This window comes from Mercurialis annua, linkage group LG1-X, assembly GCF_937616625.2.
Source record: "Mercurialis annua linkage group LG1-X, ddMerAnnu1.2, whole genome shotgun sequence".
In the NCBI taxonomy this organism is placed as follows: Eukaryota; Viridiplantae; Streptophyta; class Magnoliopsida; order Malpighiales; family Euphorbiaceae; genus Mercurialis; species Mercurialis annua.
Window position 1 is genome coordinate 57,467,823 of NC_065570.1, and position 55,108 is coordinate 57,522,930.

The 55,108-nt window shown below is 29.2% G+C and overlaps 3 protein-coding genes and 1 long non-coding RNA gene across 6 annotated transcripts; 2 read left to right on the plus strand and 2 right to left on the minus strand.

Moving 5' to 3' along the window:
* Nucleotides 1-7,769: 7,769 nt before the first annotated feature.
* LOC126677081 (uncharacterized) lies at nt 7,770-9,016 on the plus strand. Its single transcript, XM_050371533.2, has one exon. It carries the CDS (start codon nt 7,961-7,963, stop codon nt 8,774-8,776), a length of 816 nt encoding a protein of 271 aa, XP_050227490.1. The 5' UTR covers nt 7,770-7,960; the 3' UTR covers nt 8,777-9,016.
* Nucleotides 9,017-12,277: 3,261 nt separating this feature from the next.
* On the plus strand, nt 12,278-14,305 carry LOC126665169 (uncharacterized). 3 transcript variants are annotated; one of them, XR_007637548.2, is made up of 3 exons: nt 12,278-12,530; nt 13,329-13,994; nt 14,102-14,305. It is a non-coding gene; the product is annotated as an uncharacterized LOC126665169 (long non-coding RNA). The 3 variants fall into 3 exon arrangements; XR_007637547.2 differs by having other exon boundaries at nt 13,329-13,450; nt 13,601-14,305; XR_008790318.1 differs by having other exon boundaries at nt 13,329-14,305.
* A 3,880-nt stretch (nt 14,306-18,185) lies between these two features.
* LOC126677497 (abscisic acid 8'-hydroxylase 4) lies at nt 18,186-28,199 on the minus strand. Its single transcript, XM_050372153.2, has 10 exons — nt 27,922-28,199; nt 27,500-27,821; nt 23,384-23,533; nt 22,496-22,661; nt 22,332-22,411; nt 22,116-22,208; nt 21,911-21,989; nt 20,915-21,021; nt 20,722-20,843; nt 18,186-18,577 (listed from the first exon to the last, which is right to left on the minus strand). Exons 1-10 carry the CDS (start codon nt 28,146-28,148, stop codon nt 18,478-18,480), a joined length of 1,446 nt encoding a protein of 481 aa, XP_050228110.1. The 5' UTR covers nt 28,149-28,199; the 3' UTR covers nt 18,186-18,477.
* Nucleotides 28,200-41,206: 13,007 nt separating this feature from the next.
* On the minus strand, nt 41,207-46,594 carry LOC126677442 (probable jasmonic acid carboxyl methyltransferase 2). Its single transcript, XM_050372061.2, has 4 exons — nt 46,393-46,594; nt 45,492-45,899; nt 42,011-42,283; nt 41,207-41,604 (listed from the first exon to the last, which is right to left on the minus strand). Exons 1-4 carry the CDS (start codon nt 46,465-46,467, stop codon nt 41,233-41,235), a joined length of 1,128 nt encoding a protein of 375 aa, XP_050228018.1. The 5' UTR covers nt 46,468-46,594; the 3' UTR covers nt 41,207-41,232.
* Nucleotides 46,595-55,108: the final 8,514 nt, after the last annotated feature.

Below are 55,108 nucleotides of genomic sequence, written 5' to 3' on the forward strand. Positions count from 1 at the left end.
CTTTATTTAAATCTACTATACTGGAAAAAACTTTATGATTACCAGATAACCTATCATAAGAAAAAACTTTATGCAAGTGATGAGGAGTAGATTTAGATATTGAACAAACATAATCTTTTAGAAATCCTGGTCTATGTACTACTCTAGTAGATTTCCTATTTATATTTGGCACTACTGTATCATCAGGTATATGTGAAATATCCTGTTCATTATCAACTAAAACTTGTTGATTATCTAAAGTCTGTGAACTATGTGCATTTATGTCAAAATCTATTATTATATCCTTATTAATCACATTAGGTAGAACACATAAACTAGAATCAAAAGTTGATGATAAAACAGGATCCTTAAATGGAAACAAATGTTCATAGAACCTAACATCCCTAGAAAGAAAGACCTGTTTTTCTTGAATATTATATAATCTATAACCCTTTGTATGTTCTGGAAATCCTAAAAAAACACACTGAGTTGCCCTTGGTGTAAATTTACTTCTGTTATGTGCTACTGTTGAAGCATAAGCCAAACAACCAAAGACTCTTAAATCTGCAAACACAGGCTTTCTATTATACAAAATTTCATAAGGAGTTTTATTATCAATAACAGGAGATGGTACTCTATTAATCAAAAAAACAGAATGATGCACACAATCAGACCAAAAACTAACTGGTAAAGCAGACTGAAATTTCAATGCTCTAGCTACATTCAAAATATGTTGATGTTTTCTCTCAACTATAGAATTTTGTTGAGGAGTATATATACATGTTGTTTGATGTATGATACCTTTAGATTTATAAAATTCATTCATATTAAATTCAAGTCCATTATCAGTTCTAATAACTTTTACTTTTGCAATAAACTGTGTCTCAACAAAATTATAAAAACCAACTATTATGCCTCTTGCTTCAGATTTAGATTTCATTAAAAACAACCAAGTAAATCTGCTTTTATCATCTACTATAGTTAGAAAATATTTATGTCCATGCATAGAATGAAACCTAGCTGGTCCCCAAATATCAATATGTAATAAATCAAAAACTTTATCAGACACAGAATTACTTAAAGAAAAAGAATTTCTCTTTTGCTTGGCTAAATGACATGTCTTACAATGTTTATTACTAGGAATCTTAATATTTGAATCCATAGAATGTAAAACTTGCAAACTTGAACTGGCTGGATGCCCTAATCTGTAATGCCACAAACTATCAAAATCTACTTTATCAACTAAACAATGCACATCTTTATCTATCAAACATTCTGCAGTTTTTCCAACTAAACAATCATCAGTATTTTCAGTCTCATTTCCAGTAATATTTGCAGCAATTTTATTTGTAAGAAACTGATCTTTATCTAGATGATAAAGACCTTGAAATTCTTTAGCTAATCCAATCATCATCCATCTGGTATGATCCTGTATAATACAAAGATTTTTATGAAGAATAAAGCAATAATCATATTGCTTAATTAACTTACTTGTAGATATAAGATTAAAAGTAAATACTGGAACATATAAAACATCTCTAAGAACCAAATTATCATGAAACTTAACACTACCTACATGAGTAACTGAAATTTTTTGACCATTAGGTAATGTAACAAAAATATTACTAACCAACCTATGAGATGTAAATGCATCTAATGAACAAACAATATGATCTGTAGCCCCTGAGTCTATGATCCATGTTGACTTAGTTGGTCTATGTAAATATGCACAAGCTGTAAAATTTTTAAAATAAGAATAAGTATGAGAAAACATACCTGTCTCCTCTATAGCTGGAACAAAATGTGTTGAGACAGTATTCACTTTTGGTGATGGAACAGCAGCAGTTGTAACCACATTTTGTTGCAGAAGAGAAACCAAATGTGCATATTGTTCTTGAGTTATAGGAGGAGCATTTGCAGTATTATTTGACTCATTTGCAGACTGACTCATAAAACTCTTATCTTGATTTATATTTCTATCATATTGATAGTTGTCAGCTTCATATTGACCACTTCCTTCAATGCCATAATCTTCATAACCAGTATTCTGATCAAAATTATAGCCAGCTTCTTGTTCATTTGGCATTATTAATTCTCCCACTTGATTGACATAAGTTTGAGACTTATACTTAGGCCTATATCCAGGTGGATAACCATGTTTCTTGAAACATATGTCAATGGTATGTCCAGAAATACCACAATGACTACACAAAGGCTTTCCATTATTAGGAATAGGATAAAACTTCTTTTGTCCCCCCTGAGGCCTATAACTATTCTGACTTGCATCATTTGTCATTGGAGGTCTAAAAGATCTATTGTTATACATCCTATTATTATTATAAGGTTGTCTGTTAAAAGAAGAAGTTCCCTGTGCAGCAAAAACATGAGGATCCACAATCTGTGACATACTAATACTTCCACCTAACTCTCTTTCATGTTGCAAAGCCATAGAAAAAACCTTATTAATCTTTGGTAAAGGTTCTCTCATCAAAACTTGTGTTCTGATAACTGAAAAACCATCATTCAAACCCTTCAGAAATCTAATTATACAATCTGCTTCTTGATAATCCTTTACTAGAGATAAAGCATTACAATGGCATTGAGGAATACAAATACACATAGGTAACATCCTGAGATTAGTTAATTCATCCCAAAGCATCTTAAGATGTGTAAAATAGTCAGTAACAGTCAAGTTATTTTGCTTAAAAGCATATATTTCTTCCTGTAGATCAGATATTCTAGTAACATTTCCTTGTGAGAATCTATCATGCAAATCCTTCCAAACATCTAAAGCATTGTCTACCCATAAAACACTTTGAGCAATAGAAGAGGTTAAAGACCTCAAGATCCAAGAAAGTACCATAGTGTTACAACGCTCCCAGAATGGATAAACTGGATCAATCTTTGATGGCACTGAAATGCTTCCATCCACAAACTTCAATTTGTTCTTTGACAGCAAGCACATACGCATAGATCTTGCCCATGAATGATAATTTTGTCCATTCATTACTGAAGAAACCAATACTAAAGAAGGATTTTCATTTGGATGCAAATAAAAAGGACTTGAAGGCATTTCATACTCTGAAAATTGATTAGAAGCCATTAAAACCAATAAAGAATCTGTTAAATGAGAACAGATTATGATGAACCGTAAAGAAAATGTGAAATCTGTTAAATGAGAACAGATTATGATGAATAAGAACTAAAGAAGAAGTAAATGAATGATCTGTTAAGTAAGAACAGATTATCAAGAAATAGAATGAGTAAATCTGTTAAGTATGAACAGATTTTTAAAGAAAGATCAAGAATTAAGAACAAAACTTGCTGTTTGCTTAGAAAGAAAAAAATTTAGTACGAATTTTCTCAGGAAAATAAGAATCAAAATTTCTCAGAAATTGAAAAGAAAGAACAGAGATTAGAAACGTGATTTTAGCTCTGATACCATATTAGAATTTGTGATTAAGATGAAGAGATTTTCATTAAGTTCATAACTGTGATTACATTCTTCTTTATATAGAGAAGAAGATTGACACTTGTCCTATTGCTATTTGCTCTTTACACAACGGCTAAATTGCCTAGAGCTGATAACAGACTCTGCAACTAACTTACTGACTGTTTCTGTAACAAACTAACTGCCTGGCTAAATATCCTATTTAGTCCTCTAACTTATTAATTTGATAAAGAATTAAATTTGCTTTCTATATTTAACATAACTTGGGGACCAAGTTATCATGGTTCTGGTATTTGAGAATATCTTGAAGCTCGGGCCAGGCGACCCGATCTTTAAGGTTTATGAACTCGGAGCTCGGCCTGACTCTGGGTTGAATATAACTCGGAGCCCGGATAGAATCCTTGGTCCGACCTTATCAGGCATGAATGTCTCGGATGGTGTTTGAATGCCCGTCGATCCGGTGGCCCCCCAAGTCATGTGATCTGCGATTTCCAGAAAGTCGGATATTGTTACCAGGTCGGTAAAATGCTTGACTTAGTGATGTTCGTTCCTGGCGAGGTTGCTTCGCCCCTATTAGATGTGCTACGTTATCAGTTAATTTGATTTCAATCGTCAAATTTCAGTTTTAATTGTACATTTTTTCAAATTGAAGAGAAAAGATTCAAAATGTGCCTTTCATAATGGACACATGTTCTAACTAATATTATTTTTATTTTTAAAATTAAATTGAATCAAAATTTACACCAAGTGTCCAACAAAAAAGGCATATTAATTTTTTTTTTGGTATTTCAATTTAAATAAATATGTACAATTAAAACTAAAAATTAAAAATTGAAATAATATCTATAATTTAAACGTTTGAAATATAATCGGATAAAAATCAAAAAGATAATCCATTTTTAGATGATTAGGCCGTTATTTTATTAGATAACTGGTAGAATTTGTGAATTTTGAAAGTAATTTAAAATTATAGTAAACTCATTATAACAAGAAAAACATTTATAAATGTGAATTTCTCTCTTATTGTGATAAAATTAAAGAAGTAGAGCAATTGTATTTGGTGAGTTGAAGCCGGGGTCCGAGCTAGCTACAGCTGAAGTAGCAAAGTAGAGTGTGATATGGTTGGATGAGATAATTGGAGATAAGATTTTAACCAAGTCAAAACTCCTAGTCCTTGTAGTTGTAATAGAAAACGGCTGAATACATAGTTTGACCCTTGAACTTGTACCCTTTTACCCATCTAACCTCCAAACTTAACGTCTCACCTATCGAACCCTTGAACTTGTTAAATAACCCGATTTGACCCCCGAACTTGACAAATACCTAAACATTTAACCCCTCCGTACACAATTTATTCTAGAACGTTTCAAGTGACAGGTGGACATGAAGGGTTCAATACTTACATATTTATCAAGTTCAGGGGTTAAATCGGATTATTTAACAACTTCAGAGGTTCGATAGGTGAGACGTTAAATTTAGGGGTTAGATGGGTAAAAGGGTACAAGTTCAGGGGTCAAATTATGTATTAAGCCAATAGAAAACAAATAACAATAACTCGTCCCTCTCGTCTCATAATAATTCCACTGGTTGAGGCCATACATAATAAATTTACTACTTAGTTTTAATGAAATTAAATAATCGAACTAATCGATGAATTCAGTTCGGTTTGATATCATTATTTTAAGTTTATTTTGATTATGAAAGTAGAAAAGTGCCGGTTTACATTTGATACAAAACTAAACCTAAAAACCGATCAAACCGAAAAGCCAACCTAACCTAAAAACTAACGGAATTGATTTGTTTGATTTTGTTTATAATATATAAATTTATTATGACTTTATATCGAAAAGATTACTATAATTTTAGCTCGTTTCAATCCAAATACACACTCCATGTGTGGTCATGAAGCATGCATGCCTTTAAGTGTATCAATCTCCTTTTCTAATTACTTTTTGTTTTATATACGATAACAAAATCTTATTAGTTGATAAACTAATTTTAAAATAAATGTTATATCAACTCGTTTTCTTTATATTTCAAACTCCGTTCAGATGTAAGATTATACATTTTTATAATCTGCATTTATGTTTTTTCATTTTAATTATCAATATAAGTTTAACAATTTGTATATGTAAACCTTTAAAATTAATATTTATGCCATTTTAACCCTCTTCTTGTTAATTTTCCCCTTTTTCCTATGCAAAGATAAGAATATACTGAAAATCAGTAGATTAAGAATTTGACGTAGCTATCATCTTAAAAATTAGGCTTAATGGCAAAAAAATCCAAACCTTTACGACTTGTTGCAATTATATCCAAACCTTTTAATTTTTTGCAATAATATCCAAATTGCATTATTTTGTTGCAATAATATTCAAATTGCACTTTGATTTTTTTTAAATTTTTTGCCATTTTTTTGGGACACTTACTATATTATTATACATCAAAACATAATAATAGCCTAATATCTTAATTGAAAACAACAAGTTTAACCATCAATTTGGCTATTATTGCTACAAAAAATGCAATTTGGATATTATTGCAACAAAAAAATGCAATTTGGATATTATTTGTAAAGGTTTTGGGTTTTTTTACCATTAGGCCTAAAAATTATTACTAGCAGCTATTTAGCGCATTGAGCTTATAATTACATGTACAGTCGTTGATGCTTTAATATACTATGTAGTTTGGAATACGTTTTCCGCATCGTCTATGTTGAATCCTTTGCCAATTTGTTAAATTAATATATTTGTGAGATTTGGGAATGCTTAATGAATTAGAAATTTCAAACTTTTTCGACATTTATAATAACTACAACTTTAATATTTTGCAAATTTTATTCAAATTTAAACGTTCATATTGATTTTAGCCAATTAGTTTTAATCGATTTAATTATGTGTGTCAAATCCAATGTGATATTCTCACTGTGCAAAGACCATGTTGGTGTGGAATACGTCGACCCTTTTTGAATTTTTGCAATTTTAATTCAGTTGGAGCTAATTAGCTAAAATTGAACTTTGAAATAAGTAGTCTAAACTTGTACAGTAAAGCTTAAAAGTTTTGATTAGAATTATGAAAAATTGAAAAGATATGGATTTGAGGATTTCTGATCAATTGGGAAAGAATTGGTTGATGTTTTATTTTGGAAGTTAGAGCTCTCCAAGTAGATAAACTGATAAAGGATACGTAAGGATTAAAGAATATGGTTTAATTACCGTGACCATATTAAATACGGCAGAAGACCATATATACAATATTTTTAAACAGTTTTCAGGCTTTCAGCTGTAAATTGATTTGAGACAGAAGTTGAAATTTAAATAGTATTCAAATTTTTAAATTTTTGAATAATGTTCACCTCCACATATAGAGTAATTCCCACGTTCATTTCCCTACTTTCTACATAGACTCAAAAAGTGAAAATAGAAGACTTGTCCTTCAGAAATGTCTCTACTCTCTAGTCTAGTCCTGGGACTTACCAATTAGCCATGAACCAAATTATGCCAGCAGTTCCTTCCATACAGTCCAACTCATTTTTTCTAATAAGCTCCATTTCTTTTTATTCATCATTTCTCAATAATTACACAATATCATAATTTTATTCCGACCATAATTTCTTAAAAAAACAACAATATTTTTGCAATAAGAAATTAATGTAACTCTTTTAATGCTAATAATTTTATTTAATTATTTTAAGAAAAACAATTTAAACTAATTTGATTTAATAGTATAAAAATAATAACGGAAAGTAAAGTAATTTACATCATATTTTTTATATACAGAGTATATGAGGCAGTGGCGTATCTAGACCGTAATTTGAGGTAAAACACAATTTAATTTAAAAAAATTAAAATATTATACCATTAAAAATATACTCCAAAATTATATGTTATAAAATTTAAAATTGGGCTTTTTTATATAAAAAAAATATTAATTTGCCTATTTTAATGGTAATTTTTTTTGAGAAAACAAAATTGGGTAGGGACCAAGCACAACCTGGCCCTATCCTAACTCCGTCTCTGATATGAGGTGTTCTAAACGAGTTATAAGACGACACATGTAAGCTTGTCATGTTTAGATTAATCCTCATTCGAGTAGTGAGATAAGTCCCTTGCGGGAGGTAAAATCCCAACCTCAAGTTTTAAACGGTTGCGTATATATATACGCTTTGAGTTCGAAATCTCATTTAGATTAGAAGAGCGACTTATCACCTCACTCGCGTTTGGGAAAGTTTCATATAATTTTTTTGAAATAATAGAAATAATTTTTTTATACTAAAAAAAAGCAAGCTAAAAAGCACAATCCGTGCATAGCTGAGGACCTGAGGTCTATAAAAGAAGGCTCATACGGTAGATGTGTAACATTGCCAGTTTCCTTCGCCTACTCCTACTCTGAAAATAAATAATCAAAGTACCAAAAACATTGAACTCAGCTTTACATATCACACTCACTACACCAACTTCATAATTCCATTTTCTAAATATACATTAAAACCCTAAACTATTACTTCTCTGTCGCCGATCATCGGAAACAATGGCTACTTTTCATGATATTGACACTGTTAAAGCAGAGAAAGCCGATGCTATGAGACGATATAAAAGACACAGAATCTTAACACTCTGTTTAAACTCCGCCGTCACTTTCGCTCTTCTAAGCTGCTTCTTCATCGCCTTCTTCCCTTTGCTTCGCGACGTGGCGTCGTCACTTAACGTTTCCGCTTTAAACAAACCTTTATTCATTTTCATCCTCATAAACTCCCTGGTTTTTCTTATATATAATTTCTCTTCCGACCAAAAATCCGACGCTGTTTGCGGTCGTGATAATCTTTACGATCAGTATGTCTCCTTATCATCTTCTCGCCGGACAGCACCGTCTGATGAGAAAAAACAACTTGTCGTCTCGCCGGAACCGGAGAATAATCAATCGGAAGATCAGATTATCTATTGTGACAAACAGATTGTTCATTGCGAGAATGCTTCTGCTAATCATGGCAATCCAATGCGTGATCTTAAGGTTATGGAAACTGATGCTACTAGCGTTGATGATACAGAGGAGAAGCGGTTTAAGAGGACGCAATCGGAGAAGTATGAGACGGAGAAGAAGAAGAAGAAAAGGAGCAGTCAACGCCGAGTCTTGCGGCGGTCAGAGACAGAGATTAATGGAAGAGAGATGGTGGTGGTTAACTGTGGCGGTGATCGGAGACAGAGGAAGTCTATTAAGGATATGAATAATGAAGAATTTAACCTGACAATTGAGAGTTTTATCGCTAGTAAAAAGAAGAGCTTAAGAGATGAACATTTTGCAGTTTCGATTCAAGAAGAGTCCATTTCTGCTATTACATGCGTGTGATTAGGTGTTAGATTTGGAAGGAAATTAAGGATTTAGAGTTAAAATCTATCTTGAATTTTATGAAAATAGATTGAATGTACATATCATAATTCCAGTTTGATGGTTATTATGGATTATGAATCACTCTTTTTGCTGGTTGATCCACGATTCTTGATTTTATTTTGAATTTCACATCAAGATTCTTGGTAACCGGCTCTGTTTTAATTGAAATCTTTAGTAAAGGTCTATTCTGAATGGAAACTTCTTCTATCTTGCGTTTCTGCATTTTAGTTTCATTTCTATTTTCAAAAATATTTTTGAATTTTTGAAAATGTTATTTTACTATTTTAGTTTTGATGAAATATATAGAATGGTTAATGTTTTTTTATCCGTTTGCCTAATTTTCCAATGCTTGAAAGAATAGAAATGGAAAATCATGAGATGAAATTGTGGTGTTGAATTGGCGATAGAAGGCCGAAAGGCCGGTGAGTGTTTAGTCTCGATTACAAAGATTTTTTCAAGCGAATTATAAAGTCGTGGGTTCAAATTCCGCCTTGGCTATTTTACTAACATCTAACACCCGCGACTCGTATTCAGAGCTCAATCTGTGTTAAAAAAATGGTGATATGAGTTTATTACAATCAACTGTACAACATTTCTTTTACTTGCCAAGAACATGAAAGTGAGGTGTAGCTACAGCCAAAAGGCTTTTGTTTAATAAAAAAGCAAAAGAAAACAAGAAAAAGTAGACTTTGATTAACCCCTCTTGTTTTGCCACACGTATGAATCAGGTGATAGCATTGGCATTTGGCACCCTTTTGAGAAGCAACAAAGATCTAATATCTTGATATGTATTAGTATTACACACATTAATTAATCTGATGATTATTTATGCAGCAGTGACAAATTATTATCTTTTTATATGAAATAGATAGATCTTCTCATAGATTTTATAACTTTGTTTATAGCCTTTAAATAATCTTTCCAATACTAAAAGGATAGACTTTGAAATTAAATACATTTGAAAGATAAACTTCTATATAACTCACACATCCTATATTATTAATAATCAAATTATTTAATTTCAAAAAAAAATCAAATTATTTATTGATAATATTTACTAATGTGTTGAAACATTATTAATGCAAATATATTAAGATATTTGATAGGCTCTAGCCGTCTCAATTTTTTTATTTGAAAAGGTAGAATTTGTTGTGAATTCAGAATTAAAAAAAAAGATTAAATATGAATTGTCGAAATATTTGAGATAAACTATAGATTAAATACGGCCTAAAACCAAATTTTAATTCCACAATTTAATGTTATTGGCTTTATTTACGGATAATATAATAGACAATTTGTGTTACCGTTCATCTCTCTATTGTGGTGATTGATATATTATTTCAGAAAACAAAAGAAAAACAATGATCTTGTTTATATTAATTAATTAATAATATAGCCGCAAAAATGGGCTTTCTGAAGTGCATAATTGCTTGACACACAAAATAGATCCTAAAAAATGGTTGCAATCTTAAGCTCAAAGTAACTTTTACTTTTTGCTCTATACTATAGGCCTAATTTAAGAGTAATTATAAACTCAATTTTGGCTCTATGATTGCCCATAAATTACATAAGAGTAAGAGCATGAAGGCAAAGTTGCCACTCTCTCTGTTCTCCACATTGTCTCTTGTAGGGACACAACCATCATTCTCTATTCTTCCTCTACCCTTTTTCTTTTAAATTGTTTCTTAACTTTTCTTTTCCTTCTTCACATTTTTTTTAGTTTTAGGAATTTTAGAGGCAATTAAAGGAAGGTTTTATGTCCATAAAAAAATTAACTTTTTGTTAAATGGAGTAGCCAAGAAAGTATTATTCTCTTGTACTATGGAGCATTCTTTATAATGAAGCAGCCTGCCCTTATCCACTTGTTGAGGGAATTATGCAACAAAAGGGATAATATATAAATGAAGAAAAGATTAGCATTCATATTGCTTCTCAATTATTTTCTTGGACCTTAAACAACATCTCTTATCCATCCAGTAGAGCTAAATATTGATCCAAATTAATTTAATACAGATCAGATCACCACCAACAAACCCAAAATTCATTTTTCAATAGATAAACTAGCATTTTATTTTAGTTATTTCATATGGAGCGTTATTTTGTTTTTTTAGTACGATGGTGATCTAGTCTTAAACATTAACGTTCATTCTAAAAAAGTAGAGCTATTTTACTTTTTATCATGATTAAAAAGATAACGATATATAAGATTACGATGCATAACAAAAAAAATTAACATAAATTAAATAAAAAACAATTCTGGGCAGCTTCTGATTTTTTTGAGTACTAATTATATCATGATTGATTGCCATATGTCTTTTCAGTATCTAATTATTAATAAAATAAATACTAGTAAATTCTTTTACATGTGTCTATATAGTGAAATCAAGCTTTGGTGGAGGAGGCTTCGATCAAATCCTTCTAACACCACCGTAAATATAGAAAAAGTATATAAGGCAACTTTTGCCTCATGTTAGTCGTATAATAAATTAATAAAATGTTAGTTATGTAAAAATTTTAATGATTAAAAATAAATATTCTCTCCATTTCATTTTGTAAGTTTTATTTTTTATTTTAAAATGTTCTATTTTTGTATGTTTTGGAATATTTTTATATTAAATTTCTCTTTTTATATCCTTTATTTATTCATATTAAAAGAAAGTCTATAGAAAATTCCACTATCATTAACAAGAGAAATATATAAAAAAATATAATAATAAATACTTTTTTAATATTTGTGTAAAATGAAATGAGACTTCTATAATAAAACGGAAGAAATAATAGTTAAAAAATATTCTATGACAAGTGCTCATTAATTTTATATTCCAAGAACCAATCCGAAAAAATTCGCTATTTTATAGATGAACTCGGACTTTCATTCTTTTGTAATTTTTCATGGAAATCCAAAAAAACCCACATGAGCCCACAATTATAGAGTGTAAGGGCCGAGTTTGGGTAAAAATATGAAACACACAGCAGACTTGCATCGGGTTTGAATAAAAGTTAGTAAAATCTGTCAAGCACAGTCCGAGCCTGACTCATAAACAAGTCTAGTGGACAGTAAATAGAAGTGTGCATTCAATTTGAATCAAATGGAATCGTTTCTTTTATAAAATTAAAATGAATAATTTTTGTAAAAAAAAAATAACTTTTATCACTACAACAAAAATAATCTATTGTGACATTGCCATAGTAACATAATTTAGAAACGTCATTTAAAATAATAAAAATATCTTTAAATAACATTTATATAAATGACACTAAAAATAAATGTCAAATCTAACAATTATATTGTTTGTAGTAACATTTTATATAAATGTTACTTTTAAAAAAATAGAGTAGTTATTTAACCACGATCACAAAACCTGTCATTATTAATATTATCCCACCATTATCTAAATTATTTAAAATACTGGCGCTAAACTGAAGTTTTTTACCACCTGATTCTAATTAGGAACTTCTTTCATCAAAATAAAATAAAATTAGGAACTTCTTTTTCCTAAATTGCTAAACCTAGCAGTACCAAAGATTACGTTTTGCTCTGCACTAACCCTGACAGTTTCAAAATCTCCAAAAACCACTACAACAATTCAATCACTTAAGTGATGGATTTCCGAGAGAGAGGGAAGGATTTTGTCCTGCTCTGCTTTTCGACACTGTCGTGCTGCTCCATCTCGCAGCGCTTCTCGGCCTCTACCGCCGTGCTGGTCTTCTGGTACTTTCGATCATTTTTTTAGTTGTTATTCAATTTTTTGTTCATAAGAATTGTATGGGTAATTTCTACTACTCAATTGTTACTGAAATCAATTTCAAATAGTGTATACTAACGACAAAGTAAATTCGTTCATCTGTGTGGTAAGGCTAGAAAGGAAAAACATGCGCTAAAGGGGAGTGTGATGCGATTTAATTTATTAACGTATATTTTACAGGTATCGGAAAATTCTATTGGAAAAATCCATTATTTTTGCAATTTTCTTTCTATATATTTATTTTTCTAATGAAGAACCAACTTAATTCCTTGCTAGACTATTTGTAATATTTTTTGTGTCCACTCTTTATTTTATCATCTATTTCTTAAAACAGACTACTTTTTTCAATTTGTAGATTGTTTCTCATATAATAGATGCCATTCAAGTTTGGATAAAACCCGTTGCATTGATTCCAATAGATGGATTATCTGACTCTGCTGATGTTCGTGTCATTGAATTGGTTGCACTATATAAAGATACACATTTAAGAACAATATTCTTGATGTTGATAATATGATATCTTGTCTAAATTTATGTTTAAAGTTATAAGCAAACTATTCTTCTTACAGTCGACATTGATTGCCTTTTATCGAAGCTCGTAAGTAGTTATTGTATCGTGTGGCTAAGAACATTATCTATATAGCTCCATAAAATGTTATTTAGGTGCTCTGAATTTTTTATATTATCTTTTGATCACAGATATGTTAGATATGTTGAACTTCTATAGCCTCCTTAAACTTGAGGACATTTTCTTGTGGCAACAGATTTCTTCCTTGATCTACTTATGCAAGCCGGTAAAACATTAAGTTCAAGGAAACATCACGGTGCAGTTTCTCCTGAAAGGCAGCTAGATTTAGGCAAAACTTTAGGCAGGATCCAACGTAGGGTAAGTGCATTCTGTATAAAGCTAGCAGTAATCTTTTGGATTGTTCTACTATTTTGTTTCTATAGTCATATAGAGTACTTTAACTCTTACTCGCTCTATCTACACATTTTTAATGATAATATTAATAACTATCTATTATTGTTTGGGCAGCAATTTAATTTAGTGAGAGGCCGAGTTGTTTTGGTTAGCAACTAGCTTAATTATTTACTTGACAACAAAACAGTAATGCATTAAGGCCGAGTTGTGTTGGTAAGGTTTTCTGCTGATGCTTACTTGGGTCTGTTTTTCGTTGTTTTGTTTCTTCCATTGTCTATCTTATGGTAATTTTATCTTTTTTTTTCTCTCTTAATATATGTGCAATTTTCATTAACTAAAACAAAAACTAATTCAGATAACTCTCTAATTTACTTCAAATAAATTCTAATGACATAATAGGCTGGTGAAGCATTGATCTTTGATTGCACATCTCCATTTTCTTTTTACAGATTTCTACATGTTGGATGCATAAAGCATTATTCTTGTTCGTGGTTCGGACTAACCAGATGTTTGTCTCATTTATAAATTTCAGTCTATCTTTAATTGTATGTGTTAATTTTATAGTTAGATAAAGTTTCCACTCGATATACTTATTTTATTTTTATTTTATTGCAGGATATAATTACATATGACGAGATTCATGCATCGATTTTGGCTCCATTGTTTAGTATATGTAATATTAAGGCAAACATATTTTTTTATGATTTAGATTCTCTTTAGTGCTTTATTGTAATTATTCTAAATTATATTTACATGAATATTTCTACTTGTTAAATATGTATTTGGATTATTGGATCAATTGATAAATGTATTTTTTTATGTTTGTGTATTTGTTATTAATTAATTTTGTTATTCCAAAATGACGTCTTTGTAGATTTAAAACAATATATGAAATGTTTCAATAAAATTTTCTAGTAACATTTAGTAAATGTCATATTAGTATATTACAGTAACATGTCATAAATATTGTAAAAAAATTTATCCAATAATAAATTAGTTGTTATTGTAACATTTTGTAAATATTAGTACACATAGTGTTATAATAATAATTAGTAAATGTCACAATAAATTTTTATAAACGTTACTTAAAAGGCTACAAACATATGTAACAAATGTCATTTAAACACATAACGACACCGGCAAATGTAACATATTAGTGACATTTGTGAAAAATGTTGGTATAAACTTTAAATGACGTTTTTTTGACATTAAGTAACATTTGTTCCATGTCACAATAGACCTTTTTTCTTGTAGTGTATTGAATTGAACCAAATTGAAATTGGTCTGTTCAATTAATTTTTCAATTCAGATTTTATTAAAACTTAGTTGGATTTTACATATAACATCAAATTAAATTTACCGATTTAGTTTTATTAGGTTGTTTCGATTTTTACACAACCCTAACAATGATCACATTAAGAATTTTTATTTTTATCTGAATGTAAATATTATCGATAAGCAACTGATTACGGAAATACAATTTAAACTCAATCACAAAAGCATAGAGTTAAGAAGCATTGTTTTGCATTAAGAATTTACAAAATTGAAGTGTAAACTGTAAACTGTAAACTGATAGAGAGAATAACGAAAGATAATTAGAATGACCATTTATGTTTGTACTTAAGCTGTCCTAACTCTGAAGCAATGATTTTGTCTCTCAGGTTTGTCCTTTTCTCCCTTCTAGCTGTCACATGACACATAAGTTATGCCTAATTTCAAATTAATTTCCGAAATTTAGATAACATTTTTAATTAACATAATAAACTTATCGCACTGTGCAATTCTAATCCTAACATATAAGATTTTGTATATAATTAACAAGTTGAATTTATAGATTTTTCGAATGTTGGGAGTCTACGACAAATGAAGTCAGATATTAAAACGTTTGTATAGAACATGATTGGCCAAGTCAACATCATAACCTATTGATTAATAAATTTAATTAATGTTACAACAGGTCTTACACTTCAAATTTTGTACAAACCTCTTTTTGTCTTAAAGATTCCCAACTAGCAGAGTCTTTTCTACTAGAAAATATTATCATTAATTATATTAGTAATTCACTTTTGTTATATGTTGGATGGTGGAATTAAACAATTGATTTAGTGTCATTTCGGAATTAAAAAACTATTTAGTGCTAAAAATCAAGAATTTAAAATAAATATAGGCATTTGTTATCGCAAGGACAGATTAATGACATGTTAAACAGCTCCTTAGTGTTTAACTTATTTCATATTTTATTATAGCAAATTTTGAATGCTACTTTAAGAAAATAATCCAAAACGTAGATATATACCAGAATTTCGAACTGGATTACAGATTAATTCTCGGAAATAAGGAGGGAAAAAATAAAACTAGATAAATATATTTATCACCAGAAATTAAATATTGGTTGGCAAAAATAAAGAAAAAAAGAGGATAATATAACATCGAGGAAAAAAATAGACATGCATTCGTGTGAAGCAGTGGCAATAATGACCCATTGTTTTTTCTGGTAATACTAAAAGGTAATGAGGACAATGAAAGGAAAAGGAACAATAATTTTAAGCTTAGAAAAATTGGAAAGAATTGAAGGTCCACCAATACCATCCAATTATTGGCATGAATGATGTTTGAAGTTATGGTGCGGTTGGGAAACATTACCAAACATAATAATATTACAAATACAACATTTGTTTAGTTGGCAATGGAAATTGCATATATATTGATTCAGATATAGTGTTCTTATATATTGGAATAATGCGGACAATGGCAGGTTATAATTTGGCGTGATTACTACATTATTTGTATACAATGTTAATTAATAGAATGATTTTCAATACATTTATGTTTATTTGGACGACTGAAATAGGATCTTGGTCATATCATAAGTACCAAAACGTTATCAAATTATATACTTTATTTCAAAATGGAAATTAACTTTTAAATAATGTGGTAAATTTGAAAAGGCATGCACTTTACGTCCACTAAACAATATAAGCCTATTACATTGTTGAAAAAACAAATAAATACTTGGTTATCTAAATAAAAGAAGTTTATCCTTATGTAAAAATGACATAGCTTGATAACCAAAATAAATTTTAAGCCATACAATGACTCGGACTTTCCTACGACAAATGTTCATCCTTCCAACTTAGCATAAAAAATCAAAAGTGTCTAGGTCAATTTAGAGAATTTAACCCACAGCCTAGTAAAGCTGGACCATTTTACCCCAAACAATAAAGAATATCTATTTTTAGAAAGTTTGGAATAAAATGATCAAACTTTGCCACGCTACGAGTTTATTTATTCAAACCTACAAATTTAGACATTTAAGATATTTTATGCCAAATTAAAGGGTTGAAATGAGGTTTTATTAGGATTTCCTATATGAAAGTTGTAAGAATCCAACAAAAAATAGAATGCATGGAATTGATGAATTGAAAGGTGATCATTAAATTGATGAACCAGAAAAACAAAAGGGTTGGTTCTGTTATTAAAGGGAGTCAATATGGAAGACGTTGTCGTTTGCCCTAAGAATAAGGGTTGGCTTGCTTGCCTGTCGAGATTGGGAATGTATAGGACAATGGCGGTTCTGCTGGCCAGAGACAGACGGACACTGATTATTGATTTTGTGCATAGAGGTTGGTACGTTCTCCATTTTAAAATGTTATCAGCTTCTGCAATCCACCACCTTATCATTTGTACCAACTTGCCTTCCATAATTATTTAAACTAATCACTAAGCCTTATAAAATTCTAGCATTCGTGTTAGATTTTAGATTAAAAATTCTAACATTGTAATCGATTTGGAAGTCCTACTGTTGATTCCCCTTCTCATTGCAATAAATAAAATTACAATATTGCCCTTTTTGAAATTAAAAAATGAACCAAGTAGTTTTGGCTACAGACAGCTTCAGTCTATAATTGAAATCTTTATATGTCTAGAGATGTAAATCGGTATGTTTAGTTCGAGAATGAATTTTACAACAAAATTATTTAATTAAAAAACATCGGACCAAATTAAAGAGTAAAATTTGATTCGTTTTATATTTGTAGTTTAACTAAAATGTAAGAATTTTTCAAAGATTTGAAGATAAAAAATTCCGGGCCTTGTGTCAATGGTGCCCCTATGGATAATTTTATTTAAGTGAACCTCAATCCACTTACAAACTAAATTCATACAATTCTCAAAAAAAAAAAACTAAATTCATACAACAATTTTCTATTTAAAACTCTATCCATTTACCAATGAGTTACAACTCAAATGTTATAAGCGTCGGACAATATTCTACTAGATTATGGGTTCAATTCCTCCCACAAACGTTTTTCCCTTTCCAATTATCAAAAAAAAAAAAAGAATCCATCCATTTTCCAATTTTTTTTTGCTTTTGGTGAATATTTTTCCAATTCAATTTTTTTTTTTTGAATATCTTTCATGGAAAACAATCAGTACATCTAGACATACAACTTCCAAAAAGTTCATCCAAAACTACAAAATATCTTTCCAATCCGAAACAGTCGTGATTGTGTCTAAATCATAATATTAGAAATAGTTTAATTTATATATGTAATTGCTAGATTTAAGAAATTGTCACTATCAAAAGCAAGCATAGTAAAAGCTGACGTCGTTTTAATAAAAATAATTTATTCATTCAATTTTCTACGTGAATGGATTAGATAAATGCCAAAGGTTAACCCCACAATGTAGTGGCAATATATGATCGAAAGTGGTAGTTTACGCAAAGAAAAATTAATGTTTTTAATACAATCTAAAATAAGCATATATAATTATCTACATATACTTTTGACCTTCTTCTTCTGTATTCGTACATGTCATACTAAATATGACATAAGACTTGGAAAATTACAATAAGTAGTGAGATTAGGTAAAAGCGTGCCTAATCTCCACTTTAACTACCCAATAAGACTTCTTTACTTTTTTTCTTTATGAGCTCTTTTAAAGTATTTTTTCCAATTTGATTATAATTAAATATACTTGGAGTAGCATCCTTAGTTTCTTATACGAGTAACATTTATGGGGCAACCAGATTTTAATCTTGAGAAAAGTGCCCATTTCTCAACACTTGAGTCCGAATCTATTACTCTCCACCTGCAAAATTTGGATTAGAGTGGTATTATACTTTTACCATGTTTTTTTATTAATCACCAAAAAATGCCAAGCCTATAAGTTTTGTGTCAATTATAGCCAAACCTTTAAAAATCACCAGATTTAGCCAAATCTTATATGTTCTGTTTCATTTTTAGCCATTTTTGAATCGAACCGGTTTTTTTGACACCGTGTCGTCCACGTCACCGCCAACTAAGTAATTGGCTGACATGTCAGCTGAAATATTTAAATAAGGTTTGGCTATAACTGACACAAAAAAAATAGGTTTGGTATTTTTTGGGTGAATAAACCTAATTTTAAATTCAAGCCAATTTTTAAGTTTAATAATTAGTAAATTAATTATATCATTTATGAAATATATATATATTTAAAAATAATTAATATTTTCTATTTAATACTAATTTTAATTAATTTTAATTTTTTATTAAATCTAATAAATTTATATTATAATATATTTTAATGAATATGTAATTAAAAAAATGAATTAATATATTACTTAGAAATTAATGTTGAATTAAATTTGGTGAAAGAATTTAATGTTCATGATGATTTTGAACTTGATTTATTATTTTTAATGTTGTTGAGATCTTGATATGACTGGATTTAGGTAATAAATAAAATAGTTATGAGTAAATTAAGGTAAGTTTTTGGCTATGCCGAGTAAAATAACATATGCGTTTATACTTATAAACATCATGATATATATTGATTACACCACAATGAGCTTCACTTTTTAAAGAAAAAGAATGAGAAAATAATTACACTCGTCCTTTAAATAAGCAGTCTATTCAGTGTTATTTTTATATTTATGTGTGTATAGTTTAATTACGAACACTGTCGTATGTTTGTTGTGTATATTACTCTCAGATTGTTAGTTGGAAGACGAACAATTGGGTCTCAAACGGCAGCGGTGTCAAAGAACCGGCGACTGGAATTTAAAAAAAAATAAATTTTAAGATGAATATGACATTTTTTGTTTTTAATAGAATTTAAATTAATTATACATCCATCAAATATGTAAAAAATATTTATTAGAATTATTTAAATTTAGTAAAAAAATAAATTAATTTTAATTAGCGTTAAATAAAAATATTATTTTTTAAATATACATGAATTTTATTATAATATAATTAATTATTTAATTTTAAAATTAGTTTTATTCAAAAAAAAATACCAAACCTATGCATTTTGTGTCAATTATAGCCAAACCTTATTTAAATATTTCAGTTGTCATGCCAGCCAATTGCTTAGTTGGCGGTGACGTGGACGACACGGTGCCATAAAAACCGGTTCGATTTAAAAATGGCTAAAAAAGAAACAGAACATATAAGGTTTGGCTAAATTTGGTGATTTTTAAAGGTTTGGCTATAATTGACACAAGACGTATAGGTTTGGCATTTTTTGGTGATTAAGCCTTTTTTAAATTTGATCTCAAATATATTTTAGTTCACATCAAACCGGTACTAAGAACTCAATTTATATTTCAAGACAAAATATTTTTGATTCAGGATCAAAATTAAGTAATTTGGCAACTAGTAGCAGTTTCTAAAGATATATCGCTACATAATTAAGGCGTCACCGCGTTTGATATAACCTACGTGCGAATATATTCTAATACATTATGTTTCACTCAATTATTTTCCAAATCAAAAAAATGATGAAATGCTATTGCATGTAATAAAAATAAAAATTTGGCATTAATACAAATTGATGTTATGGTATCAAACTGAAATATAATATAATGATTCGGTATCATTAGACTTATAATCCGTAAATTTTAGTTTCATCTTTAATTTGCATAACACGATAATTTAAAGATTAAAGACAAATTAAATCGCGAATTTTATTTGTTTTGTAATAATATAGCAAACCTTTTTTTATATATATAATTAAGAACACCGATCAATTCTAATAAAAAATAGTTAATGTATGTGGAGACTAGAATGAGCAATATTCTGACATTTACGTCAGCATTTTCATCGCAAAATTATTCAGGATTTCAAATTGTAAAAAGATTGTGTCCGATATTACTAAATTAAAATTTGTGTTAGAATTATAAAACATGTTGAAGTTTCGTGAGTATGTTTGCAATGAGCCAAATTTAAAGTCAATATAAGAGAACTCACTTGTAAGTAGTAAGAAGACGGTGAAGGAAGACTAGCATCATGGCCTTAGCCATGTTCATGCCCAAACAAGTCCTTGCTCCCAATCCAAATGCCAAGAAGCTGCTAAATGGTTGAGAGTCATCCTGTCCACACATCACTAAATCACTTAATTTCTGTTTGTTTCTATGAAGATAATGAATGGATAGAGAGTTACATCAAATCTTGAAGGGTTGAATTTGTTGGATTCGTCGTATAGAATAGGGTCAAAATGTATTGATCTTGCATCAATATTAACGTTCCATCCTTTCTTTATCTTTAATCCTACATTACAAAAATAAACATCAAGAATAGCATATATTTCAATTTGGTTTTAAAATCGGAATTTGTATCGAAGTGGTACTATAATTTAATTCTAACTTCAAAAATTTATTAAAATTTTTCAAATATACATATATACATATATACATATATATATTTAATGTGGCAATAACTGACAACATACTCTGAAAATAATAAGTTGTTATGTCAGATAGTCATGATTAACATAGTGACTAACGTGGCACCATATCTTTAAAAATATGATTGATCAAATCATTGCATTAGATCAATAAGTGACAAATGCTGTCGACTGAATTAAAAATTAAATTTTTATGAACAAAGGGTCAACGCGCCCCCTAAACTTATGACACGGGGTCATCTAGCCCCCTAAACTTGTGATACGGGGTCATCTAGCCCAATTTATATTTTTTTGAGCAACTAACCCTAAAACTCTTCATTTTTGGGTCAAATAATCCATAATTTATTTTTTTTATTTTAAAAAATAAATTTAGGATAATTATATCGCAACAATTAGGGAAGTATCTAATTACTTTTTTGCATCCCTCACCTTTGATTTGTATTTTACGCGTTTTAAAAATACAATTATGGAGTTATTTGACCCCAAAATAAAGAGTTTTGGGGTTAGTTGCTCAAAAAAGTATAAATTGGGTTAGATGACCCCGTGTCACAAGTTTAGGGTGGGCGTTAACTCTTTATTCAAATTTTTATTATTTTAAGATGAACTAAAGTTTCAGTACCTAATTGAAATATACAGTAAAATTTTGATACCAATGAAGTTTTTAGACCGACAATATAATGTTTGAAAATAATTGGACAACAGAGAAAATGATGGACACCAAAATGGATTTGTTGGGTTTAAGAGACAAATTACCTTCAATCTCACAGTCCTCAAGTGCTAATCTTGGGAACCAGGGTACTATAGAGGCCATTCTTAAGGATTCCTTAATCACCTATATTAATTAATTTTACTTAAGATATTAATTTGAGTGGTTATTTTAGGAATTAATCAGTTGTAATATCAATAAACTATTCATCAAAAAAAAAAATATCAATAAACTACAGTTGCATGAGATCACCTTGGAAGCATATGGCATCTCATTAAGATCTTCCAGTGTAAGAAACTGCCTGTCTAAAGTACCAATTTTTTCTGCAATGTGATATTGTTCTGCCTGTTCCAACCAATAAGCATACATGCATTAAATTTAATTGTCTTAATTAAATCATTTAGCTGAGAAATTAAACTTCTAAGAATATTATATTAATAAGATGTATAATTGAATAATTTTACGTACGTAAAGCTTGTCTAGAACATTTTGATTTTCACCAATGTACTTAACCATCCATGTGATAGCACTTGCTGTTGTATCCTGACCTGCTTATTGTTATAATATAGAGAATACATTCAACAAGTTTATGACTTTTGATGATTATTAACTAATGAAAACCTATCTCTGACCTGCAATTATCATGGTTAATATATTGTCTTTAATTTCTGCATCTGTAAAACATGTCTTTCCATCTCCTACCAAAAGGTACTGCAGAAAATCTTGTGGATTGGCTTCATATGAGCTCCTTCTCTTATCTATCAACATTTCAAGTGTGTTCATAATTCTTTTCCTGGCCTGAATCACCATTTTTAAGAAGGCAATTTGATTTCATCTATCCACAAATTGAAAATAAACATTCCAAAAAGTAATTTCGACAGTTTGGTCCATTTGTTTTAAAAATCTGACAATTATATTTTAAGAAGCAAATAAAAAGATGAAAAGTTTAATTAATAAAATGATATAAAATTTAATATTTTATTTTTATAATAAATTAGTTTATATTTTAAGATTTTTTTATAAAATCCGTAATAATAAAATTATTTTGCATAATAGCATACCATTTTTGAAATTAGATAAATAGTTTCTTGATATTTATGTATTTTTTCAAAGTATAGAGTGCTTTATCATACAAACAATTAAATTTTTATTTTTTATTTATCATTTAGATATAATTATCAGAATTCATAAAATCGGCAGATCACACAGTTAATTTGTTTAAAATATAACTATCAATTTAATTACAATTATAGAGAGAGAGTGAAAAAAAAAATCTTTTAAAATATATCAACACATAATCTATTATTTTAACATGAAATAAAATGATGAGATGAATAAGGGCAGCATGGAAAAATAATACACAATATATTAATAAAAATGAATTAAAATATAAAATATCAAAAATTTAGAAATATTTTTGGAAATAAAAATAAAACATCAAAATTTGAAATTCGAAAACCTTGCATGCAACATATATTCTACTCTATTTTTAGAAAGAAGTTATTAATTTGGGAGATTACTTTGAGGCCATTATAGAATCCAGTGAAGGGAAATGTAAGAGGAAATGCAAGCATTGCTTCACAAACATAAGTGATATCGCTTCGCAGCATCTCTACTTCTTCCTCATTCTCAATACTCATCAACATCTTGCACATGGCTTTGAATGTTACCTGTTTCAAAATACAATTCCAAAATTCAATGTACATATTACTTAACTTGGGCTGAAGATATGGATCAGTGTTTTAATAGAAACTGAATCTTAAGGCCCAAATACATTATGATTCGTTTAGGCCCATTTTAAAATAAGCTAATTTACCCTGTCGATTATGTTTAGACGTCACATAATATAGGCTCTAAGTATAAGTGGCAGACAAATGTATGGGCGCACCTATCCAAATGGGGCACATGACATGAGTCCGGAAAACATATGGAAAACAGCTATGGGCCTACCAAACCCAATTTTCACGGGCTTTTGACATAAACACTTGATTTAGGCCAAGTGTTTGCATATGTACTCTGTCAATTAAAAACTTGCACAAATACGCTTTTTTCAGTTTTATATTTCCAAACGTACCTTCCTTTTTCTTACAGAGCTAAAACCATTATTTTCTATCTTTATCCATGAATGAAACAGAATTCTTCTTCAAATTCAATAAAACTAAGCTAATAATTAGATTTTTCCAAGAATGAAATTGAAAATAATCAAATTTACAAAAATCAATTAACAAATTTATTAATGTTGTAATGTTTCAATTTGTTGCTACGATTTTCGCCAACACCCACCGTCGCTTTGAATAATCATTTAATTTTCTAATCTAATTTACGGCTTATATAACCGGATTTTTAATATTCAGTTTTATGTATCAGTTAACCATACAAATTTTTTTTTATTAAATTTACAGTTGTAATCACTTATTCTATATTTGTAGGGTTTTTTTTGAATATTTTATTAAGAAATTAATTGTTAAAATTACAAAAAAAATATTGTAATTTTATAATTTTATTTTGAACATGACTTTAAAGTGAGGTATGGCCTATGAGTTTTAGTTTTGAGAATTGAATTGCAAAATGAGACTCTAGTTTTTCTTTATAAGTAGGCGAGTACGACATTTTTGTTGAATTTGAGATAACCCTCGTTTTAAATTTTAATAAATTTTCAAGTTCCAAAACATATAATTTGTTATGATTGCAAATTACTTGGTCCATTGCAGGTTACTTGGTGGCAAAATGATGCTGAAAGATTCCTCCCATTTGGATATGATAGCACTAGAGGAAGACAAACAAATGAATTTTTGATTGATATTTCGTATTACAATATCTTAAACATAAATTTTTGATTGATATTAATTAATTGTTAGTTGCTCATTAATTGCTCTTTAGATAATTTTTGGTAGTTTGTTAATTAGTTTTTATTTGGTTGATTATTGATAGTTTAATGGTAAATCATCGGTGGCTCATTAGTTGCTATTTAGTTGCTTTTCGTATTTAGTGTATTTTATTTTCATTATGGTTTCTTTTAGTTGATCATTAATTTTTTTGGCGTTTGAACACAAATTGTTTAACAATAATATTTTTATTTACCAATGTCTTTAAATTATAAAAAGCGTCTTCATATGAAAGAAATAAAGAAAGAAATAACAAATAAAGAAAGAAATAATTAAACAAATAAGAAATTATATGATGGAATAAATTTAAAACAGTAAATTAAAAAAAATGAAAATGATATGTTTGACTATAGTAGACAAGTGTATATATTAAAAAGATAAAATAAAAACAAGTGTTTAATTATTGAAGATAATTGTATAAAATTAGATACTTAGCTCCCTCCGTTCTTTTTTATTTATCCATTTAGCCAATATTGCACATATCAAAATAGTGATCCTTTTGTCTTAATTTATAAAGAGAAATACTAATATAACCCTATTAATTAATAAATACTTTTTAAATAAAAACATGGAGTCATTTACTAGAGATAGGTAAATTTGGAAAATAATAGCTAAAGTCAAATTAAACTTCTAAATAGACAACTAATTAGAGATAAATATATTTTGCTAATGGACAATTAAAATAGAACGGAGGGAGTAATAAATATTCAACTAAAAATAATTAAAATTAAAATATGTGTACAATAATAAAATATAATTAGTAGCATTAATTATATAACAATTTATTTAATTTAAAGTTACAAAAAATAAATTCACTTTAATAAGAATTAAATAAATAAAATTGAATAAAAAATCAAAATCTCTCTCTTTATATATAGACAAAACTATTAATTTGACAAATATAATAATAAAATAGAAATCAATTTGGTAAAAAAATAAGAGAAACAGCAATATAGGGCCTCATATTCATATATGAAAAAGCGTAACTTTGAAAACTAACTTTAATAAATCACGCACGCTTGCCTACTTAAACTTAGTGGGAGTATTTTTGCTAAGATTAACAAATAAAGGGTATAGCGCGTCATTACCTCAATTTTCACCTCATTATTAGAAATGGCATATATGCCGTTGCTTTCGGTTTCCTACTCTACTATAATAATTAATCAATACATATTTATTTCGTGCTTCCGATTGGACAAAAATAAAAAAATCAAATTTGAAGTTTTGAATACAGAAACCCATAACTTGTCGATTTTGTATCAGTTTGTAACATAAACCATCAAAACTAACATCATATTCCAGTGTAAAGTAATCTAAAATGAACAAACTATAAGTATTTGTGTTCAAAGCTATACATTTTAGCTCTTCTGATATTTTGTGTCAAATTGGATGGTGAATGAACCTTTGTTGAATAATTAATCCAACAGTAATTTTTTAATAGATTTTGAGGTGAATATTCGATCAGATTACCTCAATTATTAAATACTTTTAATTGAAATTTTTAGTTATCTAATTGAATGAATAACCAATTACTTTTTATAAATGTAGAACTAAAGAAATATAATTAATCAGTTAACTCGATTAAAATCAATATTATATAAAAAAATTAAAGGTAAAAATTACAAATTTAACAAATTTGATTAACTGAATTTTAGAAATTAAATCCATATAAATTTAAAACTATTATTAATCCAAATGAATTAACTAAAAATTAAAATAAATAAAAAAGGTGAATTAATTTAATCCAATTAAAGTCAATTTGTTCAGTTAATTTGATAAAATTCTTAGATGAATTTAGTTTACTACGTAGAAAGAACGGATTCTGGGGGTCGAGCCTGGGCAGCCACCCCCTACCCCGGCCAACGGAGTTTAGGGGGTAGCTCAGAAGGCTGAGCCGCCCCCAAGCAACGGTCACTAAAGCAGCAGCAACTCTAGTTTATAATTCGTTCTTCTGTTTCAATTGAAAGAGATAAACTTAGGGAAATTTAAAGGGCCAAATAAGCTTTTTATCTCTTTATTGAAAAGAAACAGCTAATACCGTTTCCTTTAACTCAAAATTTGTTAAAATTCTTAAACCAATCCCCCAAATTCCCCCACCTAACTTTTTACTTTTTAATTTTTAAAATTCTTCAATTACTCTCTATTTTTTAGATCTCTAATTGTTCTCCGTTATTTATTTTTTCTCCTATTAAAATTTTCATTTGAGTAAAGTATCTTTATTTTTGTTATACAGATTAGTTATTTTTATATAGTAATTATATTAAATTTTTCTTTTTTTGTTTATTTACAAATTACAAGCCATGAAAGTAAATAGACAAGTCTAAAACAAATAAATAATTTATTATTATTGTCATTTTATTTTATTAAAATATTTTTATATATTTTATTTTATTATTATAAATCTAGCCACCCTAATTCCTAATCCTCACTCCACCACTGCTACGTAGGATTATGAATTTTACATTAGACATGTGGACATGGCGTTGTCAAATGGAAGTAACCAATCATTAAATAGCATTTAATAATAATTATTAGTCACTAAGTAATGTGCTATTTAATGATTGGCTACTTTCATTTGGTAACGCCACATGTCACGCGTTTAATGGAAAGTTTACAATTTTAAGTGATGAACTAGATTCCACCAAATATTTCAAGTTATCTGACACAACTTTGCTGAGTCAATTTACAAATAGACTGCACACATCTGCTAATTGGTAAGGTGAAAGAAACTAAGATAGCTAGTGCACTAACCGTAAGTGCTTGATCGAGAACAACTACAGTGCCCATTTCTTCCCAGTTGTGAAGACTTGACAAAATCAGTTGATCAAATTGTTTGATAAACACCGAAAGCGAAGTGGTTGAGAATAGATTTATTAAACGACTACGTATCAGTTTATGATGCTGATGAGAAGCACATAACAGACTTCCATCACCAACAAGCTCTCCAATTGACTTGATATATCTCTTTGTGAATAGACCAGACTCATTGTTCAATATTGCCTTAGCTGACTCTGTTGTCGAAACAAAAACATGAGTCTGCCCAAATATGTTTGTCTTGAAGCAATTTCCATACCTGCATTGATTGCAACCCTAACTTATCAATTATCTCCGTAAGAATTTCGATTTATATATGTTTAGTAACGCATATTTTTCAATTGTAAAAGAAGAAATACCTAAGGCGACGGATTCTGACAAAATCATAAAAACCTTTCGAACTATTAATGGCGGCCATGAACTGTAAAGTTTCACCGATAAAGGGTAGTCCTCGACTGCCAGGTGGAATATTAGGGGTGGATTCATGACAAGGATGCCAAAGGATTTTCAACAGTATAGTTGATAAGGCACTCACCAAAACCAAAAGGAAAAACAGATTTGCATAAGCTAAAAAGAAATGGAGCATTTTGGTTTAATTTTGGTGGCCGTTTAAAAGAACATTGACATGATTTACACATATATATAATGCAATGAATAAAAGAGTGTGGCTGTGTTATTTTTCTTATCAATTTGTCGAATAATTATTATGAAACAAAATGTCTGCATTTTGGCCTACAAGACTCTCATGATATAGTTTGAAAAATTCATTAATGGAATGGAGAAATGTGGTCAAATCATCTACAAATTGTGGGTTTTTGAATGGGGGCATTGCTCGTTTATTGCTGCTAATGACTGTTTTTTCCTATCAATATTAATTTATATATTTGGTGTAATAATGGCCCAAGTCAAAAGCAAGGATGATTGTTATTTGTATAATACAAAAACAAAATGCGGGTGGGTGATGATTAATAACATAAAAATACTAGGCCTAATTGTAAAAGAAAAGTTAATTTTTTATGTGTTTACAATTTAAATTAAATTTTTAAATTTTTTTCTATTCCAATTTGACAATATTGTTGCAATTTTATCCATTTTTTCAATCAATTTAATTTTTCAATCTTTTTTATCTTCAAATTTTTTTTTTTTTTGCTTCAATTACCGAAAGTTAGAGAATTTAAAATTAGATTTCAACATTATGTTTGATTTCTTTTAGATTAGAATTAAATTTTGATAATTTTAAAAATGAATTTCGCTAATTGTGGAGTCAGTATATAAATTCAACTGAAAATTGCAACAATTAAATTAATCATAAAAAATTGAATAAAATTATAACGAAAAAATAAATTTAGAATAATATTATAAAAATTTAAAGGCTTGTTTTAAACTGCAAATGCAAACATGTGTAAAAGTTTGAAATTTTTTGCTATATTTAGGCCAAAGTATAATGAATTGATTTCCAAAATGCAGGTTCTAATAAAAAGAGTTTGAAAAGTGAGGTACTTAAATATTATTCGAGAAATCAATAGATCTGTTTACCCAAAAAAAACTGCTTTTAAATTTTAGGATAGAGATTTTTACACTCCACCACTTATAATTGCACTCCACTTTTAATTGCAAATGACCTTATTATCTTTTATTATCAATCATTTACTTTTTATCTTTCGATACTAACATTATTTTTCCTAACCAGTGTTATAAGTTTACTGCTATTTTTTTGCCTTAAACTCCTTTATTAAGTGGATGGCTAAAATTTTCAAATATAAAAAATTATAATTAAACTTTAGCTTAGAGAAATCAAATTCAGAAGAATTGATATTTAAAAGTTCTTAAACTATCTAAAACTCGATTAATATTTATTTATGCATTTTACATATAAGAAAGTATATTTTTAAATAATATGTACGATATAAAATAATAAAATGATCATATATAGTCTAAAAATAAATACTTTTATACAATCATCACTATTAAATTGTCAATTTTTTTAAAATATGATTTTAGAAAAAATAGATAAATAAGATCAAAAAAAAAATGAGCCGAAAAACAAATAAACAGAATTATTAAGACCAGAAGTTAGCTTTTAAATGGAATATGTAAAATTTAAAAGATAAAAAATGACAGTGTTAAAAAGAAATTCGTGTGAAGTATATCAAAACTGAAAGCAGCTAAATGAGTTTTCATATAGGGCAACAATATCATTTATGAATTAAAAAAATAAAATTGGAGTGCAACTATCAATATGTGGAGTGCAAAAATTTCCACCCTTGTTAATCTATACTTATATATAAAAGTACGGATGGAGAGGGGACATATAAATTTACTGAATAATTCTTTTCAGTTTACTACTAAATAAAGGTTTTATAGTCATTAACTAATTAGTTATTTAATTAATCACTATTGTAATTAAAGTCCTAATTAGAATATGTAGCTAAATTATCTCCAATTAAATCTTTAGTATGTAAAAAACAACCAAATTGTCTCCAAATTAGTAGGACTACTTATCTTTTAGTTTGATTGAACTATAAAATTAAAATACTGTATTTTGTCAATATATTATTATTTAAATTTCTATCTTATTATTTTTAAAGATATTATTACTAAAATTAAGTTAATTATTTAATTATGGTTATTATATTTACTTTTACAAATTTTTTTAACTAATTTAATATTAATTATAAATAAAAAATTGATATAATTACAATAAATTTACTAATATGTTCATTAAGAAGTTACATTACGAGCCACGTGCATAACACGTAATGCGAAACTAGTTATATGTAAGAAACGACATATAATAACAGAAAGTTAACCAAGTTTTAAGCCTCCATGATTAATAGTCCTTCCTAATAAAGGTGGCCACGGTTCATAACTCGGCGGTTTCGGTTCGGAACCGCCGGGTCGCGGTTCAAGAAAAAATGGAACCGGCCCGGAACCGTCTAAGTGACGGTTCCATGTCGGTTCGAATTCGGCCGGTTCCTGTTCCGGTTCCGATTCCGGGTTGTTGGCGGTTCAAAAAAGATTAAAAATAAAATTAAAATTTAATTACTAAAATCTAAAAAGTATAATTTAAAAATAAAATAACACGCAGAGATAATATTACAAGAAAATAATGAAATAAAACAAATTTTTTAAATATTATTATGTTAACTAAAATAATTAGATAATACTAAATAAGTTTAATTGTAATTTTTATAATTTTTTTATAATTTATAATATTAAATTTGTAATTACATTATATAATATACATGTGAACTAAAATGTATTGATAATTTGTTAATCATATTTTAGTAGTATATTAACCAATGTTTAAACCGGACTGGACCGGCCAGTCGGACCGGGTTAACCGGAAATCGGCTCTGTGTCCGGCGATTTCTTATTAAAATCTGATAGTTTAAAAACCGGTCAAAACCGGTCAAAAACCGAATTTAACCGAAAAAACCGGGTTTAACATAAAAACCGGCCAAATCCGATTTTCTAAAAATTGGTCAAAAAGCACTCTTGTTTGATAGAAAAAGCATTTTGTGTCTCTACCATGTGTCTTTGTTTTTCTCTCTCCCGTGTGTTTTTGTTTTTCTCTCTTCCATGTGTTTTTTATTCTCGGCAAAACCCATGAGGAAGCCCTTGTACTTTACCTGTTTTGTTCGAGAGGCCCTTATTCCAAAGTTTGTCACGTCTGGATCCCTATACTTGTCATAATCCTTATTTTAAAGCCCTTTAGTGGATGGAAAAACACGCTTGTATCTCACTTGCCGTTAACTATTAAAACTTCCGTTAATTCCAAAAATATATATTATAAAATGCCACATCATCGTTCACTTTAAATAAAAACAGAAAATTTGAGGGATCAAATTGATATTTCACCATCTTCTCCTTTCTTGGACCAACCATCTCCGTTCACCTTTCTGCAACTCATCGCCTTCCACCTCCTCTTTCACCGCGGCCGATTATCGTCGAAAACCATTTGCCTCGTTTTCATCGAACCCAACTGCTTTGTCTTTGTCACCGTCGAACCCAAACCATCTGTTCATCGAACCTAGTTGCAGAACAATTAATAATGAACTACTATTAAACCCATTTTACACTTTAAATAATCAACCACTGTTGAACCCATTTCACACTTTAAATAATTAACTAATGCTGATTATTCTTTGGCCGGATGACATGATCATTTTGGAATCGAACAGAGATTTGTCCAATTGGGTCCAAAATGTTTAACCCATTTTTTGTTTGGTTTGTATATTTGGAAGATACTCTATAATCTGAAAACCGAATTTATTGTTGGTATATTTGGAAGATGACCTAACATTGCACAAGAATTGCAGTTTGGATTTAATAGAATCAACAATCATCGAGGTAGGAGAAGAAGGGAGAGGACTATCGGAGTAGGCGTCAACGGTGTATTACCGAAAAGTGGCTGGACGAGACGGCGTTGTAGAAGGCGAAGATGGAGGAATCGGCGTGGACGTAGGGGGAGTTGAAGGATTTAAAGGAGGCAGAGGAGATGAGTCTGTACGTGGAGATGGCGTGGGTAGCGGCGGTGCTGACAGTGTTGCTGGAGTGGACGGTGGAGGAGAGCTGAGTTTTGAGGAATTTGAAAAGAATTAGGTTAATTAGTCACCCCGTTATCAAAAATATTGCCATGTCACCACTGTAAAAAAACAAAAAATTGTCATGTCACAATTTTAAAGAAACAGAAAATAGTCATGTCATTTTTTTTTCTCCACTCTCATTAACGGAGAGTGTGACACACTTGCCAAATTCCGTCCACAAAAGGGCCTTCATATGGCAAAAATGACAAGTACAGGGAGTCCAGCGCGACAAACTTTGACATAAGGGCCTATCGAACAAAAGAGGTAAAGTACAGGGGCTTCCTCATGGGTTTTGCCTTTATTCTCTCTCATATAAATTCTTACACACATTAATTATTCTTACACATATTAATTCTCTCTCATATGACATTTTAATTTTTATTAATAAATATTTTTACTCAAAAGATATAACTACACTCTTTCAAATACTATTATATATTCTTAAATATTAATTATTTATAATTATATTTCACAAAAAATAAATTATAATTCTTTGTAAATATATTATCATATTTTTTATTTATAAAATGTTATATCATATTTATAAGTTAATAATTATTAAATTAAAAAAAAATTATCTCTTTCATATAAAATAATTCTTGTATATATTCTTGAATATTATTATTTATAAATTATAATTATATTTTTTATATTAAATTATTTTAAATAAAAATATGATGACATGTTAAATTAAAAGTTATATTTTTTCTTTCTCATAAAATATGATTATTCTATATACACTATGTTTATCAATTATAATTGTATTTCACACGTTTAGTAATTAATTCTATTTAAATATTCCTCATATTTTTATTTATAAACTTTAATTTTATTTAAATATTTTGTCATATTTTTTATTTATAAACTTTAATTGTATAATTTTAATTTAATAATTATTATTATTAAAATAAAAAACTATTTTTTTCATTTAGAGAAATTATTCTATATATTCTTAAAAATTTATCATTTATAATTATATTTTATGTAAAAAAATTTAATAGATAATTTAATTTAAATATTATATCATGTTTTTTTATTTATAATACATGTATTTTCAATTTAAATAATTTATATTTATTATAATTCAAAAATCCGGTTGAACCCGGTTGAACCGGTTGAAACCGTGAATCCCCGATGAAGCCGGTTCGATCTCCGGTCCGGTTTTAAAAACATTGATATTAACATTATTCAAAGATGGAGAACAACATGTGCCTAATAGGAAACTGGTGAAGTGTGGAAGGGTTGTACCGAGTAGGTATAAACAGATAGTAACTAAAAGGTCTCTGCCTGATAGTGATAAGGAAGATGCGAATTAGAGGCCTTTGTGAGAAACTGGTGTGAATCAGAGAGTGGAGATCAATTGTAGCAAAGGGAAGAAGAAATGGGAAGTTCCTAATCAATTAGAGGTGCATGTCTTTGATGTTAATGCACTGGTTGAAAAATCTTTGATATCGAATACGTTGAAGAGTGATGTGTTACCAAATTTGATGTGTTGCTGAGACCCCGAGAGATTCTGGAGTTGCTAAAAGGGTGGAAAAAAATCTCTCTTTTGTATTGATGAGGGAGAAGAGACAGCGGAGGACTCTAATTGCCAAATCTTGATGTTTGATTTTGAAGAGGAACTTTAATTGCTGTTTTTTTTATTAATGAATGCTGATATTCTATAACTCTTATTATGGTTTGTGGTGCTTTTGTTTAAATGACATGTAGTTTTGTTTTGTTAATTTGATGTCTACACTCTCTCTTGTTATTCGTTGAATGTACAATCACCATTTTTTAAATTTTGAATTTTAATTAAAAATGACTAGTTCGAGTACTTTTGTCTTATAATATATAGATTAACATGTTTGATCTGTATGGATAATTTGAAAATATCTCTTTTAAATGGCATTTTTAATATTGTTAAGATGATTAAATAAAAAATCAATATCTTTATCAATAGAAGTTGAGTATCGAAGCAGCTCCTTTTTCAGAAGGAGCAGCAGCTTCTCCTTCTCCAGATTGGAAAAGGGGCGAGCTGCTGCAACTCGCTCCTTCTCCAATAGTTATGGTTTAGATTTTAAAAATTAAGAGTAATAAAGACTGTCGATGATTACTAAATTCTACAGTTTTTTCCTCGCAATAAAAAATTGGTTAGTTCAGAAAGAAAACATACGAGAAGGATCATAGCTAATATAGCCTTATTATGGCATCTAAATTCCACTTCACGCATCTGTTTATCGGTTTCTTTTTTCGTAAAATCGAAGAATTGCGGTGCTGAAAACTCGTAGTCTTCATCAATCTCCATGATCAATCAATCAAGATTTGGTTACTAATCAGAGAAAAAGAAGAGAAAGAAAGTTCTATTTTTGTTATGTTTAAATCTGTGTTTTTTTTAGCGCTGAAGCTATATCTCATGGTGGTCCACCCCATCTATATATTGTCGTTTTTAGGCTATTCGTTTTTTAACCTAATTCTTTTTTGTTATTACTATTGAGAGAGTGTAATATAGCCATACTTTGTATTTGCGATAGAATTTTTTTAATATTTATTTGTTTTATTGATATTTGTTGTAAAGATAACATAGTAAAACAGTTTTATTGTATAACTAGTGTAACAACTTTCTTTACATTTCAGAACTGATTATATTATAAAAATATTAAAATACACGATGAACATATTTAAAAAATAATACATACAAATGATAATAATAACGCAAGTGGTTTTGTGGGTTGATGACATTTGTGTCTCTCTTTTATTAATTATTTCTCAATTTACCCCCTAAAATTACGAATTTCTAATTTAGTGTCTACCAACTCGCGGAACTGTTCCACGAGTTGTGTAACTCGCGGAACAGTTCCGCGGGTTACCCTACATGTCTCCTCGCTGGCCAGTCAGTGAGGAGCCACATGCATAAAGTAACTCACGAAAGACTTCCGCGATTTACTTTGTCCGACGTGGTAACTCGCGGAAGCTTTCCGCGAGTTACTTTATGTGTAGCCAGGGAATCTGACTCCCTGGCTACACTGATTGGGAGAAAATTCTCCCAATCATTTGACTTTTTTAAATGATTGGGAGAAATTTCTCCAAATCATTTTAAAAAAAAAAATCAAAATTGATGCTTTTATTTATTTATGGAAAAACAATTTATGGATAAAAAAAATTTCATGGGTTGAAAATTTTTGCGTTTTAATTGTTAAATTTTGTGAATTAAAAACGTTTGAATTAGTTAATTTTTTAAACATTCTACAAAAATAAATTTATGAAATATTACATGATAATTATATTAACAAGTATGAAAATATAATCTATACTTCATAAAAATAACATATTTAATAAACAAAATATTACAAATTAAAAATATATTACTACATCAGATAATACTGTTCAAAGTACAAATAAAATCACCAAGGGGTCATATTTTCATATCTGCTAATGACCGGAAGGTTCGACCGCAAGTTGTTTTTGTTACGGTTCGCCCGACGGCCTGTACTGATGGTGAGGTAACGTCGATGTGGGCGACCATCACCATCTCCCCCTCTTGCATTGGCGTCCTCATCCTCGTCCTCATCCCCGTCGTCGCCCTGCTGGTCCTCGGGAATGGCCGTACTCGTCATGGCTGGTGGCGGGATAATGATATGAGTAGAAATACTCATATATTCTATGTGTTTTATAGGTCATATTTGTGCATTTGACGTTGGTTTTGAGCTTCTTTGTACTCATTTTTGTGTTTGAGTATTTCAGGCATAATGTGGGAGTTTTTCATGATATTCAAGCCATTTGGAAGCTATTGGGATCATAATTGAAGTTTAGAGGAAAGTTGTGCGAAGATCCGAGGAAAATAGGCGCCGAGAGCACAAGTTTCTACTTGTAAAATTGACCCCTTTTTATTGATTGAAGATTTTGGAATACTTAGAGACTTCAATTGACTTTGTGTTCTCACAAGAAATAAATTAAACTTCCTAAACTTTCCATAGAATCAAGAATCGACTCATTCCGACGTTTCCACATCAAGTTATGACATTTTGAAGTTGATGGAGTGCAACAGAAGCAGTGTATGCGGACGCATAAACCTTGTATGCGAGCGCATAGTATGCGGGCGCACGAGACGAAAAAAATTCACGAAAATTGGACAAAAATGCCCCGACATGTCACTGATCTCCACCAAATTCAAGGGCGCTTCTGGGTTTTTATTAAAACTCGACCTAAAGTCAGTAGCTGAGGCGGAGGACGTATATATAGCATTTTATACATCAAAATTAGGATGGGCTTACCATTGTATTAGACCTAAACAATAGATTAGCTTATTTTAAGTTTTGTTCATCGTTTTCTATTGAATTTTGTGGATTATTCTTTAATATTATTGTGAGATTCATTGTGACTAAGGTACGATTATTTCAGAGAGATCTATATCATTGTTATCTTTTCCATTATGAATTCCATTGATTTTATTGCTGAGTTATCTTCGATAATGAGTAACTAAACCCTTAATTGGGGATTATTAACTGAATTATACTTATTTAGTTGAATTGTGTTTATGGCTTATTGTTCAAATTGCATGTTAATTGTTGTTCTTAATGTATAGTTTAATCTAATCAACTAGATACCAATGAGCTATAGCTCAAATGGTATAAGCGCTAGGCAGCAAACTGCTAGGTCGTGGGTTCAATTCCTCCCACAAGCGCTCCCCCCTCCCCAATTATCAAAAAAAAAAAAAAAATCAACTAGATTATTGCCTTGTGTTTCGGTTTTGACTTGAGAGAGATAAATTGAGATAGACCATAGCAATTAACAACATAGGAATTAATTACGCGATAGTGAATTGATGATTATGTGTTCTTAGGGTTTGCTTAATAAATGTCATTTGATTAATTAATTAGGTTGATTATAACACGAGAGTGAGTGATTTGCCTATTAGTTGTTGTGTGTGCGTTTTTGCCTATAGCGACTTGAGAGAGTGATATAGGTGGTTTCGAATAGTCTGAACTGCAGTTAAAACAACTACATCCATAACCAATTTGTTGAATAATATATGTATAGTTAATAATCCCTGATTTTCTTCTCATATAGTTTCTCCTTAATTTAATTTTAGCTTTATTAAATTCAAGTTTTAGTCTATTTTAGTTATTATTATTGTTTTCAGTTTATGTAGTTTAATTACATCAATCAAATTATCTTGTTAGTAGCTTTCTTTGTGGGTACGATATCCGAACTTTACAATCTATATTACGAGTTGACACTGTACGCTTGCAGTATTTTGCCAACAGGTAACAAAGTCTTTTTATTGGCGGAACATCATAGTCTCCATGTTGTTTAGGTCTAACCAACTATTATCATATGACAGAAAGTCTGTGGTCTCAGGTGTATCTGGAAGTCCCTGTGAAGCTGGAAGGTCATGTGTACCCTGTGTAGGCTGATCCCATTGGACCTGAAAAGCAGGCACCGTAAGCGGTACAAAAACAGGCGGCGGTGGAACAAAAGGTGAAGAAGGTCCTGATGGCACTGGATATGAATATGAACTTTGAAAATAGTGATGTACCGAATTTCCGTAAAATTGGCCAGATGAAGAAAGAGGACCCGATGAAAAAGGAGGCGGTCCAGAGCTGGATCCCGCGTAATAATAATGTCCCCTGAAAGGATAGAAAACCACGGGGGGAGTATAGGATTGGTCGGACGCTGAGGTGATAAGGCAATAACCAAAACCAAAAGAAAAAAAAAGTTTGCATATGCTAAAAAGAAATGGAGCATTTTGGTTTAATTTTGGTGGCCGTGTAAAAGAACATTGACATGATTTACATATATATATTATGCAATGAATAAAAGAGTATGGTGTGTTATTTTTCTTATTAATTTGTCGAATAATTATTATGAACAAAATGTCTGCATTTTGGCCTACAAGACTCTCATGATATAGTTTGAAAAATTCATTAATGGAATGGAGAAATATGGTCAAATCATCTACAAATTGTGGGTTTTTAGAATGGGGGCATTGCTCGTTTATTGCTGCTAATGACTGTTTTTTCCTATCAATATTATATATTGGGATACCGGATACTGACATATATACTTATTTTAGTGTAATGGATTGCGTTTGTACCTTGTATAAAAAACAATAACAAATATATGCCTTTTTCCCAATTTTTTTGTATTTATACGCTTTTTCTAAACATGGTAATTAACACATGTTATATTTACCAGACTTCAAACTTCACATGCTGTTCCATAAAAGAAATTGACATGTTTTATTATTTCACTTATGAATTTGAATATTATGTTCATATAACATTATATGAACTTTCATTTTTCTATTCAAAATTTAACTGCATATTTAATTATTTTTAATATTGTTATTATTATGATAAATATATTTAAATTTTAAATAAAATATTTAGCAAATTCACTTATATTAGGTAGACACTAATTTATATTTAAATATTTATTTTTTATATATATGAACATATTTTTTATATTAAACCACCAGTCACTTTTAATTTTTTTAATGTTTTTCAATTAATATTTTGTTATTATTTTATTATAGTTATTATATATTGACATCTTTTATCTAATTTTTCACTTACCAATAATATAATATTTAATTGTTTCTTTTAATTTATTAAAAAAATTCAAATAAAAAAATATTTTTTTTTCAAAATGTGTATTACTCATTTACATTTTACACAAATGCAACGAGAGCATAAACAAATAAAATTATATTATCTTTGATTTTAAAGGAGGATAACTATTATTGACTTGATTTTTTACCGTTCAGTTTTTTATGTTTTAGTTGCTCTTTAATAGTTTTTCAATTGTTTGTATCATTTTTTTCATAAATTATTATAGTTACTTTCTTATTCACATTGCACATAAAAAAGAGAAGTTACAAATATCATTTATAATAAAATATATTTATAATATTAGTTGGTAAATAGCATGAGTACGAACGAACAACCAAAAACAACCAACAAATACTAAAAGAGCAATTGAAGGGTAATCCAAAATCAATGAGAAATTAAAGTCAATTAAAATGAATAAAAAAAAATCAACGAATAACCAATGGGCAAATAAAGAGGAACCAACAAGCAACTAAAACTCAACTAAAAAACAACCAACGAGCAACCAAATCAAGAAAGCAATTAAAAGAAAATCAACAAGCAACCAGTGAGCAACTAAAAAAAATTAAAGATCAAGGACAATCAAAATTAAAATAAAATTAAACATATATCGTTTTTTATTATTTTATATCTTATAAATTAATGCTTTTAAAATAAAATCTTATTTCATTATTTAATAGGACTAAAAATTAAAATAAAAAATTATTAATTAAATAACATAGATAATTCTTTTAAAATAAATATAAAAAATATAAAAAAAAATAAATATAAAACCCCGGCTACGCCTCAGCCATCTGGGCGCCAAAGGTTGCAGGTTCAAACCCCGTCTACGTCCTTTTTTAATATGGAGTGGTTGAAATTGGGCTACTGGCCATTATACCCCGGAATTATCAGGTATGTGGGTCTATGGGCAGTACACATTCTGAGTTTTGACAATTATATTGAGTTTCGGCTCAGTAAAGTGAGTTCTCTTCAACAAAAAAAATACACGTGTTTAAATTTTAGATGCCACATGTTTACATATAAAGGATAAATATATAGATTTTTATAAATAAAATAATACTACATGATATATAAAATAAGAAGATATTTATAAAAAAGATATAAAATGACAAATGTTTATTGTAGAAGACAAATGTCTAAAGACAAATAACAAGTGTCTTAATATTAAAAAATATTAAAAATTAAGAATAGATAATAAATTTTAATATAAAAATAAAAAATAAAATGATAAGTTTTTTATTAGACAGATATGTTAAAATAAATGACAAATATTTTAATATATATAAATTTAATTTTAATAAATAAAAAGTCTCAATCAATTATTTTTAATTGGTATTAGTATGTATTATGTTTTTAATAAAAATAATAATGGCAGTGTTGAAATTACAATTAATTAATCTTTAATGTCATGCACACATGAACAACGAGTGGAACCAACGAACTGTAGCTCAAATAGTATAAGCGCTGGGCAGTAAATGCCAAGATCGTGGGTTCCAATCTTCCCACAAGCACTCCCCCTCCCCAATTATCAAAAAAAAAAAAAAAACAACGAGTGGAAATCTTAACCCCTAATCTTTAATGTCATGCACACATGAACAACGAGTGGAAATCTTAGGGGTTAAGCATATTTTTGTAAAGTAAAGTTTAAAAAGCACGCACGCTTGTCCATATAACATATCAATGAGTAACTTTTCAAAGAAATCAAAAAAATATGTATAAGGTGTCAATTCCTCTTATATATTCGGTGTGTATAATGGCCCAAGTCAAAAGCAAAGATCATTGTTATTTGTATAATACAAAAACAAAATGCGGGTGGGTGATGATTAATAACATAAAAATATTAGGCTTAATTGTAAAAGATTTTTTATATGTATTTACAATTTAAATTAAATTTTTAATTTTTTATAATAATATTCCAATTTGATAATATTGTTGCAATTTTATCCATTTTTCAATCAATTTAATTTTTCAATTTTTTTTATCTTCAAATTTGTCTTTTTTTTTTTTCACTTCAACTACCGAAAGTTAGAGAATTTAGAATTAGATTATAACGTTATGTTTGATTTCTTTTAGATTAGAATTAAATTTTGATAATTAAAAAATGAATTTCGCTAATTGTGGAGTTAGTATATAAATTCATCTGAAAATTGCAACAATTAAATTAATCACAAAATATTGAATAAAATTATAACCGGAAAAATAAATTTAGAATAATATTATAAAAATTTAAGAATTTGTTTTAAACTGCAAATGCAAACACATGTAAAAGTTTGAAATTTTTCTGCAATTAGGCCAAAATATAATGAGTTGATTTCCACAATACAGGAACTAATAAAAAGAGTTTGAAAATTGAGGTACTTAAATATTGTTCGAGAAATCAATAGATCTGTTTAACCAAAGAAAAAAAAACTGCTTTTAAATTTTATTAATTATATGTAAGAACGACATATAATAACACAAAGTTAACCAAGTTGAGAAGCCTCCATGATTAATAATCCTTCCTAAACATAGAAATGACCAAATTAATATACTTAGTTGTAGTTTTAGCCAAGTAATTATCCACCATGTCGCCATATCTCTTAAATAGTTCATCCATTATTTGACTACCAAAATGAGCTTCTAGCATCGACTCCACAACAGCTCTAATTGTCTTGGCTACCCTTTGGCCACGAGATACTGCAACAAAACCCACATTCATTTGATCATTTGGCGACGAACCTCCATCCCAATCAATTTCAAAGGCTTCAAGTCGATCAATAATGAATGATCCTTCTTCTTGGACCTCCATTTTTATTTCTTCGCTACAGGGTGCGTAATATGGCGCATTGAAAGAATCAACCTTTTCCTCCTCGATCAATCCCTGTGGGTACAATACAAAATTAAAATTAGATAAAAGCAAAATAAATTAATATATTTATAGTTATGTTGAAATTGATAAACATATCTTGAATAGAAAAAAAATTGATAGATTATTCAATAATTTTACATTTTGAGTCAATTTTATCCAAGAAGCAAAATACGATAAAAAAAAATAGAACATTCTTCAGCATTTTAAGTTTTTATGACAAATTAATTAATATTTAGAGAAAAAAGCCTTTAATTTTTTGATAATCAAATTTCTTAAAGTTGTATGAGTTATTTCTTCTTTCTAATTATGGACTAATGTATTATAAAAAAAATTAAAGGACTATAACATATTTTGATTGCACTACTTGTGTTGTCTCGAGAGAAATTGAAAGCGTGCAATAATGAATGAATAAATAGACCTCTGCAACCATGCTCATGAGTGCTTTTGCTAATAGCTCCCATTGATAGCCACTTTCATCAGTTGTAGGATCAGAGGATCTCCTGCCCATGAATGACAAAACCATGCACCCTCCCGCAACTATTTCCTGCGAACGTGACTTTAGAAACGTCGAAAAGTCCTTCCGATACTGCTCCGAGTAAGCTTCTAGGACAAAGCTCGGGCTGCTTTTTGATATGTAGATTTTCCCCTTGTTCATGGGGTTCCTAACATTGCTTTCTAGACCAGGTGGAATCTGCATGCATGTACATTCATTTTGCAATCACAATGTTAGAGATATTAATAAAATTATTATTGGAGCCTCCTTCACAGTTTAAACTTTTGAATGAATATTCAACAAGACTTTTATATAATTAATTAGAGTGAATTTATATGAGCAAAGGGTCAATTCAATCCTCGAATTTATATCTCGAAATCAAATAATTAATTAAAGTGAATTTATTCTTGCCCTTTTAGGATTTCAAGATAATTTTAATCATCATATTTCAAATTTACCCCTTCTTAATAAATAATTCTATAATTTAATTCACAAAAAAATTATTAACTAAATTATTTTAATTGATGGGGTTATATTAATCTTTATATTTACAATTTAAGACAAAGAAGACACTTCTTAATTTTATTTTATTTTAGAATAAAGACACTTCTTAATTAGTATGTACAATTATTGCTAATTTGACAAACACAATACGGAGAAAGTACCTTTTAAACCCCTAAAATTTCTAAATAACATTAGAATGTAAAATAAATGAACTTCCAGCTGGTATTAGAAGACACGGAATTAGCACTTTGAGAGCAATAGAGCTTCTACGTCTACAATAATTTGTTCAACTCATGTCCAATATTTAATTTAATAGAAATTACTTTCCTCCGGTCCATAATATTTATCGCATTTGAAAATTTATTTTGTTTCACAATATTTGTTATATTAGAATTTCAAAAAAGCATTAATTACTATTTTTCCAAATTTATCCCTAGCAATAAATAACTTAGTAAGATTAGAAAAACTAGTCAAATATAAAACTAGTGATAATTAACATGGACAATTTAGTAAAATCATATACAAATCAAGACACATTTACTAGTTTTTTAATCTATGTGAAATGACCAAATGCGACCAATATTATGAACCAAAGAGAGTAGTATTCTTAATGTTTTTATTATTTGTCCATTTAGTATATTTAATTTATAATTTTAAAATAATTTTAATTATTATCTTTCAAATTTATCATTATCCGTAATGACTCGACGATAATAATGAGTAAAAACATAAATTATCTAATGGTAATACTCTTTTAATATACAATATTGATTAGTTGGACAAAAGAAGAAAAACGGACGGGGTATTGCTTACTTAGAGAAAGAAAGAAAGACTTGTGTCCATTAAGTAGTAATTAACTAATTATTTGTAGCAATCCACTATATAAAAATGGAGGACCGTATTTCAGCTTTTTTAAAAAGAAAAAGGCGAGCAATTTTTATTCTACTTTTTGTTTTAGTAGTGCTATATAACCCACCTTTTTAACCCACATTCTTTAACCCACCTGATGTGGCAACAAACTAGTGAATGCATTAAAAGTTGTTTTTTGAGATATACACTTTTGAAGGATAATTGGACGAATTAAATGCTGCCATGTAAGGAGGGACAATAAAGAAGATATAAAATGGTGGGTTAAATAGCATTTTCTTTTTTGTTTATAGTGATTTATTCCCATTGTCTTGTTCTGTAGTATTTGTCAACGGAAGGCATAGATGCTTTGTCAAACTAGTTAATTCATAGTATAGATTCATCAAATTATAACATAGAACAACTCATAAATGATACCTTGATATTAAAGTGAGCAAAATGATCGAAGATTTGCTTACACTTCACGCACAATGACATGATTTAGTTAAAAATCTATTATTTGATCGTGTTTCCTTATTGTTTATTATAATTAAGGATATAAACATAATTGCTATATATAATCATTTCTTTAATTTTTTTGATTATTGAGGAGAGAGAGCGCTTGTGGGAGAAATTGAATCCGCAAAATAATTTGCTGTCCAAACGCTTATACCATTTGAGTTATAACTCGTTGATATGTCTTTAAATTTTAAGATATTAGTTACTTGTGCACCTAAATTTAAAGGATTAATGTCATAAAAATTCACCAACTTTACATGTTTTTTCATTTTAATCACGCAGTTTTAATTTTTTTTCATTTTCATGCACGAACTATCACTTTTTTCTCAAATTCATGCACGGTGCTGAGATGTCACGGGTCCATTAGTGTAATTTGCTGAGGTGAAGGTCATTTTACAGCAATGAATGAGTGTCATCTTAGCACCGTGTATGAACTTGAGAAAAAGTGGTAGTTCGTGCATGAAAATAGTGAGAAAATTTAAACTGCGGGATTAAAATGAGAAAACGTGTAAAATTCGTGATTTTTTTGATATTAATCCTAATTTAAATTATAATCAGTTTAACATTTAAACTTGACATTTTCTTTACGTTCAAACATTTTTCATCCTAGTCAACAAAATGATTATGTACAAAATTATGCATGCACGTGAAATCGGCCAGAAAATGGGTCAATTGACTCTTGAATTTATATCAACAAATTAAAATTAGCTATTTTTCCCTTACAAATTAACTTAATCAATTTTTTTAATAAAATGTTTTTAGAAGATTATATCTTTAAGTGTTTTCATTGCTACAAATAACATTCATTTAAAAACTCCAATCTAATTTTTAAATTGAAAATATACAAAATTTGATGAAATAATCAATTTATCAAAATAACGCCAATTTTAATACATTAAATTACGTTTTTCATGAAATAGTAAAAATATGAATTTATTAAAAATTAAACATAATATTATACAAACATTATCAAAACTACAAAGACTAATTAAAAATTCATTTTTTATATCTTTTATATAGAATTTAACAATTTGCAGATACACCACAAAAAAAAAAGAATCATTATAAAAATTAGACATGATATATGATTATAAATAATAAATAATAGGGAAAAGTAAAATTTATAAAAAATAAAAATGCAAAATACATATTAATTTGTCAACAAAAACTGAAAATTCATCTTTTTATTCTTTTTGAGAAATTGATGGAGCTAATTAGCCATTTTTTGTGTCAAGTGAGTCTCACGTCGGGTAATGAAAATGTCAATTTTAAGTGTGAAATTAATTATCATCTAATTAAGTCTGGGTGTGCAAGTGACAACCACTAAAATTGTCATATAAAAATAGGACCACCAATCAAATCAAACTTTATTATAGGTATGAATATTATATTTTATGCTAACTATAATTATTTCAAAAAAAGAAACAAGAATCAAAATGTATCAGCTGGACACACTTATCAACTATTAAGTACTGTGAGTAACTTTTATCTGTTTTATAAAGAAGAAATGAAGATGTGTTATGTTTGAATTACCAACCTGCGAAAGCCAGTGAAGACTTGAAGAAGAGTGAATACAGTGGAGGCTTTTGCTAGGAAATAATCTGCCATAGAAAGAACCTGGCGTCCCTGAAACAAAACAAGCCCCAAATCCGACACCGTTTTCTTTCTTTAACTTGTTGTACAGTTCTGGTAACAACCCAAAAATACAGTTGAAGTCATTACATGGAAGATCGTTTAAAGAAACCCTAAACTCTGGGGTCGCACAGCCCAGATCTTCATATTTTGAGGATATTATACGAAGTATGTCACATATTACTAGCAACGCATTGGGTCCTGAAGAACAACCCAAGTCAGCTATGCCTATGCCTTGAGGCATATTTTGATTACATAACATTTCCAAAATTGCCTCCTCCATTACTGGTTTCCCAATTGATATAATCTTGTTCTGCACAGTTCAATATATATAAACAAGTGATCAGACTCCATAAAAAAATGGGTAATTGATTGTCCACGGAACTAAATTGTCTTACTTTGTTTTGGTGACCAAATTTTTTTATTTGTTTAATTTTGGTTGTAATCTATTTTTATTTCCTTTCAACAAACAGCACAAAAATGGATAACTGATAACCAACTTTTTGTCGGTTTTTGCATACAAAGTAAGTTTTTAAGCAGAAAAAACTTATTGTCGTGTATGCATTTTAAGTAAATATCGATTTTTGATCATTTATATATATGCAGTTTTAGTATCAAAATCTTCCATTGAAATAAAATTTGCTAGCCACAAAAAAAAAATAGTAGCTAGATAAAATAAAAAAAGATGACGGTTTAATAATTTCAAAGATCAATAATAATTAAAAGAAGAAAGGAATGAATAAATAGATTTGTATCGTAAATGCTAAAACCATAAGAGAAATGACATGCAAATAAATAAATTAAACCTGCACAATTGAGTTTTTTGCATAACTAGTGTCACCATTTCCTTTGTTCATGTGAAAGACTTGCATTGTTTCCATCTTCTCTCTCTAAGATAGCCTCCCTTCCTCTCTCTTAAAAGTTAAATTGCTGAAGTGAAGAGTTATGAGAAGAAAGTAGTGTATATATAGAAGGAATACAACATACCAACATATTCATATATAGTCTTTAAAGAATCAAACTATAAAGAAAGCAAAAATGATCCCCAAATGGACCTCAAACATAACGGCTAAAATTATACGTCGTTTTATGGGACCACCAACGAAGACATTATTGTTAGTGTTGACCATTTCAATATTTTGATTGGAGTATAATTAAAAAGGGGTTAATAGTCATCCATAACTTCTGACTTTCGATCTCTGATCATTAAACTCTCTGATATATAAAAATGATCACTAAATCTTTTAGTTTTACGGCGGCGCTCAAACAAAAAATCGCCGACTTTTCTGAATTAAATCCGTTGATGTAGTGGCACTTTAATCGTTCTGTGTCTGAAAAAACAGCGCCCCACGTTGGCCATGCATGTCAGACATGTGTTATCATGTCAATTGACTTTTTTTTATATCGTCTTTTTTATCTGGATTTTTTCACTGTGTCCTAAATTTTCACTGTATTTGTTCGTTTTTTCCCTTTTTTCTTTCTATCTTCTCTTTCTTCTACTCTTCTTCTACCTTTAGTCGTCTTCTCTCTTCTTCTTCTTTTTTCTTTTATTCCGTTTTTCTTCACTTGTTTCTTCTTCTTATTATCTTTTTTCTTTTTTCAGTTTATTTTTCTTTTTTATTTTCTATTCATCTGAGCTTTTTTTTTCTCAAATGGAGGAGTTGAACAATGCAACCTGTAAGTGCAGTTTGCAAGCTGTTATAAAGACCGCTTGGCCTACTGCAAATTCTGGAAGGAGATTTTTTAATTGTTTAAGATATGGAGAACGAAATGTTTGTTCTTTTTTAAATGGGTAGATCTACCAGTTAAGTGCAAGTCAAAAAAATTTATCAGCGGATTATTAAAAAAGATTGATCGACTGGAGGCGGAAAGAGGCTACGGTTTTAACAAAAACTTTGCATTACTGAAAAAATCAAGTCATTATTGTTATGTACAATGTTTTCTTGTTATGTTCATTGTAATAATTTTAAAGTTTTTTCTATGATGTAAAATTTGTACTGATACTATTAATTAATGAATTATTCTTTGCTTATCTTTTTGTTCAAAACTTTTTTTTTATGCTATAAGCTTGTGAATGCAAAAAGTAATAAATGAGTTTGTTAATGTTAGGCAAAATTTTAATGTAAATGTAAGAAAAACATTTACTACAGTTGCAAGTAGGATTAAGGTAACATGAGTTGTATTGAATGAAGTCATTATACCCTAATTGATTTTTAGTTAATAATTCAAGTTTGATGTGCAATTGTTACACTTAATTTTATGGTCCATGGATGATTATAATAGCTAAACTAAGAGGATCTACTATATAAATGAAGGTTCATGGTTAATTTTAAAAATAAAAGTAGGTGGTCGTTGTTGATCACAGTTCTAACAATCAGTGAACATGGTTCCATTATATTCATTTCATTCACACGGCCTATAACCAAACCAACATGTATAATTAAACTACAAACCAACAACAACAACCAGCATTAGCAAACCAACATCATATTCACAAAATAGATACAACAAAACCACGTTGTGCAAACTACTAAAATACATCCTTAAAATATACTATATAACTGCACACTACTAAACCACAATCTGCACACTAAATAATCACACCCTGCTGCACAATATTCACCAAATGGATTAAACAATAAGCACTGTATTAAAATGTCAATGCACATTTACAAAAACACTAACGTAAACACCTAGATCTGCATGGGTCGTTTCCTCAAATTGTCCTTGTATCGAGACGGCACATAATTAGCAGGCTTTTTCTTCTCTTTAAATTAAGGGGATGAGACTTGTAATGGCCTTTCTATTCATGTCAGTCTCCTTTTCTTGATCTTTGAATCACTCTTCTCTCTTCAAAGAGTTCCATGTTTATTAATTGGATGTTTCCATCCTCTTAAAAATGCACCCCAAAGATCAATCTCTTTCATATCAAGGTAATTTCGACTATCAAGAAAAAGTTTGAGAGTGATGAAAAAAATTCGGTTGCCATTTTTAATCGTAAAACTCTTGCAATTAAGCACAAAGAAGAGCACTATGATGTGATACCGATTATAATTCCCTATGTGATATGGCAAACCGAGTTTTTCGATGTGAATCGAAAGATTAAATTCTTTTAGAGCGGAATAAAGAATTTAGAAGGAGTTTAAGGGTTAGCGAATATGACACAAGTAGTTTGTGGTTTAGAGCACAAATCAATCCTACTCCAGTATTCAATCAAAAATTGAGATTTAGAATCCACTAAATAAGATTCACAAAGAATTTTCAATGCTAACTCCAAACTTAGTGCTTTATAGCTAAACACCAACTATGAGATTCTCCAAAACTAATCTCTAACTTACAAAGGTTTAGTTTTCTTAAAGCTAAACTCTACTTACAATGATTAGAAGTTTGCAAGCTTACTCCGAAACTAATTTAAAGTTTAGAGTTTGTTGTTTCAAGGTTTGTAAATCATTAACCTTGAAACATTGTAAATGGTTTATATTTATACCCAGAGCAAACTATAAAAAAAGCACAAACAAATAAAAAGTACTTTGCAGGAAAATAGGAGGTTGATAGGAGTAAAATACTCCTATTATCTCGAATCGTTCATCACGTTTTAATGTAATTTGTTTTAAATTTTAGGGTGTTTGTGTGTCTTATTGTGTACTTGAGATTTTCAGGACATTGGAGCGTTTTGGAGCGTTTTTGGCGTAAAGAAAGGAAGAATCAACGAAAGCGAGAAAGAAGCGAAGTCGTGAAGCAAAAGAGCGAAGATTCGGGGCTGGACAGGAGGTCTTGGATCGAGACCCCCCCCATACATAAGTTGGTGTCTCGATCTACGACACCTCAATTGTGTGGGCAGAAACTTCTGCCCAGAGGGTCTCAGCTTCAAACAAATGCACATGCATTTCCTTATTTGGCCAAACACTCTTGTAATTATGGTCTTTTATTTCCTCTTTTGAATAATACTATATAAACAACTTTATCTCATTTGTATGGCATCACTCGTTTATTGTAAGAATCAAATATTCTCTACGTTTTAGGTTCTTACTGTTCTCTCTATTTTAGGCAATAATCACCTTAGTTCTTTGTGTTCTTCATGTTAATTTTCAGATTTTTGTGTTCTTGATTATTGATTCAATACAAGTAGTAGTTGTTTATGGTATCTTCATTATCTTGTTAATGCTTTTATCACTCATTTATTACTTCAAGGTATTTAATCTTCACTCAATGTTGAATCCTTGCTTTATTTCATTTAGTTTTGCTTTGTTGAATATGAGTAGCTAAATCCCTAGTTTATGGGATGTTATGATTGCCTCTAGATGAACATGTGACTAGGTTAGGTTTTGTGTTAGGGTTTGTTGTGTTTATTGGGCTTAATGCTTAGATTAACTTGATCTTTTAATTTGTGTTCATAATTTAACTAATTAGGCGCGGGTCAATTAGCTAGACGGACCTAGTTAATCACAAGCCTAGGACTTAATCACGCGAGGGCGGTTTAGGAATTAGGTGGTTGTTAAGCTTGCGAATTAATCGTGTTTGGTTAGTATTATCGAAATCTAATTACGCGAGGGCGATTTAAATTTCGGTGAGTTAACCAAGCGTCGGTTCTTTCAATTTTAGACTCGAGAGAGTGGAATTGATGCCTTTTGGATAGTTTGACATGAACCAATACCATTTACCAACCCAATTTACCTAGGATTCGCTTGGCATGATTAGCAACCTCTAAGCGCCTTTTAATTATTGTTTTTAATCCGTCAATCAATTAGTTGTTGAGTTTATTAATCGTTCCTTTTATAATTGAATTGTTACTTGTTTAGTTGTGTTCCGTTAGTTGTTAGTTGAAATCAAATGCTTGATTGCTAATCGAATTGAAATTCAAAATCGGTTTTCATTCTCATCAAATCTCTCATCCTTGTGGGTTCGACTCCGTACTTACTGATATTATAAGTTGCGATACCGTCATTTGCGGTAAATGACCAATATAGGTCACGCCCGCTACCTCTGTGTCACCTCTGTGACATATTGAACTTCGTTAGAATCTTTAACGACTAGTGCCACATTTTATTTGTTAGAATATTGAGTTAATTTTATGCAAAACTCTGAAGATTTTGATTAGACATAAAAATTGAAATTTAAAATGAATTTGTAAAATTTTAATAAAAATGAGTAAGGTCAAAGTTTATACCGAACCATTCTAAATATATTTTTCAATATCTTTAATTTTTTCATTAACCTTTGTTGAATATTTTTCTATTCATTAATTAGTAATTATTTAACATTTTAAATTTTACATTTTATATATTATATTCACAAATTTCTCATTTTTTTAATATGAAACTTAGTTCGCATCTCAAACTCCAATAAAATAGATTGTATAAAGAAAAGAGTTCTTTATTCAAATAAGCAATATTTAGGTTTGATTTACTTTTATACTAACTCATGTTTAACATTTTAAAACTACTATATAAGAAAAAATTTATTAATTTTATACCATTCATATAAATAGAACCCTAATGACACAAACTCTCATAATTATATAATTATTTTCTCCCTTCTCAGATTTCTCAACTCACCTTTAACAAAATCTTCAGATTTGTTCTTCGCACCGTTCTGTCTCCGCCGTTCCGTTTCCGTCGTTATGCTTCCACCGTTCCACCTCCGCCGTTCCACCTCTGTCGTTCCGCCTTCGTCTCGCTGTCATCTTTCGTTTATCGTTTTGATTTCAGATCAGAAATTTATTGTTCTTTTTTTTTTATTTTCAGATCTGTAATTTGTTTATTTTTTACTGTTTTTTTTCACCATTAAACATGTATAAAGATTATCTTTAAAGAATCTAATACTCATTTCATGTTATATAGAACAATTTTGTAATTTTATGGAATAAAATTCCGTTATTTCTGCATTTTTCTTGTGTTTTGTTGTATTTCTGCATTTTTTTTATTCTCCAGAACGATTTGTTGATGATGATTGATTGCTGAATTATTGTAATGTTACAATGTTATTGATTTTATGTTGACTTTATGTTGATATTATGTTGATATCAATTGATTTTTTTTTATTTTAACATTGACAAATAAGATAATATTGTATGTGAAATAAACTAAAAACATTAAATTAAATTAAATTAAGACTAGGTAATGATATGATAGCATCGGGAAAGAAGACAAATAATGATGTTGAATTATTGTAATGTTACAGTGTTGATTTTGTGTTGAATTTTCGGTTGATATTTTGTTGATTTTAGCATTGGTGAAGAAGACAATAATGATATTAATTTTTTTTTATGTTATAATGTTGAGCTTATGTTGATACATGTGTTGATTTTAACATTAACAAAAAAGAACACATTATATGTGAAATAAAATAAAAAAATTGAAATTAAATTGAAAAAATGTTGAAAAAATAAAAATTAGTGTAAAAAAGATTGAAAAATTTAAATTAGTTTATTATATATGTTGATTTCGTGTTGACATTAAAACTGACGAAAAACATCAACAGTAAAAAAATTCAAAATCCAAAAAAAAAAATCAAAAAATCAAAATATGTGATAAATATTAAGTGTTTGAATATAAGGGTGAAAAAAAATTAAAAATGATGAAAGAAAATATTAAAAAACGAGAGTTAATATAAAAAAATAAATTTTTTTCGAAAAATAGTATAAAAGAAAACAAAGTTGGTATATAATGTAAAATTTCAAAAGGGATAGAAAAAAGTAAATGTCAGAGAAAAACAATATTTTATATAAACAAATCCTAAATCATTATTGTCAATTGGATAGGGATATGTTTATATGAAACTTATATATCACATATAACTGACAATTATTCATTTTATAAATTTTAATATATGAATAATAGATATAAATGCATTAAAAATTATTAATTTTTGCGTATTTTTAATATTTGTCATAAACTATTAATTTTGTGCTTTGATTCTATAAAATAATTAAATAAAATATGTTGATTTTGTGTTGATATTAAATAAAAGGCCGAAGGTACAAAAAAAATCCTAAACTTTTCTAAAAAGTACAAGATAGTCCTTTTATTTTTTTGGGTGCAAATCGACCCTCTAACTTTTAAAATTGAACAAAAAACCCTTCCGTCCAAAATCTCAGTTAACTGATGACGTGGCACATAGAAAAAAGTTCAAAAACAGTCTTAATGTTTAAAATACTTACAAATTTTATATTTTTATATTTTTATATTTTTAATCATTTGTACTCTCTTCTTCATTTAAATATATGTAATTAAATAAAATTATAAACTAAAACTTATTAAAATTAAATTAAACCAATGGAAAGCCGATTAAATCAATCGAAACCTAATTAAACACTTTGAAACACAATTAAAAAAATTTGAATTTCTATTAGTTTAATTGAATTTTGACGTGTTTAAAATAATTAAACACATCGAAATCCTAAACAAATCAAAATCTAATTAAGGACATCGAAACCCTAATTAAAACCCAACTTAACCTAACTAAATCAATCAAAATTTAATTAAAACTAACCAAACCAATTAAAATTTAATTAAACCAATTAAAATCTAATTTAATTTAATTTAATCAATCAAAATATTATGGCTAATAATCACCCACGGACCCTGACTTTAGGGGTACCTTACGCTAAACCCCCTGATAAAAAAAAAGCTGCTGTAAACCCCCTAAACTTTACCTAATGATCAGCTAAACCCCTTTTACCCTAAAACCGCCCCAAAAAACCGCCCCAAGCCCTTTATTTTCTCAAAAATACCTAAAATACCCCTAAGGTCAATAACAAAAACCAAACCAACCCAATCTAACCAAATCTAAAGTCATTATCTAATCAAATCAAACATAAACCATTCAAAGCATACTTAAACCACCAATCAACTCAACTAAATCAAACCATCCAAGCGAAAACTTCCACCCGCCGCCGCCGGTTTTTTCCGGCCACCACCGTCCATTGCCGCAAAAAAAAATTATTCAAATAAAAACTCATTTAATTTTAAAAAATAAATAAATAATTATTTTTAATTTAAATAAAAAAATAATTTTTTTTTAAATTAATTTTAAACCCACCACGGTGGGTCTGCTCTGTGAAGCAGACCCACCGGCGTGGGTCTGCTCTGTGAAGCAGACCCACCGGCGTGGGTTTGCTCTGTGAAGCAGACCCACCGCGGGTCTGCTCTTTGCAGCAGACCCGCGGTGGATCTGCTCTTTGCAGCAGATCCACCGGCGTCAAAGAGCAGACCCGCGGTGGGTCTGCTCATTGCAGCAGACCCACGCCGGTGGGTCTGCTTCACAGAGCAGACCCACCGCGGTGGGTCTGCTCACCGGATTGGAAAAAAAAATTTATTATTTTTTATTTAAATTAAAAATAATTATTTATTTAATTTTTAAATAAATTTAGGTTTGATTAGATTGTTTGGTTTGATTTGATTGGATCGGTTTTAAGTGTGATTTGATTGAAGCTGTCTGGTTTGTTTGTATTTATTTACAGATTTGAAGGGTATTTTGGTCAATTTATGCGAAAAGGGGTTTAGCTAATTATTGGGTAAAGTTTAGGGGGTTTACGGCAGTTTTTTTTTATCAGGGGGTTTAGCGTAAGGTACCCCTAAAGTCATGGTCCGTGGGTGATTATTAGCCAAATATTATTAGACCTAATAAAATTAATTAAAATCTAATTACATCATTTAAGTAGAAACCTAATAAAACAACCGTCCCGACCCGGCCCTCCGGCGACGAAGAACACCGCCGGCATTGCCTTCAGGCGATTGTTGCTGAGAACAGATGACGGAACCGTCCGTTCCCCATAATAGACGGGACGAAGGTCTGTTTAGAACAGACCTTCACCAACAGACGGCAAAGGTATGTTCTAAACAGACTTTGATCTGTTCTCTGAGAGAACGGATCTCTACTTTGAGAACTGGGTTTAAACCCAGTTCTCAGACGACCTCCGGCGACCGGATGTCGTTTTTTTCTACCTAAAAGGAAAAGTGTTAATTGGGTCCTTGATTTTATTTTGGTCATCATATGAATTTTTTTGAATGATTAATTGAGATATATTGTAAATGATAAGGTCATTTTTGAACCTTTTTTTTTAATAAACTTAACACCGTTAACCTCTTTATTTATCAGAAGAGTTTATTTGTCCGATTTTAAATTTTTTAGAGGGTTTAATTGTTCAATTTGAAAACAATGAGGGTCGATTTGCACCAAAATAAAATAAAAAGGCTGTCTTGTATTGTTTGAAAAAGTTCAGGGTTTTTTTTCCCATCGGCCTAAATAAAATATACACTTTGATTCTCTAGAATAATTTTATGCATTAAAACCCTTCATTCTATTTGAGCTTAATTGCATAAAAAAATCACAAACTTTCCTGTGTTTTGGTATTTAACATAATCTTTTTTCCTTGGCATAAAAAATCACCAACTTTCATTTTTGGGCATATTTGTCCACGAGATGTGAAACGACACCGTTTTAAATGTAAAACGGCGCCGTTTTGCGCTTAATTTTTCAAAGGAAACGGTTATGTGGACGAATATGCCAAAAAATGAAAGT

Excerpts from the sequence above, each read along its gene's own strand:
- LOC126677081 (XM_050371533.2), top strand. The coding sequence starts at position 7,961 with ATGGCTACTTTTCATGATATTGACACTGTTAAAGCAGAGAAAGCCGAT.
- LOC126677442 (XM_050372061.2), bottom strand. The coding sequence starts at position 46,467 with ATGGAAACAATGCAAGTCTTTCACATGAACAAAGGAAATGGTGACACT. Across the intron at positions 45,900-46,392 it reads CAAAAAACTCAATTGTGCAG|AACAAGATTATATCAATTGG; the intron begins GTTTAATTTATT and ends TGAACTGTGCAG. Across the intron at positions 42,284-45,491 it reads GTCTTCACTGGCTTTCGCAG|ATTCCACCTGGTCTAGAAAG; the intron begins GTTGGTAATTCA and ends ACATGCATGCAG.
- LOC126677497 (XM_050372153.2), bottom strand. The coding sequence starts at position 28,148 with ATGCTCCATTTCTTTTTAGCTTATGCAAATCTGTTTTTCCTTTTGGTT. Across the intron at positions 22,662-23,383 it reads GATTCTATAATGGCCTCAAA|GCCAGGAAAAGAATTATGAA; the intron begins GTAATCTCCCAA and ends ATGGTGATTCAG. Across the intron at positions 21,990-22,115 it reads AGATGCCATATGCTTCCAAG|GTGATTAAGGAATCCTTAAG; the intron begins GTGATCTCATGC and ends TAATTAATATAG.